Below are 72,089 nucleotides of genomic sequence, written 5' to 3'. Positions count from 1 at the left end.
GAGGAAACAAAAGAGCATACATGAGAGGCATGTATGATTGACGCAAGTTAGATATTCCTCTAATATGCCCATTGCGCTTTAAAATTTGGATGTCCCTATAACTAACATCGAGATCATTCCTTTGTCATGGCATGATAGCGGTAACCTCGCTAGCTGTGGTAACTAAATATTGTCTGGAGGTTGTACGACTCTCACAAATAACCATCCTTTAAGTCTACATGTGGATTTCTTCTCACCATCTCCCCCATAGCTACCAATGCATTGGCATAAGAATTGCATGCATGTCTCATTCTCTCCGCAAGGATTCCCAAATCATCGGTTTTAAACTAGGCATCCTATCCAATCAATTTTGTAGCTCATGCTCTGTGTCATATACATATCACTGTGCGAAACGTGGAATCTCCTACCTAGTATCATCAAGCAACAAACTACCACATGATGATACACACTATCATGGACCCAAAAGTTGTGTATACCTCTATCCCCAAAAAACATTCCATCAATTTGGGCACCTAATGAGACAAAAGCCATCACACTATTGTATGCTCTTATGTTCTTCTTAAATGATATGCCTGTAGCGTCATTCCCATGCAATAAAACTTTCAAAATCTCAGGTGGTTCTTGTAAAGGCAACAATGACACATGCCCAACAACAATATTTTACCACTACTTGTTGCATATCTGTTCTTGTTTCTTGCTTCCATATAACTAAGCATGACAAAAACTACATAAGTGGTTCATAGATCCAAGTGAGTGAATAGTAAAAGCATAGAATACCAATGGAAAAATAGATGGGTGCCCTATATCATCTCGTACAGATGCATAATAGAAAGGCACCCCCCTGCACCATAGGAAACTATAGCAATATTGGCGAAAGTGTGACGTCTTGCTTTTGGAAATCTTTGAGCCCTAGTTGCATCCAATTGCATCCTTCCACTTGAAATTTGAGCCCTAGTTGCATCCAATTGCATCCTTCCACTTGAAATTTGAATCCGATTAGCTTTTCTTTTGCGTATGGTTCTTTGTCTTGTAAAATCACGGTGTGCCCTACGTGTTAAGTGCAATATTCTTGCCCTCAAACAATGTACCGAATTTGAAGCACGTCCCACCATCTCCTATAATGGACACAATGATATATGTATCTCTCTCTCTCTCTCTCTCTCTCTCTCTATCTATCTATCTATCTATCTATATATATATATATATATATATGTGTGTGTGTGTGTGTGTGTGTGTGTGTGTGTGTATGTATGTATAGCTCTATCTATCTATCTCTGTATGTGTGTGCATTTGCATTTGTGCGTGCGCACTCTATCTATCTGTGTGTGTGTGTATACATACATACACACACACATATGCATGCATGCATACATACATACATACATACATACATACATACATACATACATACATACATACATACATACATATATATATATATATATATATATATATATATATATATATACATATATACATATATATACATACATACACTCTCTCTCTCTCTCTCTCTCTCTCTCTCTCTCTCTCTCTCTCTCTCTCTCTCTCTCTCTCTCTCTCTCTCTCTCTGACACACACACACACACACACACATGGTATCTTAATATTTCTATCTCTGCTAATGTTTACATGTTCGCGTTTATGTATCTATAGCTGATTGCATAGTCGAAGGATGTGCATCCAAATATTATCACATATGCATGTGTGCATGTGTCTTTTCAATAACATAATCATTTATACATGTGAGCCCCTCAACCTATTAGTCACTCATCCATCGGATTTGTTTGAGTTGCACATGCATAAATCTTTGTACACAGTACCACCATGCTCTAACTATAAATGTCGTTGAGGAAGTTGAAAATGTTATTCTTATTTTCAAGAAGAAAATGCAAAAACTTTGGAGTATTACATACAAAAGGTGTACCCCACAAAGGAATTTAAAGAAAACTATTCATGAAAATAGTACGAAAAGAAATTAGGTCCATCCAAAGTATCAATGTATAATTTATAAGAGCAATTGAGCCGCGAGGGGTCACAAGGTGGTCAAGCTTGCGACTCATCCTTGTCATTATATCTGTCAACCCATTTAAGTTGACTTTGAATGTTGCCAATTCAGTGTGCAACATTGCCACTTGTTCCCTCAAGATGTCTATTTGCACCCTACGTCCTTTGTCACAAACAACTAGACCTTGTCCATCTCTGCCAAGAAGATTTTGTGTGTACTCATTCGTGGCCTTCACGCCATTCTCAAATTGAGCAATCCTTACAGCAGTGAGACTATCAGTGGATGTCCCCATGTATTCTCTCATTACTCTACCACTAGTAGAGTGAATCTCACTCCATAAGGTGGCCAAGTATTGGTTATTCTGCTCATTCATAGCTCTATTGTGTGCACATATATTGTGAATCGACTTTAAATGCTTTACAATGCTTGCAAAAGACTGGCATGCAGTTGCATGTCTAGTTTCAGAAGTCAAGGGCCCCATGCCTAACTGAGTAAGTGCAAGGCCCTACCCTAGCAAGTTGTTTCATTGTATGTAGATCTCGTCATTCACAAATTGACGATACCATAAATCTACCTCTTTAAAATATTCTAAGTTTAGAACAATGTTCGAGGCCATTTTTACCACTGCATACAAAACAAAGTGAGTTATAATTTACCTATGTGCCCAAGTTTCAACATAGCTCTCCCCTTGGTTTTCTAGTAACTTGAGTTTGAGGGAAGCACTATTCTTTCAACTACAAAGTTTTATGGCGAACCCTACATTATAGGTGCATGAGTACGTGACTTTATTTATTGATCTGTGTGCATGCGTGTGTGTCTATACACATACACACATAGAAATTAGCATGTGGATTCGTCTCCTTGTAGACATACATATATAAATATGTATGTACATACACACATACATGTGTGTGTGTGAATCCATAATAGATAAGAGGATTTTGTTTTCCTTGGCCTCTTGCTTCGTTGTTGAATAAATCAACGAACAGATATTCAATCACATGTAGCCCTTTTTAGTAATTAAGCTCAATGCCATAGCAAGCACAATGCCCAAAACATAGACATTCATGCTACTATGACCTTGTGAATTAGTACCAATTCCAATGAGCATGACACACACCCCCACAAATTTTTGCATATAATGTATGAATAGCCTATCAACGGTTTGCATTTTTTGTGCGCTACTACTATGGTATTTGTGTTATTAGGCAGCTAGAATAGGTCATTGATGAGAACGAATGAAGTACCCAAAAAAAGATCATGCTGTCCATACTCATTGATCATTCCAAAGTTCCAATGATCAAACACAATGCCTTGTTGTTGGGCATACCCTTTTGCAACAAGACGGGCTTTGTATTGATCTATGCTGCCATCAGATTTCCTTGTAGGTATAGTAATCATTGTCACTTATCTTTATCTCCCTCTTATTTTTTCACTCTTCATAGTCCAATGTACATCTTAGCTTTCTATTTTGATAAAACAGACACCACAATAGGAGGATCCTTTCTCCTGTGGATGGAGGACTTTCATAAGTGCAAAATATATGATGGACACATACTTTTCAAAGAAATAGCCTGAATTTGTGAGTGCTTTCATTGCATACTATTTGAGAAGTTCTAAATTTAATGCATTGATACACAAAATATTGAAAACATTCTTTGTTTTTATTGCAGATGAAAGAGGACAGTTTTGGCTCTAAATATGTACATAGCTTCAGAGCAAAGACAATTTTGAAGTTGCTAGAGCACTCTTCCCCTTGTCCAACACCAGACCAACCAGTCCATATAGGAGAGGGCTCAAAAGGTATTGAGGATCTCTGAGTTGAACAAGAGGCTCAGGATGTCCCAGGCACTAGCAATCTAGAAGATATTCTAGAAGGTGTTGGTGTTGATGAGCTGCTTGATCTTTTCCAAAAGCTCGAGCCTATGCACGAAAGGCAAGGACATCAAAGCAGCACAAGGTCAAGCTCGAGGCCATGGACGAGGACGCAGGGACACCAAAGTAGTAGCAGGAGTCAATGCAAGAGGAGCCAATACCGATGGAGGATGTATAGCAGCGGGATGTATAGTAGCTAGATCCACAACAGGATCCACAGTAGCAGAATCCATAGTAGCAGCAACCTTAGCAGCATGTGGAAGATTCTCAGGAGTCTCCATTTCAAAAAAGTCAAGAGAGAGATTCTAAGCAATAATAGAAAAATAGATGATACTTATAATCATTTTGTATTAATACATCAAATGTCAAAGGTTGCAAGTAATACCTGAGTCAATAGCTTTGTATTATCTGAATTGTTCTATTTACAATGTCCTTACATTGAATTTTTCTTTTGCTTCTTTGAAGTATCTTCAAAAATAAAATTTTAGCAATATGTAAATGTATATTCTATGATGCTGCCATTAGCGACTGGCCAATCAACTGTATTCCACGCCGGGAGATCTTGCTTTTTTAATAAACCATGTGAGTGAGCCCAAAGAACCCTAGTATGCACTCTAGTGATTGCCACTCTTCGTATGATGAGGGATATATATCTGAACGAATACAAAGAGACTGTTTGTCATCGAAAGAAACAGATATTTCATTTCAAGTATTTCATTACACAAATACACTTACAATTGGGTCTATAGTGTGGAAGATAAGCAAGATGATCTCATAATACAAGTTCTCAGTGTATGTAGACATGTTGTATCCGAACCTCTCTGACACATCTTGTGCCTTCCTTTTTTACTCTAAAATCTTTCACTCTCCCGTCCAAGAAGCCAAAAAAGTGTTAGTTGATTGTGCTACTTTCTTCGCTTGTTGGGTTGCATTAGAACCCAATCTCCTTTTGCCACTGCTATCCTTTTCCAGCTATCATCCACATTCATAGTATTGGAAACTTCTACACATAAGATTAGTGAGGTAAGTCTTTGTGGCAAAGAGATACTTTGTACATCCACATCTTCACTAGGTAGAGCAACAAATTGCTTCCTAGTGGCACAATAAAAGTTTTTGGTTGCCATCTAAAATCCTCTTTTATACCTGCGAAGTCAAAGAAACACACACTAAAATAGTAAGACATCAACAAAAATGAACGAAACTGAGAACAAGCGAATAAATGGTGAAAGGAGGTTATTGTCTTGAAAGTTTAAGAGCATCACAACAATAGTGATGCAACGAGGAGTGCTTGTCAAAGAGAGAATGGAATGGCTCATTGTGGTGAAAGTAGAGGAATGGCATCGGAGAACAAAAGAAAGTGGATGGTTGTTTTGGGTCACCATGCAGGAAGGTTTCAAAATTGAGCTCTGTTTCGATTTTGGGTCCACATCTCTTGATACGACAAGTGAACCATAAAAGAATAAAAAATAAATCTTCTCATTAATGCCACACGCTTGTAACAAGATAAAGTACTATTTTCTTTTTCATATTTTTGCCTTTTTTTGTAAAATTTCTACGTTACATTGACTTCTCCTCATTGGTTGAGTGTCATTTTTTCGATACCCTAAAAGGCCCCAAAATAAGCTCCCTTTTTTCCTAATGTAGTACGACTACTATAACATAATGGGATGGCTTTTGAAGAAACCCACATGTAGAGTAGACTTCTCTATGAAAATTCCCTTATGATCCTTCTTACAACTTTTTACTTAATAGGGGGTGACATTGAAAAACCTCTCTCAACCTATCTTCATGAAAGGGTTTCTCCAAAGAAAACTCATTGAAGCAAGCCATCAAGGTAGTTTCGCCAGCGAAACCCCTTTGATCAAGGTCTTTCAAGGTAGTTTCGCTGGCGAAACTACCTTGGACAACCTTTTAAAAAGTGACATAACTTTCACATCTAATGTCCAAATATAGTCATTCAGCCACTCAAATTGATCGGAAAACCCCATTTGAGCACATCTATGGAGTTATATTTTGGAAAACCTTACATATATAGTATTAAATATTACATGTATTTTATGAGAGTGATATATAAGCCCAAGTTAATACTTATTTATAGTAATTTAAACTTCTATAGAAACATGTCCATAAATATCTTGTTATTAATACTATAAAAACACTTGAAAGATATTGCCATATGATATAAATGTGTTTAATAAGTAATTATTTATGTATAATATTATTATATTGAGAGTGATTACGAGGGAGATTTCTTAAATGAATTATTTTTCAATACTTTTTTAAGGTAATAACAAGGGTACAAAGGGATGTCTATGAATAAGAAGATTTATGTTATGTAAAAATGAATGAGTGACTAGTCTGTATATTTTTATGATAAAGGGATCTAGTTGTAATGAAAATAAAAGTGTAAAAACCATGTTTCCTAAAGAAATACTATTTTTAAAATCTCTTGAAAACCACGCTCATATAAATCTGCTCATAGGTTTTTGCTCATAAAATTGACGCATCCCCAAATCTTAAAGGACCAACTTGCCACCGCTAGAGAGTCCAGCACTTCTCAAGCATAAGTCTTGGACCAATGGTCTAATACCACTGAAGTCATTCCTCAACAAGCGCAGGTCACCTTGCAAATGAAAAAGCTTAAGGAGGCAGACACATCCATCTACCATAGGTATAAGAAAAAATGGATGAGATGCAATCCCAAAAGATAGTCATCTCAAAGATTGAACTCCAATTTCTAGTGCAAAACAATAAGGCAATGGAAGACACCACCAAAATGAAGTCCCACTACAATGCACAACGGTCATGTAGCAAGAGCTTGTGGTTACTCTACAAGTGGAAGGTCATCTCAAAATGTGAGTTCGTATCCCATGGAAGCAAATCCAACTCAGGATCATATCTGCTCATCCAAACATCAAATGGAAACGTTCCATAGGGGCAAAAATGTTACACAAAATTTTCCAGGACTCTTTCAAAAATGAAAAAAATATCTTCTACCTGTCTACGCATGCCAGGTTTATAGCACTCATGATGGATGCTTTCATCGCATATGTATGCCTCATGGCTAGTCCTCCCCTCAGGGTTATTGTTGGTTTGCTAATTGCTACAAAAGCCATCACTATTATCTACAAGGCATGACATAACCAACATCCCACCCTTGCAATGATGATCCCCTCTCACCAACAAAAGGAAGTGTTAGAGGATGACAAGGCCTATCTCATATGTAACTTTCAATATCTAACCACTTTCTATGCCAATCTTATAGCCTCACTTACCCTTGCTGGCTATTTCCCTCTTAACCTTCCCTGAGCTCCAGCCTAACATCTACTCCCTTCATCGTCTCTTTGCTCATGCCTCTCACCACTTTCAAATAACCCAATAGTTGCAAACTTACAAGCCCCTCACACCTAACTTCTTCCCTTCTCTTGATAATCCTACCCTCAAGGATTGCTAAGTTGCTCAAACCATTTGCCTAGTTCTTCCCTCCCTCCCCTCTCATTCCCCTCCCACAACTAGCACTCTTCCATATTTCTCCCTCATGTCCCCAGATTCTCTCCCTGCCTGGCCATCACTTCTGACACTACTTGTGCTGCCATCATCAAAAAATGACCCAATATTTAATTTTGAATATCAAGATCCAGATAATCCAATTTCCACTCCCATGCCAAATTCTAATGATGGATATGATTTTGATGTGATACCGCTTCCTAGTAACCCCATCAAGGATTTTTGGAGCAAATATCCTGATATGAAGCTCGAGGTGGATGGACCTTGGACAACTTCCCTACCAACCTTCGTCAACATTAAATTAGTGAAGCTTGGGTAAGAGAAAATTGGATCCCCAACGTGATTGGCACGCCCCAAACTCTTTGATGTAATCTTCTTGAAAGAGTACCTATGTGCACCTCCATGTCTTAAAACCTATCCCAAGTTCTATGTAGTTCGATGATCTCACAGATGGGAGGCCAACATACACACTTTGGGTGAGGATTGCACCATTAATTGGCCAATGATTGAGCCATACTCTAGCGTAGAATGAAACATCCAAGGCACACTGATCCAAGCACTTCAACAACATGAGAAAATAATTATGGAATGAAGCCCACACTCTTTGGGACATTGTGTTGAGTTCTACTTTGGTATTCCAAGAAATTGCTCCAAGTGTCCATGCTTCCTTACACTCCACATCCAAAAGCATGTCCTAACCTTGCAACTCCTCCTCCCCTCTCCTTCAACCTTGAAACTCCTCCTCCCCTCTCCTCCAACCTTGCAACCCATCCTCTCCCTCTCCTCCTCCTCCTCCTCTTCCTCCTCCCTTCTCCTCCCTCCTCCTCCTACCTTCTCCACCCTCTCCTCCCTACTCTTGCTCCCTTCTCCTCCCTCCTCCTCCTCCCTTCTCCACCCTCTCCTCCTCCCTTCTCCTCCCTCCTCCTCCTCCCTTCTCCATCCTCTCCTCCTCCCTTCTCCTCCCTCCTCCTCCTCCCTTCTCCACCCTTTTCTCTTCCCTCATCATCCTCACTTCTCCACCCTCTCCTCCTCCCTTTTGCTCTTACACCTTCTTTCTCTCCCACTCCTATGCTCCCCCTAAACCCTTAGTCCCTTAACCCTTAACCTCCATGATTTACGAGGGAGACGAGTTCTCTGCCATGTACTCTACCCTAAACCTTGGATCCTCCTTGTAAACCCTAAAACTCTTCTAAACCCTAGAGCTCCTTCTAAACCTTGGAAACTCTTTCTAAACCCTAAACCTCCCTCTAACCCTCAAACTCCTCCTAAACCCTTCAACCCCCAATGTATGTGAAAGCCTTCATTACTTCAATCATGATGTTGCACGTCCCTTTCACACATGCATGCACTATGTTTGCTTACCACACTTAAGACTACATCTCTCACCAGAATAAGACCCGAGGCTAAGCTATAGTTATACTACAAATGATGACAATGATGTATCTATAGGTGACAAAAAGCTTCAGAACCCTGCATACTGAGAATACCCTGCTCTAAGCCATGGGAAAGAACTAACACCAGCATAATGGTACTTATGTTGTCATAGTAGATCACTACTGGACCATCAATGTATACTCTCAACTTAAAAAGGAAGAAATCTCAGCCAAGTTTCTTCACACACTGCTATGGCAGTCGCTCTATACTCTGCAATGTTACCAGCCCAATCTCCATCAGTATAACCATGCAAGCATATTTTGCCTTCCTTGGTATAAAAAAAGCCAACATTTATCTTTGCTTTCACATATCTATGTATTCTTCTCCAAACATCAAGGTGACTCTTGCAAGGCTTTTGCATAAATTGACTCACCACACCCAAAGCATAACTCAAGTCCGGTCTAGTGATAGTAAGATATATGAGACTTCCAAAAATCTTCTGGAACATAGCTACATCTTGCAAGTAGTACCCATCATCAACCATCTTAGCATTTTGCTCAAGTGGTGTTTCAATCGGTTTACATGCTATCATACCATATTGTTCCAGCATGTCCAAAGCATGTTGCCTTTGTAGCATCCAAATACCATGTGGTGAATCAATTACCTTAATCCCAAGGAAGTACCTTAGCTATCCAAGATCCTTCATGTCAAATTGTGATCACAATCACCATTTTTGCTCCCTCTTGCTTCACAGATAGTGATCTATCAGCTTGAGATGGCTTGAAGTGCATATTCAACAAGGTTTTACTCATTCTCTTGCACCAAGCTCTTGGAGCTTACTTTAGCCAAAACAAGGTTTTCCTTAACTTGCACACATGCATAGGATATTTGGGATGTATGTACCCCTCAGGCTGATACATATAAACTTCCTCATGAAGTGTACCATTTGAGAAAGCATTTTTGACATCCATTTGATATAGGTTCCACCCATGCATGCTTGCCAAAGCAATCACGGTCTATGTGGTGGTCATCTTTGCTGTTGGGCTGAATGTTTCATCATAGTCCACCGATCCATATGTTTGGGCATACCCTTTGGCCATTAACCTTGCATTGTTTCTCTCTACACTTCCATTTGATTTGCACTTCACTTTATAAACCCATTTGTAGCCAATAGTTTTCTTTCCTTTTAGGAGTTTGACAAGTGTCCAAGTGTTGTTCTTATCCAAGGCATCCATTTCTTGATCCATGGCATCCCCCCTATCTGAATTCTTTTATAGCCTCTTCAAAGCTTGAAGGCTCAACATGTTGTACTTTGCTAACCATGAATGCATAGTGCATCGTCATGTATCCATTGCAAGTCAATCTATCCACGGGATGTTTCACCCTTTCTAAACCTTTGTAAGGGTTGTGTACTTGCCATTGCTTCCTAGCATGTGGTGGCACATACTTTGAGGCATGCTTTGTCTCTTGATATTTAACAAGCTATAGCCCATTCCCTTCATCACTACTTGCATCCTCAACACTCTCTTCTACTTCTACTTTTTGCTTGCTTTTGTCCACATGCTTGCTACCCCTTAATCTACCACTCCCTGGGCTCACACTATCAACACTTTCCTCATTTTGTGATGGCCCTAACATCACTTTACTTGAGGGTCCATCTTGTTATAATTTCATCTTTTCACCCTTTGGCATATGCTCATCCTCTATAACAATTGGTTTGCACTGATACCACACTTCACGCTCACTAAATTTCAATCCCAGCTCTCATATACATATTTAGTGATGGGGTCAAAGCATTTATACCCCTTTCTTTCAATTGGGTATCCCAAAATCACACATCTTACAACCCTTGGGTCCAACTTCTTCCTTATCTCATTTGGCACATGCACATAACAAGTGTAGCCAAATACCTTCAAATAAGCCAAGGTTGGCTTGTACCCCATAAAGCTTTATGGTTTGGAGGAGCGATAGCTCTGAGGAGGATTCTGTGCATGACATGGAAACACAAGAAGTGCAAATGCCAAGCCAGTCACCATTGGCCTACACAACCATTGATGGGGCCCAATCCTTGGAGCTTGTGTGGCCACCTCCATCGACTTATGCTCTTTCCAATGCAATGACATATTTCTTAGAGTAAAGGGGTCTTGGTAGTTTGTATGAGAGCCTAAAATCCTTGGAGGACAATCCTACAATGACCACATACATCAGGGACTTACTTCATTCTTACCACTCCTGCGATGCACAGGTTGGCAAGTACGGCACCATCACTATACATCAAAGCTAAATCAACATTATCCTCACGATAGTATAGTAATTCAAAGGGCCTTCTCACTCCCAACTCAAGGTGCAAAATACCCCACAAGGCTTGCCGATGCTAAATTTCTTGGTAGAAGAGTATTAGTTACATCATTTAATATTCCACAATTAGTTTATGATTTGATACATATTGCTTAGTTTACAATTCACTAATCAACCTAACTGTTTTTTACTATTGTTTGAAATTTTGATTTTACTTTCAATTTCTTGTGTTACAGATGACGCCGAGGAGTGGCCAAGGTTCTTGGTGCCCTTTGTGATCACAATGCAAATCAAAAGATACCTCACAATAGACACAGTAATCGACCATCTGAAGGTCACTTCACAAGAAGTGCCTGCTTCACAGATTTCTTCCTTGGTTGCAATGTAGGAGGAAGTCCACAATACCTCTTTGATCTCTAACATTTACATGCAAACCTCTATTTAAAGTAAAGGAAAGGAACTAGAGAGTACTGTTGGAGATGTTTTGAGTAAGGGAAAGGGACCAACAATAGCAGAGAGTAGTGGTGGCACAGATGACGTGCAAGAGAAGGAGCATGGGGAGAGTCGTTATAGAGCTCCCATTGATACCCTTGTGTAGGCTTGTCATAAGTGAGGCCATCAGGATAGTGGGCGACAACCTAGGACTTCTTGAGAACAGGTTTGATTCTCAAGGATACATCGAGAGTAGGTTTTACTTTCTTGTATCACTTGGGCATCTAGGTGAGCTAGACCTTGTATGGACTAATGAGAACTACCATCGTAGTGGGCTATTGTGGGACTTAGTAAACCAAGAATTTGAGAATGACCTTGATTCAAAACTAGATTGGGTGTACCTAAAGGGCCAAGAGTTATTGGTTTGGGATGGCAACCATAGGCTAAAGGCTCGGCTAGGGCAGATCAACACAAGGACCTTGTCTTGCCTTTTGTGTATTCGACTTTTCTTTGCTACCATGTGTTCATCCTTCCCACCATTGGGCACTTACAACTTATGTTTACCTTACAGTATATTCAAACTGGCCACATCGACATATTAGAGTGTGCTGCAAGTTCTTGCAGTTTAAGCACACATAGGAGGGAGAGGTGTTGCTTGTCCTTGTTGAGATAAATAGGTATCATACCACTTGATTGTGCTAGTGTTGTGCTTTGGAGTGTTTTATGCAGATAATCATCTCACCCATTGCATCTCTGTGTGCAAGCTTGCTCATCTACATGTCCCTCACATAATAGTGCTTGATATCTTCATGATGCAAAAGTTTGACACTGCAAAAAGATACACACCCATGTGCTATTTTGCCCACGAGGACAAAAGACTGGTGGAGGTCATGCTTGTGAGGGAGAGGAGTGGGCATATCAAGGCTTGGTACAACTCGCCAAAGGTTGTTCTTGCATAATTTATTTTCAGGGTAAGTGCTTTATAGTTATTCATTCCTTGCATTGCAATCCTTTGCCACGTGTTATCTCACACTCTTGCAAGTGGCTCATGTGCAAGAGGAGTACCAACGTGAGTTCAAAGAGGAGATGGACAAAGTGGACACCCAATCCCTTGCAGGTGGCTCATGTGCAGGGGGAGTACCAACATAAGTTCAAAGAGGAGATGGAAAAAGTGGACACCCAATCCCTTCCGCTAGAGGACTGTGAGAAGGTGAAAGATAAAGCATTGCAAAGTCTAGAGGATAAGGTCAAGGCATAAACATACAAGATGCAGTCCATCACCAATCTAGCTAATGGGGAGGGTTTCTTAGTGTGTTGCTCGCCATAAATTGGGACTCAAAAGGAAAGATCGTGACTAAAGACAAGCTCAGCATGTTGGGCTCAGCGAAGATAACTCCAGAGAAGTATACTATTTTGGAGTGTCCTATTCTCAAATGTGTTATACGCGGCCATGCAATGGAACTCGAGCTTATATTTATAAATGTTTAAATATATGTTTGTACATTGTCCATTTGCTTGACTCATTATAGAAGCGCCCTAGTGGCTTGACAGATTGGGAGATGCAGAGATGCTTGTGGTGGCTAGAGTACCCGAGGAAGAAGGTCCCTCACACCAAATAGAAGCTACACGAAGGTATGTTTGTCTTGTTTCAACTCAATTAATGAATGTATGAGCCATTTGTATATGAAGCCATGCAATGGAACTCACCCTCATCTTTGTGCATGCCCAGAGTTTGCAAAAAAAGAAGACAGAATATTGGTTCCACCACAGAGGGAGAAACTCACTAAGGCAAGATATGATGAGGACACTTCAAAGGCAGTAAGGACTCCACAGTTTGAAGGTGGGCCTAGTGGGGTGAAGGAAGGACAGGTGGGGGAAATGACACAAACATGTAGGACAGGAGAGATGATGATGACAATATGGATATGAGAAAGGGAAGTGAGCTTGACACAACATTATCCTCTCTTGTGAGCGAGGTTGGTCAGTCAATGTAGGGTGTTTCATGACACTATGGTTTTCAACTTGTTGCAAAGGTGGAGGTGGAGGTGTACCACCGAGTCATTACCAGCTAACTTGATATATGTGTACATGCCCTTGGACGAGGGAAAGTGGCACAGGTATCCATTTGGTTGAGCCTAGATATAGAAATAGTTTTTTAGATTTTCTTGTATTGATGCCCTGGTTTATTTATGTAGGGCTTTTCTAAAACTTAGAATTTTTTTGAAGTTAGTCATTCCTCCATCCCTTACAATCGGTGGTTCACCTAGCATGGTAGTGGGGAGTATGATGTGGGTAGACTTTCCCACATCAACACAAGTTGAGCGTGTCACTGAATGGAAGTTCCACCCAAACTAGAACACCCTAAATGTCATTCTTGTGGATGCTATTCCAGCCTTAGCATTCTAGGTGGTAGGACATGGGGATGGCTGATTAGAACATGCTTGTCAGACCATATGTATTATGTGCAACAGGGAGCAATAGACAATGGATTCATACTATATTGCACCATGATGGTGTTCATCAAGTGTGGATATGTGAGGGACAACCCCGGGGATAAGGTAGATAAAACCAAATAACAATGACAAGAAAATTTGATAATTTATTTCAATTGGAATGAGAGAGAGAGAGAGACAGAGAGAGAGAGAGAGAGAGAGAGAGTCATACTGCAATAGCAATGACAAGAAAAAATAAATTCAATGGGAATGTGACAAAGGGACATAGGGAGAGAGAGAGAGAGAGAGAGAGAGAGAGAGAGAGTGGGGGGGGGGATTGTCATAGTGCAATAACAATGACAAGAAAAACTAATTTATTTCAATGGGAATGTCACACACACACACATAGAGGAGAGAGAGAGAGAGAGAGAGAGAGAGAGATTCTAGTGCCATGACATTGACTTTAATGTGTGTGTGTGTGTGTGTGTGTGAGAGAGAGAGAGAGAGAGAGAGAGAGAGAGAGAGAGAGAGAGATAATGGAGGAAAGGAGATGGGGAAGAAGAGAAAACCAAGGTGGGGGGGAAGATAGGGGAGTCCAAGAGAGGGGAGAGAAAACAAAGAAGAGAGAGAGAGAGAGAGAGAGAGAGAGAGAGAGAGAGAGAGAGAGAAAGCTCACCATTTTTGCACCCTTTTTGCACAAGCTCGCCAAATCGTCAAACTTTGTGAAATTTATCATATTAGTTGAATGAGAGATACTAACTTGCCACCATCTAGCATAACATTTTGTTAGAACAATACATGTTACGCTAGGAAGGAAGGTTTAGAATGCATCTCCACAGTTATTTTCCATGTCACAACAACTAAGTACATTAATATTCATAAATAATTATGTTCTACATAGTGTACATCCATTAGGTTTTCTGTCCTTGTCATGTGTCTTGACATTGCAATGTAAAATTACTACATAAAAGAGGTTTTATGAGTCTCCCAATGTACCTTATCCAATGCCATTTTGTTGTTGTTTTTTAAGTTGAAGTTTGTTACTGCATGTAATGTCATCAATGGATATCATGTATTTTTCAGTTTGACCATAGATTTTGGTTAATAGAAGTTTGAATGCCCAGTGCATTAGTAGCTCATGTTTAATCATGGCTTAAGTATATAACCTCTCATTTTTTTGGCCAATCAGTGAAAGCACGTCACACTCTGAAAGATCAGAGAAAAATGCCTACTTTTGTGTGTGTGTGTGTGTACGTACACATATATATATATATATGCACATACATGCATACATACATACATGCATATCCTATACATACATACATACATACATACATACATACATATATGTGTGTGTGTGTGTGTGTGTGTGTGTGTATGTGTGTGTGTAAAAATATATCTTTTTAATATTTCTATACAAAAGGAACTAAAAATACAAATCCCTAAAATTACTTATGTAAATCAAGAAATATCACTGTATAAGTATAATAGAGAATTTATATTAACAATAATCCCAAAGCTAGAGGCACTATTAATGTAGCATTCTATTACTTTCACTTTTAGTAAGTTAAAGAATTAACTATGCTACAATGACCTACAATGACTTGGTGGATTGTAGTTCTCATTTCTAGAGAGATTGAAAAAATAAGATAAGGATTTTGGCTAATTAGTAGTCTTAGTAGTGACTCCAAATTCTTGAAAAAATGAAAATAGAATATTAAGCACACGTGTAATTGGACACATGTAGTACTTAAACGGGGGAATTAGTGGAGGTAAATGAAAAAGGAAGTGAGGTAGAAGGGAGTGTTGATTGTTAAAATAACCCTCAACCAAATGAAAAAAATTATCAACAAATAACATACTACTTAAGGGGACAAGGGGGTAAATATTATTGAGAGTATAACAATTGCTAAGTCATGCCATTATGTGCAGGGAAGTCCGAAAGCTATGATAAGGCTAATGGTGGTGGCGACGGTAAATTATGGAATAAAGAAATACATAGTAAAATTAAAAATGTGTTGAAAATTATATAGAAGGGGTATAATTAGAAATAAGTGAGGTAAAAAATTAATTTTCATGGAGGGAGGGATTGTGTCATAGTGAAAGTGTGTAAAATGGAAGTGTATAAGTGCATGTGTGTGTGTGGGGGGGGAACAATGGCCAAGGAGGAGTGTGTGCATGTGAATTTCTTTTTTTGAAATGTGTGTGTGTGTGTGTTACCTACTATTTCAATGAATCACTAATCCACATTCTTAGTCAAAGCTTCGAAAGGCCCCTGGCAGCCATTGTTTCATCATGACTATATTTACATTTATGTTAATGCTTAAGGGTGCAGCAAAGAGAATCCCTGAGCAAACAAAATTCCATCATATTACTCTAGCTGCATTTCCAATCAAGAATCCAAGAGAATAATGTTAGGAAATGGAGTCAATTTGAGTGACTTTTTGTGTGTTTCTATTGAGTTCTAGAGTAGTACTATACTACTTTATATCCTATAGTGCACCAGCAGCAAGAAAGCTCGTCTCTGCAAAGCTTCCTGAGTCCATATATTTTTTAAGGGCATCTCCTTCCGTCTCATGGGCTGCCCCTTCCTTCGTCCCAAAAATCTCTGCTGAACTAGTAGTGGCATATGAGACGTGAGCGACAGCCATAGGTAGGCTTTGTAATGCAAAATTGACGTACACTAGAAATTGAGAACACGAAACGTGCTAAATACCCTGTAGACGCAGCACCAAGATTTGTTATGAGCGTTGATAGATCTAAATGCTTTACACCCTTCTCGTAGCTACAGAAGCATAGTGGACGATTAGGGGACTCAGAAGTCATGGAGACAACTTGTCCGCCACTATATTTTTTGCTAGGTAATCGATGCAAAGTGACAATACCAGCCAATTTGTTCGGGTCACTGAGACAACTCGTCCGCCACTATATTTTTTGCCAGGTAATCGATGCAAAGTGACAACACCAACCGGCCATGCGATGGAGGGAATATGATACTGAGTGGGGGCAATGAAGGGGCCATATTATGCAAGCGTAATACTTCTAGAGAATGGGAAAGCTTACGGCGTTGAATATACGAACAAAACCTGCGTTAATTACCATCGATTGCCTCCTCTAATGCAATCACAGAGATTCGGATGAGGTGAGCCCAACAGGTATGGCGACGCTTCAACCTTGTGCTGTCTCCCCTACTCCTGAAACTTCCCAATCTCAACCGCTAGTATCTACTATTTGTTGACAGTGGCGTGGTGTACAGTGCGATTGCGTTGAAGCGCGAGGTACCTTCCAAGCTTAGGTGGAAAAAGATCGCGGCTTGCCCTTTCGGTTGTTTGATGTTATCCAGTTCTTGAGTACTCAATCACTGAAGCAAGTATTCACGTAATGCACGATGAACATCCAAGAGACGAAGATCCAAAAAGCACAACAGGAAGTAGCACACGATGGGCTGAAAGAGCGAAATGCGATATGCGATGCAATTCGCTTTGATGCAAGGCAATGGGTCCTTTTGTCCGTGGTTAGTTAGAAGTAAAGAATACAGATAACGATAAAGAAAGATAGTAGACAGATAACTCCCTGCCTAATTAAAATGCAGTTTTTAATATCATTATTCTCGCCGGCTCTCTTTGGCTGCCGCTCTCATTGCTCCCTACACGATCAACGGACTCGTGCACGAGAACAAGCTCACGGCACTGCTCCACAAGAATTGATCGAAGTCTTGCTTGCATCCATTCGACCTTCCTGATTTTCACCCCGATCCTGCAGCTTATGCTTCCCTCTTGCGCTTTTGAGGGCTGTCCCGTGTCCATCGCCACATTGTCAACATTGGGCTCGCCAACGGCGTGCTCTTAGGTAAGTGCTTGTGCAAGCTTATGGAAAATGTGGAGCTTTGGACGAAGCACTCTCTTGGTTCTCCAAAATGCTTCGACGGAATCATTAGTTCAGCCCATGCCAGGCAGGGTCGATGAGAGGAGGTGCTCCAGCTGTTTGAACAAATGCAATCAGGAGACAATTTCACTTTCCTCTGCGCTGCTGCCCCCTCCACTTCCCTCAGCGTCTCTGTGTGTCCGTCCCTCTCTTGGCCACCTCTCTCTCTTCCTCACAGCCGGCGCCTCTGCCACGGCCTCCTTGTTACGTTTTAAGCTAGTTAAGGTTGGATTAGGCTACCTTAGGTTAAATTACGTTAGGCTAGTTAGGCTAGTTTAGGGTAGGTTAGGTGAAGTTAGCAAATCTTGTACTTGGCTTGTGAGTTTTATGATTTTAGAAAAGTCTTGGGCTTGGAATCATGCTCATTGGAATTAAGCAGGGATGCTGCAAAAAGAGGCTGTTTGCAGAAGGGGCTGTTGCAGAGCTGTTGCAGAAAGGGCTTGTGCAGGAGCAGGAATAGAAGGGTTCGCTGCTAGAGCAGGAGGAATAGAAGGGGCTGATGCTGTTGCTGAAGGAGTAAGAGGAGCTGCTGCAGAGGAAGGAGCAGAAAAGATGCTGCTCCTACTGCAGGAGGAGCTGCTGCTGGGTGATTGGTCCCATATTTGGGTACTAATGTGAGGTGTTGAAACCGGCCTTCAAGAAACTTAAGGGCAGTATTCCTTGTCTACTCAATCATAAACCTCATAAATAGTCAAAATGCAAGCTTCAATCACTTCAACCACTTAGCAATACTTAGAAATAAACTTCAACAACAATGGGGAGGCTAGAATGCCCCTGCTCAGTAAAAACAGTACACAATACACCCATTGGCTCCAAATGCCTTGGCGCCCCTTTCGGTATTTATTTAATGCTTTTGAATGGAAATGCTTTACATCAGGGGCTCACCCTTGCACTGTTCCTCTCTGCAAATCCTCTGACTGTCTTTTGGGCATCTAATCCAAGTGCACCACTAGAATTCAACTGGCAAGGCAATCTTAGGCATCCACTTCTGATCTGACCCAACTGAAAGGCATCGAAGCATCCACACTACTAGCAAACTGTACTCAAGCAGCCTCAAGGCTTTCACATGCAACACACTGACCCTCTGGCCTTTCCCTAGGCACACCCTTTGCTTATGAGTGCTTGCTTAAGCCTGTGGGGACCAGAAAGGACTCCAAGCACAAGAAATACACTGAAGCTAACTTCCAGCAGGGTGCAGGTGTCTTCCAGCCTCAATGAGAAGAGAGAGAACAGATAGAGAACGGAAGATTGGTAGGAAGGAGCTGAAGAGGAACACAAGCTTGCAGATTTGCCCAAAAGCCTTGACCTTGGGACCCAGGCCTCGAACCTCGCTTCTTACCAGGCACAAATTACTTCGGGATCCATGCCTACCTCGGACTGTGCGCCAAGAAGTCTGTATAGCAGCATTGGAAACTACACCTCAGGTCTGTACAGATCCGTACGGCTGTATGGACTGCATTAAATGCACCGTACAATGCCTAGAGGCTTGCGCCAAACAGCCGTACACTGGTTCAGTTTGCGTGTTGGAGGAAGAGCCAAAGTAGCAGCAAAAACAACAAAAAGAGCCAGGAAGAGAGTTGAAATCAGCCAAGAGAGCTTCTGCTAGGCCTAGAATGCTCCAGGAGAGTGAGGGGAGATAGATGGTAGGTGGGAGAAGGGCATGCACCCGCATGCATGACAAATGGCCCTTAAAGTTCTAACCCACCTGACCAAGGGCAACATTGGTTGTCCTTGGGCCCAACTTTTAGACCCCTCTCTAGTGCCTTTGCCTTACCTCTAGGACCTAGTGGTACACCTAGAATTTTCCGCTTGGGTTGAGTTACATTAGACTTTTCACGTCCCCGTGATGGTCTTTACGTTTGTCTTAAAGAGATACATCTCAACTTATGGGGCACTACTACCTGTAATAACTCCTTCAATGGAGGTCCACCCTCAAATGCTAGATCCTAGCCAACTGTAGGCCATTCTATGGGCTATTCATAGGTGCCGCTTATTCCTTGGTATGTGCCTTGTAGGCCTAATTATAGTCAGCTAGGTCTATTGGTACAGTTAGTACATGTACCACCTAGGTCAGTTAGGACACTTAGTCCAGTTAGGATAGTTATCCCTAGGGTTTTGTTATGTTGGCTCCCTGTTGAGCCTCCACTCTCAGTTTTGCAGCAATCTATTACAGCATCTCGTTTTTCTCCTTCTTGCCTCCATTTTTTAGCTTCCATTGCTTGCCATAGCCAACAGTGGTATCAGAGCAGGTTGAAAATCCTTTCCCTCAGCCATCGACAGCTTTCCCAAGCTGTTTCGCAGCCTCTTGAGCTCTCATTCCTGCCGGACAGCTCATTTCCAAGGCATTTGCAGCAAGCTGGAGTGATCTGAGGCCCTTTGGAGGAGATCCATCACCGGAAATTGAGTCTTCGGTGCTCTAGCTGTTCATTTCGGCTATCTTTTAGTTCATTTGCAGCATTTCGGACGTGCAGCAGATGTCCCGAGCTTTTTTGCAACTGTATGGCCTCACACGTGCGGTTCCGTACAGCCGTATGGACTGTACGGACCACTTGCGTCAGCATTTACTGCATTTCGGGATTTGTAGGGACCTATTGTGCACCATTTCGAATCTATACGGAGCTGTACGGTCTCTTTCCAGCATTCAATTCTCGCACGTGTGGTCCGTACAATAGTATGGACTGTTGTACAGAGGCATTTACTGAAACCAGCCTCAACAACGTAAAGGGTGGTAGGATCCACTTAATTACAACATACATAGTAAATTGACAAATAATTATGCACCACATATCAAATCACAGGGGAGCTAGAGTGCTCTTACTCAAAAACAAGGACACCGATTGGCCCCAAACATTGACGCTCGTTGCGGTATTTATTTAACATTCATTTGAAGCCAAGCGGCTGATTACAAAGGTCTCTGGGAAGCTGTACCATAGGCAAACCGATGCCCGCAAACTCCCCGTCCAACCCACCCTGTAATTCCTTGCTCAACTCCAAACGGTGAATGGCATCCAATTACTAGACAACCTCCTGTCCTCAGCCAACCAAAGCATGCAACAGAGACCTTAAAAGCATTCACTGTTTGTTCCACACCTCAATTGCACAACCAAGTGCCCAACCAAACAGACACGGCTGAACAACTGCAAGACAAAGCCTTCAACAGCCAAACTCTAGTGCAATCAATCGACAAAGCACTCCCAAATAGGTTGCTTCAATCTATAACCTCTCCGGCCACTGCCCAACAGCATAAATCAACCTTTTTTCATGAGGAAAGAAACCCAAACGCAATAACTAGCTAGCAACCAATCAGGAAACGGCAAAAGCAGGCAAAGCCACGCCTTCTTCTACCCAGTAGCCACAAAAGATAGGTCACCAGGGCTGGAAAACCCTAGATCCTGCAGAGAAAAGCTGATTCTGCTCTGCCACAGCCCCAAAAGCAGCTTAGAAGAGAACACCCACGCTTGGAAATTACCAAAATCAGCAGCAACACCTAGAAGGCTCCACAAATCCTCAAACTGAACAAATCCAGAGGTGTATCATCATACAGAGGGAAATCCTCATTGCTGGGCTGCATGCTATCATGCTCAGCAAATAAAACATCCCTGCTTATGATTACTTTCCTTGTGGCTGGATCATAAAGCCTGAAGCCTCTACTTTCAGTGCTATTTTCCACAAAGATGCATTAAGTGCTCTTATCATCAAGCTTGGATCGATTCTGAGCCTATGACAAAGCATATGCAACTGACCCAAATACCCTGAAATGATTCACCTTGGGCTTGTAGCCATAAAATGCCTCAAAAGGCATCATGTCAAGCAATGCTTGTGTAAGGCATCGATTCTGAATATATGTGGCTGTAACTATTGCTTCACCCCAAAATGCTTTTGACAATTTCTTAAATTTCAGCATACACTGTGTCATCTCCTCGAGATTCTTGTTCTGCCTCTCGGATTGTGTTGAGGCCTGTATGGCACTGTTTTGTGATGCCTTATCCCATTCTCTTTCAAGTACCCTTTGAACTTTGAAGGCATTTGAAGTGTACTCTCCCCCCATTGTCAGAATTGAGTGTTCGATTGGCTGAGAATAATTCTAGAATTGGTTTGATTCTCAACCAATGTTTTGAACTCCTTGAACCAGTTGAACACTTCAGATTTGCATTTCATGAGAAAGAGCCATGTGAACCTAGAATAGTCATTAATGAATGTAACAAAGTACCGATATCCATGGGTAGTTACATTCAGTGGTCCACAAACATCACTATGCATAATTTGGCAAAACCTTGTGTGCTCTTACTGAACCTGGGCTATCCTTTTGGAAAGGTAGGCGATGTAACTTTCCAAGTGCACACGCTTCACACACCTCTTGAGCGGGCTGCTGTAATTTTGGCAAACCTTCAACCATATTATGATTATGCAAATATACCAAAGCTCTATGATGCGCATGACCAAACCTGGCATGCCATAAATCACCTAGAGACATATAAGACAACCAAAGCATGCTGATTATAGGATTGAGCATCAAGCTTGTAAAGACCCATGCTGGCCTCATAAGAGCTTGTAGCCACAATCTCATACCCTTTCTTTGGATCCTTGATCATGTATTGATCATCTTGAAATTCCACAAGCATGTGCTATTCATGGGCCATGGATGGAATTGAACAAGATATTTCCTCTAGTCAGGAACATACCAGACATCACGGATATACTTTTTCTTTCCAAAATTTAGAAGGATGGGAACATCTCCCACTCCTATGATGCCCTGTGTTGCATTGTTAGCACAAGTAACTTGTCTACCATGAACAGGTTTGATTTCTTCAAACCACTCTTTCCTGTGAGTCATTTGCTTTGATGCACAAAAGAGCTGGAGCTGGAGCAAGAGATGAATAGAGGATGAGGGCGGCTACTGCTGCTGATGGTGAGTTGCAGATACGGATTGTACGGCGGATGGCAGGCTGCTGGTAATGGAACAGTACGGTCAGGCTGTACGGTCGAAATGAGCAGGGAGCAGCTGAATGAGCTCTAGGGAGCTCTCACGAACTGAGGGTGAGCAGAGGAGCAGTCAGCCAACAATAGAACTTGGTTCTCTGCGACAAAAGTGCAACGGGTTCACGCGAGAAGCAAGTAGGCTGGATCGACTAGCTCTGATACCACATGTAGGAACAAGATTGTGAACACAAGAAAACAAGAAGTGAACTTCAACTGAAATGTTCAACCAAATGAAGTACAAGTACTTGGTATATATAGTCCAAGTACTAACACACAAAACTAGTCTATCCTTCAACACCATATCATTGTATATCTCTACATTCATTAGGAAAGTTTTTGCATGTATCATTCCTGGTTTACTTCTTGTGAGTCTGTAATCAATCTACTCAAGCTAAGTTACATTAATGATCTACTTTCAGACTGCAAAAAAGAGATTTTACAATATGCCCAAAGGGAAATCTTTGTGTCAAATATATGAACGGGACCAAATAGAGTAAAAGAACAGTCGGCATGGACATCATGAACAAGCAGCAGCCTATTATATTTCAGGGATAAAAGAACCTATCAGTACAGCGGGCTTATAAAGAACGATAAAAGAGGTAGATCTTCAAACAAAAATGAGTTTTGCCTATTAGTGCTGGGGCTCTGCCTATTAGTGTTGGGGCTCTGCAAGGTGAAGCCAATTGTCAATTCTTAGAGCATAAAGAGCCTTCACATGATTGAAGAGGAAAAGATCCGTGATTTAAGGACAGGAAAAAAGGTCAAATTGTGTTTTTGACTTAAAAAGTCACTGTCTAGGTTTTTAGTGTTAGTCTTTCGTTTTCTAGAGTTATTTCAAAGAAGCGAGTTGTTAGTTTTCAACGTGAAGCAGGGTTCCATGTACCATAAAGTTGACAAACGTCTACTCTTTTGATGTTTAGGCTGCGGAAGAGCTACTTAGCAATCTCCTTGAAGGCACAGATAACCTTAAAGCCTCACAGGGAAGTACGAGGTGGTCAACAAGAGAGAAATCACACGAACAAGTATGGCTTGATCAGTTGAAAGTCCAGATAAGGGAAAGCAGGGTTTTTTTATATCAGCTGTAGCTGACATGGTTGTAACAAAAGAACTGAAGCAGGGCTCATCACCTCAAAAGGATAGAGACAGGAGATTTCTATTCCCATTAGCAGACTCCTTTGCAAGCAATGACATTCAATTGGAAATCAGGGCCTCTGTGAAGGTCAGTCAATGACTTTTAAGTTTCAAGGTTTAATAAGTAATTCACAAAAGATTTCTCTTCATTGAGTTCCTTGTGAATTGTGATATCATTGTCCATTTGATCTATGGGACAATCAAAGTCAGAACTCAACTTTCAAACAGAGTTAGCTACTTTCACTTGACTTCATTAGATCCCTCAATTTTTTTTCGACTGATCAGAAGGAAAATAAACAAATTAGGGTATGTGTGAAATCTCTGAAATTGTTTACTTGCAAACTAAAACACCATCGACGTACCTCCCAAGCTCTTTGTGAAGGCATTTTGGTATATTGAAGCTGCTAACAGCACTGTGAGTCCTCCTCATATATTCTTACTTTTCATAGGATCATCCTCTTCCCTCATGCTGGATTTGATAAGGGGTTTACTTTATAGACATATTTTGTATTATGCTTTCATAAAGGTTAGCTTGTAGGGTCCAAGGTCAGCGTACAAAAGTAACGTAACAAGCATCATGTGGCAATCCAAGGTTTGGGCGGCTGATATATTTATAAATCTTTTATCTTAACTGGTGCATAGGGCCTTTTTGCTCCAAAATCTTTACTCAGAGGGACTAAAATGAAACCTTTTGCCTGCATTTTTTATATCCTTCTCACCTGGTGTTACGCTCTATGGCAGCTGTATCTGCTCTTCTGTATAAAATCTTGAAAGAAACATGGCCTGAAAATCTTTTAACACTCATGTGCATGTGCATGGCAGAAAATGTACGTATTGAATGATCTATGTCCACCATTGGGTACTGATAACATCAATGCCGATGCGATAGTGTCTAGTCCCTTCTATGCATTGCAGATGTTGATCTTGTGGCGAAAAGCTGTACATTTTGCTCTGCTTTTATAGTATGAGTTTGCACATCTATCATGGACACATGCCCCCACACGCACACGGGCGTGTGTGCATGTGTGTGGCACACATATGCATGTATACACAGGCACACACATAAGATATGTGTGCATCTTTGCAGGCTTGCACAGCTGCAGTAATTTTGTTGACAGCTAATAATCATTGGGTGGCATGTCACAGGCTGCAGAGGAAAGGCTTACTACTGTATTGGAGGAGAGGGTTAGATTTCATTCAAAGCTTGAGGACGTTCTCCGACAAGGGAACATGGACAGTATCAGACTGCAGGATCTCCTTAACTCAGAGAAATTGAAGCATGAATCATCCAAGAAAGAACTTGAAAAACTTCAAAAGAGCTTTGAGTCATTTTGGAATGCAGGGCTAGGTGCAATAATGCAAGAACAGATGGCAATGGATAACCATAAAAAATTTGAAGTAGAAGCTCAACTTGCTGCTCATAGGTCTCCTGCATGTGAGGCGTCTCTGAAGGTTTGTAAACTGAAGCTAGTATCTTGCATGTGCTCCCTTTTCGTTAAGTTCTTTTTGCATGAGACCTCAATACCTTAGCATGTGTGTGAATCGTACAGCTGTTCTGATGGTGGGTTTCCCTCTTGGAATGCTGTAGGCTGCAGAGGACAGGCTGAGCTGCCTGTTTGATGAAAAGGAAGAACTCCACCAAGAATACCAAAAGAAACTAGAAGAGTCTCATCTGGACAGTTTAAGGCTGAAACGGCTTCTAGAGAAAGAAAGAGTAAAGCATGAAGCTTCTCAGAAGGAATTGGAGCTAATGAAGCTCAAGATGGAGAGTGTCATGTCCAAAGATGTGAAAGGGCCCGGGTTGGAGAGCAAAGCTACAGATAATTTATTTTATGGGGATGGATTTACATCTCGATGTACTCAGCTTAGTGAGCATATGAGCAATGATGAAATGGATTTGATTGATCTCTTCTTTGGCGAAGATACAAAGTTAATGAATGAAAATATTGGTAATCTGAGTAGCATAAATGCTTGTAAAGCAATAGACCAAAGGATAGCATTGTTTGTATTGGAGCTAATGAAGGAGCAGGAGGCACGATGGAAAAGTGCAGAGGAGACTGTTGGCAATCTTGAAAGAAGGCTGACACTTATAGAGAGTGAAAAGTTAAAGCTTGAGGGTTATGTGGAGAAGATTAGACTTCATGCAGGGTCCAATCCTTATGCAAAATATGGCTTTACAAAACTAAGCACTTCTTTTGACGAAGACATTGCAAGGCACTACAGTTGTATTTATGTCTCACCAATGTTCGAAGACAGAAAAGGCAAGGTTCTGTACAGGTCAAATGCTGATCAAGGTAATTATGGATTGCAACAAAAAGCCAATCCAGAAGAACAACCAGATAGCCAAAAAGAACTGGAGGGGAATGACCTTCAGAAGCTTAGGAGGCATGCAAATCAAATTCAAATGAAGAGATCAGACACCTTTTATGAGAAGGTATGGAGTTTTCAGTTATAAAAAAAACAATGAAGACATTTGCTGGTTGCACAGTTCTTCTTGCGGTCTCACATATTTCTTTGGTGTAGTTAGTAAGACTGGAATTTAGTTTCTTAGGCCCATTTTTGAAAGCTTGATACAATGCTTTCTTTTTGTGTGTGGGGGTGGCGGGGGCCATGCGTAGTGTGTGTGTGTGTGTGTGTGTGAGAGAGAGAGAGAGAGAGAGAGAGATTAACATCCGTGGGAGGCCTCACGGATGGGACAAAATACAAATTGTCAGGAAGACTTACAACATCTGGATAAACCAAGGAGTCGAGGAGTGCACATGGCATCTCAGCTTGAGGTTTTTATAGCACACACACATCTAAATTCTAGTCCTATCATAAAATGGCCTTCATTACATCAGTCTAAGACTGAGGGTCTTTGGGTTAAATCTCATGAGTTAAATGTAATAACAACATGACTTTTATGATGACTAATGCGGACTGCTGTAGCTTCACCATCATCCTCAGAGTTATCGGGCTTGTCGTCCTCATCTGCTGTCCAGTCAATGTTAGGCATGGTTGCCTTTAACAGGTGCTAAGGTATCACTGAATGAATTCTCCTCGTATCATCCATCTAGGAGTCCCCCAGTTCTGATTTTTAATGCATTATCATGTCTGGCTTCATGTTCCGCAATCTCTTCTTGAATATCAGCTTGTTTACCTTTGCTCCAAACTCCACAATGACCCTGCTTGGAAATGTCTGCATTTCAGCTTGAACCAAATCCTTAATTGTGGAGAGTATGTGGGGGTAGGTGCGGAAGCCTCGCAAGACTTTATAACCTCATCAATTATCTCCTGCTTACTAGGTCCTTCAAGAACCTGGATTCTAGCTATAGCGTCTGCCCATAGTGTCCTTTGTAGGAACAAAATATGGTCATGGTATCCAATAATGGGGCGGCCAAAAAGACCTCCTCTCTCATATATATGTGCATAAGGTGAGGGTGTTCAAGCTGCAACCGTGGCATCTCTTGCCCTGCTGGAAGGGGCAGCTCGAGTTGAGGGAGTTTTCGAATAAGAGGAGGAAGGGAGGCTGGGCCACTCTTTGCTGGCCATTTCTCCTGCTACCCCCTAGCTGAATAAACCCCCTGGTTGAGCTGGGGGTTCAGCCCAGCTAGAGGTTCACACCTCAAATGAGAACTTTTGCCTGCTGCTGCTGTGTATATCTATTACGAATCAACTGCTAACACCTTTCTTTTCTGCAAATCACGGGCATAGGCACAACTATGTTCCACCCAGCCAACCCCTACTGTAGCAAGCTCCCAAGATACGTAAGTAGAAAAAACCTGCATGCTACACATAGAGCCCACATATCCCTAGATGGATCTAGTCCGCCACATGTCATCATTTGAGGGCATCTCCTAAATGCATCATTTTACCCCTCTCTTGGGATATCATTTAATTCATTTGCCCCTTGGCACATTTAATGCATTTCGGCCCCTTAGCCTTAGATCCACCTAGTCTTGTGCCATATCACCCTCACCAAGGACCTTGACATTGATTCCTTTTTACATGAAGCCCAACCAAATATAATACAAACACTGATCCTTTAAAGGAAAATGTCCACCAGCCCTTCTGAGGTCATGTTACCTCAACTTGAGTGTAACATTCCTTCCCTCTTCAGGCATCAGCGTCCTCGATGATAAAGTCTGGGAACACTCTCCGTAACTGGTATATGGAGTCCCAGGTAGCTTCTGATAGAGGTAAACTATGCCATGCAACCAACACCGTGGGTATCTTCCGATTGCGTACTTGCATTGTTCCTCGGTCCAGGATTCTTGTTGGTTTGCATCCTGCATTATCCTCTATCTCTTGAAACAAAACAACACCCTCGATTAGTGAGTCACCTGCGTGCAAAAACTTCTTTAAACGAGAAACATGAACACTAGGTGCACCTTACAACCCTGTGGTAATTGTAATTTATAGGCCACCTTGCCTATTCTTTTTAGAATTAACCACGGCCCACATTATCGAGGTGATAACTAGCACACTCTCCTGCAGTCAAAGACTTGGAGTGTGAAGGAATTTTGAGAAAAACTTTTTCTCCTTCCTTAAATTCTCTAAGGGATCTATTTTCATCCGCATATGCCTCAGCTCTATCCATAGCTTGACGGATGTTAGCTCTCGCAATTGCTAGCATCTCCTGCATCTGAACCACAAAGTTCGCGGCACTAGGCACTTTATGAGGTACTTCAACTGTAGTTGGATTTGCTGTCTATAACCATAATTCAGCTCAAACGGACTGAATCCTATAGAGGAATGTTTTCTATCATTGTAGGCAAATTCTAACAATGGCAACCATTTGTCCCACGTATGTTGCCTCAATGAAACATATGCTCAAGCATATCCTCTAAAATTTGGTTGACTATGTCCGTCTGACCATCCGTTTCTGGATGATCCCCACTACTCATTCCCAACTCAATCCTTAGTGTCTCAAACAGTGCAGTCCAAAAATGACTGGTAAATTTAACATCCCTGTCTGACACTATGGATTTGGGTAATCCATGTAGACGAAAAATATGTTTGATAAACAAATCCGCCACTTGCGGGGCACTAACAGACTCTCTAGGTGGAATAAAGTGAGCCATCTTGGTAATACGATCAACTATCACAAGGATAGAATCATATCCACCTTGTGTCGTAGGCAGACCTACAATAAAGTCCATGGAAATGCTCTCCCACCTACCTAGTGGTATTTCCAAAGGCTGTAAAAGTCCCAGTGGCTTCACCCATTCTCCCTTACTTACTTGACACAAAAAACAACGTGTCACATATTCATGAATATGTTTTTTCATTTTTGGCCAAAAGAAATCTCGCTTCACGAGATCATATGTTTTCTCGACTCGTGGATTTCCCACACATGGGCTATCATGGCATTGTTGAATGACTCTCTGTTTGAACTACCTTGCCATTTCTTTTCAACATACCATCTCTTATGATATATCTTGCATAAGTTTGTCCTTTTTTTGGATGCTAGGTCACCCTTTTCCCCGGGTTTAAACACATGAGCCTTAGGCCAAAGGCTCTGGACGAACTCGTCAACCTTTTGAGTTTCTCTAATCTCGGCCATTAGAGCACTCTCTAATAGTGAAACTCATATTATGCATAATGCGAGACAATGCATCAACAATATTATTATCGAGGTTAGATTAGTCAATGGCAATACTATCTCGGAATATCCTTTAATATGCATTCGATAAAATTGGACAAATCCCAAGAATGATCGCAAAGCGGTCAAACTTTGAGGGATAGGCCAAGTCATGGATCCATTTTCACCCCCTTGGGAGTAATAATGAATCCTAAATATTCAAGTCTTACCATACACAGTACAGTTTTTTTTAAATGTACATAAAGACTGGCTTTCCTCAAAGTATTGAACACTATTCTTAAGTGTTCGTGATGCTCAGCAATACTTTTGCTGAAAACAAGAATATCATCAATAAAATGTACTACTAACTTTCCGATATACGGACGTAGTAAATCGTTCATAAGCGTGACGAATGTAGCAGGAGCATTGGTAAGTCCAAACGGCATTACCTAAAACTCATAATGTCCAAACTTGCTTCTAAAAGCAGTTTTATGCACATCCTCGGCTCTAATACGGATCTGATGGTAGCTACATTTCATATCTATCTTACTGAAAATTATGGCCCCATGTAATGCATCTAGCAAATCATCGATCCAAGCCATCGGATATCTATGCTTAACAATGATATTATTCAGTGCTCTGTAATCTATACAGAGGCAAAAAGTATCATCTTTCTTTTTCTTCAATATCATTGGCGAAGAAAAAGATGAGAAACTGGGCTGAATTTGTCCCAGCTTGAGGTATTCTTTCAGTTGTCTTCGCACCTCTGCTTCTTCGGTAAAACTTAACCTATTTTTTTTTTGCCGAAAAAACAGTGCTAATTATATTACTTCGAGAACAAAATACAAGAGGTCAGCTTATAGCTGACGGGCTGCGTTCACAAACCGGACGCGGCCCTAAAAGCATAATAAATCATACTCTCACGGAGGGATATGCTGAGTGTGAATAAACAGCCATCGGGGTGGTGAGTAGTGCCACCGAAGGCCCTGCGTAGTCTGCTCGAAGAAGAGGCTCTGTGTGTCCCAAGCCTGGAGGAAGCGTCTCCGCTTCTCCTGACCAGCCCGGGAGTCTCCCTGAATCTGGTCCCACTGGCCTCTGAGGGTATGAATAATCTCACTCCAAATCTCCGCCATGATCTGGGCGGTCGATAAGGAGGTGCCACCGAGGATCTGCGCGCAGCGCGAGGTCCAGATGTGCCATCTTGTAATGCTGCTGATAATCTCCCAGACTGGCTGCCTCTCCCGAACTCCTGTATCAGCCTCTGCTAGGTGCTGTGGGATACCCTCGAGCGGCCCCCACGTCCCCTGTGTGATAAGGAAGGTGGGGTCCTGCTGGCATGCCTCGAACAAGTGATGAAGACCAGGTGCGGTGCTGCACCAACAGAACGCGCCCCAAGTGATCACTCCTAGCTCTGGTGCTGCGCGAGTAAGAAGCCCGAAGGTCCACCTCCACACTTCCTGGGCACGCGTGCAGCTCCACAGGCAGTGTTTTGGTGACTCCTCATCCGCATGGCAAATCTGACAGCAACCGTCCTGGCCTATCTGCCTCAACCAGCTCCCCACTGGAAGACCTTTGTGGGCAAGAAGCCACAGGAAGTATGAGATCTTCCGCGGCCGCCAGCTCTCCCACAAGGCCTTCCAGAATGCCTGTAAAAAGAACGTGGAAATACCCTGTGCGTACCAGCTAGGTTGCTGGGTGGGGGGGCGGCTCTGCATCCTCCCGAGAACTCGCCTGCCCAGAGTCGTGCTGTAAGCGAAGAAGGAAGTCGGCCCCTGTCCTGTCACAATCTCTGGCCACCACCACTCTCCTGGGTCCCACTCAAGCTCTGACAAGGCCCGCCCCTCCCAGAGCCAAAGACGCCAAAGCTGCAACTGGTCCTGCTCGATACTAGGGTCGGTACGCCAGACCTTCCCCAGAAGGCCTACGACCCTAACCCTCTGCCACGGGAGTAGGGGGTCGATGAGCGCATCCTCTCTCCTGAGTCGTCCATCCCCTGAAACCGCGAAGAAGGCGATAGAGGAGTCATCCAAACGTCCTGCGACCACCAGTGGGATGCCACGGGGGGTGAACTGTCCCAGCCAGCGGGTGTCTCCAGGCATGAGGACCTGAGGCTCAGGTGGAGCCAACCAAGCGGCTGGGATCGCTCCGTCGATCTCCGTGCGTCTCGCCTGGACTCCGCGTGCACCTCCAGCTGCGTCTGCAAGATCAGTCATCTCCAGATGTCTGTACGTATCCCTCCAAACTCGAAGGGACCGGGCTGGCCCCCTCATCCAGCCGTCCCACCTGATATGTGATCTCTCCCCCAACTGAAGGCCCTCGGCGTCTCTGACCTGCCCATTCCAGACGAGCGGCTGGCGATCGATCTCCTCCTGACAGCTGGGCTGGGACTGAATGAGACTGAGACGGAGCCGCCTCCAAACCATGAGGAGGCTACGAACGAGTGGGGAACGGGGCTGAGTGAGCGGGGCAGAAGTGAAGATCCACCTGAGGGACGGTAGCCACTCTCCACCTCGGCGCGGGACACAAGAGCCTACTCCCTGCTGAAGTAACATCTTCCACGTCTGCCCCCCCGGGGTCAAACCGCGGATGACAAGCTTGCCTAACAAGGCCTGACTCTGAAGCTCTGGATCGATAATTCCCAGGCCACCCTCAGCCTGCGGAAGAATGACTGTCTGCCAAGCAACCCTGGCTCTGGTATCTCTAAGACCATCCTCCCCAGACCAAAGGAAGTTCCGAACCAATCTCCTGAGCTGTGCCACGCTGGATCTCGAGAAGCACCAGCAGGAAGCCACATACCAAGCCGTGGCTAGAAGGACCTGGTTAACTACCAGGGCACGACCTGCAAGAGACAGCTTAGCAGTGCTCCAGAAAGCCAGCTTCCGTCGGATGGAGTCTAGCATCGGGAGAAACTGCTGAGCTGGGGTGATGTCTAGGCCAACCTGGAAGCCAAGGTATCTAGCTGTCTGTCCCCGTGGAATCCATCTGAAACCCAGAAATCGCCCCCACTGAGAACACGCCCCAGGGTCTGTGAGAAAACCAACTGACTTGTTCCAGTTGATTTTCGCACCAGCGGCCGAGCAGAAGACCTCCAGGGCCATCCGCACCCTCTCTAGCATCCTCTCATCGTCCTGGACATAAAGGGCTGTATCATCTGCGTACTTCGAGTCCAGAAGCTCCGTGTCCTCCCGAAGTGGAAGGCGAACCCCCCGGATCCCGGTAGACCTCGCCCGAAGGTAGTAAGTCATGGCCTCGGCGAAGAAAAGAAACAGGTAAGGAGCAAGGGGGCAACCCTGATGCACTGATCTCTCCAAGCTAAAGCGCTCACCCATCCTGCCTTCAATGATGACCCTGCTAGACGCTGTCCTGTACAAAGCTGAGATACCCTGAATCCAACCTGCCGGGAAACCTAGCCGCTCCAGAGTCCCCTCCAAAAAGGACCAGTCCACGCGATCGTAGGCCTTCTCAAAGTCGAGAAGTAGAATGGCAAGGTGTGATCCACTGTGCTAAGCCCACTCCGCCGCCTCTGAAAAGGTGAAGACATTATCCAGGATACTGCGATCCTAGACAAAGCCTGTCTGAGTGTCATGAATGAGGTCTGGGAGTAGAGGCCGAACTCTGGCACTGATCATCTTGGCGAGGATTTTGTAGGCGGTAGTAAGGAGAGTGATCGGACGCCACTGGCGGATCTCCTGTCTATCTCCTCCCTTCGGGATGAGGCAAATCAGTCCCGAAGAGAGGCTCTCTGGCATCAAACCGCTGCTGAAAATCCCCTGCAGAGCTGCAAGGAGGGGCTGATGGATCTGGTCCCAGAAGGAGGTGAAGAATGCTCGGGGAAGCCCATCCTCTCCTGGGCATTTCTGTCCGTCGATAGCCATCAAGGCCTCCAGCATCTCATCCGAGGTAAACGGCGCCAACAACATCGCCTGCATGCTAGGCTGGACCAGGGATGGAATGTGCCTCCACACCTCCTCACGGGCACGACTAGCACGAGGGGCAAGCGGCTCCTGCTGGAAGAGGGTCCTGTAGAAGTCAGTGGCCAACCCCAGGACCTCCCCCGGATCCGTAACGATGTGACCATCCGCTGTCCTGAGACTCCGAAGCTGATCACCTGCAGCTCTCTGGCCATGCGTCCTGAAGAACTCCCTGCACATCCGGTCACCCTTCCGGGCCCAGAAGGAGAGAGAGGCGTGATAGGAAAACTCTGAGCGGCGCTGGAGTGTCTCCTCCAGGAGGGCTCTGGCTCGAAGGGCCTGGATCCGAAGCTCCTCCGAGCCCGGGGAAGCCTGCTGGAGTCGCTGAATGGAGGCGAGGTCCCTCCAAAGAGCTCTCTCTCTACTCCACCAATCCTGTCGAACCTGTAGGGCTGCTAGCTGGCAGATCTGGCTGGACTCCTGCAGAGCCTGCGCAACTGAGTCCACCAAATCCGTGCACTCCCCCCAGTCTCTGTCCCAAAGACTGCAAATACTGCTACGCACGTCCTCCCTCGAGAAGATGGAATCGGGAATCCTGCATGACCGGGGGGGAAGGGTCTGGGCTGCCAAATCTAATGAGAGGAGTACCGGCGCATGGTCGGAAAGTGTCGTCCCTGGAACTATACCCGCCTGACTGCCTCTACTGATGGCCCAATCACTGACATAGAATCTATCAAGCCTCTCCAGGAGTCTGCCTCCTTCCCTGCGGAAGCCCCAAGAGAAGTCCAGGCTCCCGTGCCAACGCCGGAAGGACGGGTCTCTCCAACTGTCCCTACCTCCTGTCGCGAAGATGAAGGAGTCCCAAGCTGACTGCTCTGCCTGAGCCATACCTGTGAACTCCGGACCTCTGCCCTGCTGGTCCTCCAATGTCTCCAGATTGTTGAAGTCACCTCCAACAATCCAGGAATCCATGTCTGGAAGAATCCCTGTAAGTGTCCTCCAGAAAGTGGCTCTGCATCGGAGGTCTGTAGGAGCGTAAATGTTGAGTATTCCAATTTTGGATCCCTCCAAATCCAGGCCTACCCAAAGGGCTCGGCCTGGGATCAACGTGCCATGACCGAAAACTCCCTGGGCTAACTGCTCGCACACGGAGGTACAGACACCCCCACTCCTCCCCTGTGCGCCGATCGAAGGCTCCCAGTAAGTGTAGGAACGTCCAGGGAGAACCTTCCCGCAGCTACGGGAATGAGCCGCAGAGAGCTTGTGCTCCTGGAGCAGAAGTACATCCAAACGACCAATCACTGCAGGCTGAAGTTCCTGTCGCAAAATGAGCTTCCTGGGACCACGGGTGCCAGAAGAGTGAAACCCGTTCACATTCCAGGATACGAGGTGTAGGCTCATGGAGAGGGATGGGGAGCTGCGAACAATTGTCTGCTCGCGGTCGAAGTCGATGAAGAATCAGACATGTCGGAATGGAGGCGCTGCCGCTTATGAGAAGGTTTGGAGGGGGAGACGGGATCGTCCTGCCCGTCCTTCAACACCTTCAACAAAGGCGAGAGGCCTTTGGTGCCATGAACAAATGCTTTCTCGAGCCAGCTCGAGATCTCTGAAGTGGTCATCCCATAGAAGGTTCGGAGTTTCTGATGGAACCAAGCTTTGACATCCTGGGGGAGAGGCCATGACAGGGTAGGTCTGAGGATCACAATCAGTCGGAAACGTTTGGCGGCGCAACGCCACCGCAGGCGCACATCGCCCTCGGACCACTGAGTCTCGAGAAGCTGCCCACCGGACGGGCCTATCCAGGAACAGACCTGGGCGTGTGTCTGCTCTCTGAGCGCCTCCCAAACCGAGTCGTCTGTCCAGGTCTCGGTGCCATCGCTGAGGAATGTGAAGGCGAAGCTAGGGCCATCCCTAGGGGCCAAGGCGACAATCTTCCCATCCGCCCCTTTGCGGAGCAGGAAGATGCTGATGTCGAGATAAGCCGGGAAGGTCCCAAGGTCGGCCACGTCCAAGTAGTCCCAGGGGCCAGATCTGTAAAAGTCTCGAGGAAGCGCTCTCTCCTGAAGCTGAGACCCATCAGAGTCTGCCACTGAGGGGCTAGCGGCCATGGAAGCTTGCTCCAGTGGTGGTGTAGACTCCAGGTGTCCTGCCAGCGGGGGGGGAGGGGGAGGAGGCTGAGGGGTAGGCGACTCGAGCTCCACGGAGGCGACTGGCGGAGCAAGTGGAGGAGGCGGAGCGGGGGCTGCCCTCGGCTGGGAAGCCGAAGGTGCAGCTAACACTGTAGAGGAGTCGAGGGGAGCGGAGGGAGGGGGGGGATGGGGACGCCTCTGGAGCTGGGGCTGAGAGGGAGGAGGAGGAGACTGAGGAGGAAGAGACGGGGGCTGAGGCTGCGGGTCGGGCGAAGGGAGGGGAAACTGGGGAAGGGACTGGGACTGAGTGGAAAGAGGCGGGGGAGCGGGAGAGAGGGGGATCTGAGGCTGTGAAGGGCGGGCTGCCGTCGACGAAGAAGCTCTCCTAGGTCCCTGGGGCGGCTGCCTGTCAGGTCTCTGGGGTGCTGCTGCCGGAAGGGTAACCTCTGCCTCCTTGCCTTTATCCGAGATCTTCTTGTTCTTTCCTCTTTTCCTTCTAACCTCGGTCCAACCACCCACTAACTCTGGACCGGGCTCCGCCTGCCTCGGCTCCTCCTGACGTGACTGTCCGGGGGGGGGGGGCGGGGGCGGAGGAGGCGGGGGCGGGGGGGGTCGAGATGAGCTGGCGAAGCGTGGGCACGCAGCCGCCAAGTGCCCAAAGCCGTGGCACCTCAGGCACTGACCTAGCTGTCCGGTGACTATCATGCTCTGGGTGATGCTGCCGGCATCTGTCACAATCTCGATCACTGCAGGGAGGGTCGCAGGGTCTGCCACAGCCACTCGGACTCGGGGGGCTCCTGCCGTGGTCACCGCATCGGCGAAAGTGTCGTGCATAACCCATCCAAAATGGGAGCCCAAGTCCCTGACAATCGGCCGCAGCTCAGCAGCAAGCCCTGGAAAAACTAGTGTCACTGGGTGGCGAGGTATACGGAACCGAACATCAAAATCTGCTGCGCTGAATCCACGGTACCACGGGACTATCATGATAATCTTTCCATCCACCGATGTGGGGGAACCGGCAATCAGGTTGCTCGCAGCTTTCTCATTGGAGAGTTTGAGCCAGAAGATGCCCCTTCCCATAAGGGCCACCTCCTCAATATGGCCATCCTCTAGCAGGAGAGTGGACTGGAGCGAGTCCCTGATGGCTGCTCTGGAGGGAGAGTGTCCAATGACTCTACCGTAAACAGAGGTACGGGCAAAGTCAGTGGCAACCTCCTGCACACGAGATGATTGTTGCTCTGTCAGGATAACGCGGTAGGCATCTGGAGAGGGAGGGTCCGACTGGGCCTCCGGATCCGGGCAGGGGGCCGCCATACCGCCAAGACTAACTGCAAGCTTCCGATGAAGAACAGGCTGCCACCCCAAAAGGGGAGACGAAGCGGGAGGGTGGCGCCTGGGTGTGGAAGGGATGGTGGCGGAGGCGGAGGGTGGAGGCGGGGTGGAGAAGTGAAGCAGAAGGGCGGGCGAAGCGAAGTGAGTGAGCGGGGGGGGGTCGGGGCGAGGCGGGGTGAAGGGTACGGGCAGGCGGGTGGCGCGGGAGGGCGGGGGGGGCGGGGTTGGAGTGGCGGGGGCGGAGGGGTGAAACGGAGGGCGGGGGAGCGGAGTGGAGGCGGGGGGGCGGAATGGGCGAGTGGAGCAGAAAGGAAGCGGGGGGGAGCGGAATGGAGGCGAGGGGGGGCGGAATGGCGGAATGGGCGGAGTGGCGGGTGAAGGCGCGGGGGACGGGGGGAGCGGGATGGAAGGCGGGAGAGCGAGGGGGTTGGGTGGGGTGAGCGAGGTGGGTGAGCGAGGGGGCGGGTCGGGTGAGCGAGTAAAACTTAACCTATAGGGAGGTCTATTTACAGGTTCTGCCCCCAGGATTAGTTCAATCTTATGTTAAACATTCTGCTCAGGAGGTAACCCATAAGGTAACTCATCCCTAGAGAATTCCTCTGCTATTTGATTAGCCAACTTGGCCATCTCTCCATTTCGGATAACATCAGTGCTAGCCGAAGGACCATCAATTGGCTCTACCGATGCTGTACAAAGAAACAAAAACCCTTCTTGAGCTTTTCAAACTTCCATTACGGAAACCAATGGTCCTTGAGGTATATCTTTTTCACCTCGTAAGACATATAGCACATCATTCATCTTGAACTGATAAATGTGATTTTTCCAATCTATGGCTGGATTCTTTCTAGAATGCCAAGCCTTACCTAGGGCTATATCTGCGTGAGCAAGCTTTGTCATTTCAAAATCAAGCTTCTCTGCATAGTCCTGAATTCGAAGTTCCAACTAGGTAACCCTTTGGTCCCATATTTCAGTTGAACTTCCGTCTGCTATTCTGACTACGTATGCATAGTCAGATGGGCTAGTCTTTAATTTCAGCCTCTTTATAAGCTTGGAGTTAATTACATTGTGCGTTGACGCTGAGTCAAACAACACAATGACGTCATGATTGGCTACTTGCCCCTTCGTCTTAATTAACGTCGTATCGTTAAAGGCTATACCCCGTTGTTGCGGGCTTTGATAAGATATTATCAGGTGCATTGTTTACTAGCTTAGCAACAGACACACATAACAAAACAGAAACCGACCTTTGAGAAGAACCCGCTAGTTGAATCTGCATCTATTCTGCTCTGGGACTTTCCTCCATTTCCATGTCGCTTCTGAGATGACCATCTCAGCCATCCGACGATCCTTGTTTCGTGGATAATCTTTTCACTGATGAGACTAAAGGCATCCAAAACACAAGCCTTCTCTCCTCGCTTTTTCTCTTTGCTCTGGGTCCAAGGAAGACTTCGACCAAGCTCAAGGTGCCATTGGTGTTACTTTTCTTTTCACTCCAATGGTGGTACTTGGTTTAGGAGTCTCAACTGGCTTCGCCTGCTTGGCTTGGCCACTAGGCTGTGAGGGACTCCCTTTGCTAATCCACTTCTTCTTAAACCCAGTTTTCTTCGGGCACTCATACCGAGTCCCAACCTACACAAATCCACTTGGTCTGTTCGCTTTGGCATCCTCATAGTTCAGGGCTATGACAATTGCTTCATCTAGCGTGTTCGCATACTTAGCCCGAACTTCCATCTTGATCTGATCATTCAGTCCAAAGATAAAATCTTGTACCTACACCGACTGAGGTAGAGGCTCATAAATTTTCATTACACTTTCTCTGAACTTATCAGTGTATTCGGCCCATTGATAAATTTCTCTGACGAAGGTTTCGATACTGATCCCAAGCTCGGGATGCTTCTTCAAGAGGTAAGAAGTGTTTTCTAAATTCTTTTTAAAACCCCTCCCAAGTAGTGGATGCCACTCCATCTTTCTGCTGTTTTATCCACCACCTATCCGCTGCCTCATTAAACATGTGGGTGGTCTCGCGGATTTTCTTGGCACCTTAGCCCTCCTAGACTAGACCGTATGAACACTGGTTTCAGAATCGCACAAGCGTTCACAATATCTACGACTAAGCTTTCGAAAACCATCACATGAATCCAGTAAACTTTTGCGCAGCAAAATCCTTTGACCTCATAACTGGCGAAACTTGCTTCAAAGTCTTTAGAAACACTTCACGATCTCAAGGTTAAGGCCTTGGCACCCAAACGCAGGCTCAAAGCCGCTAACACTGACGTCAAAATCCCACAACCCGTAACATCTAATGGAAAACGGGAGCACAGCTATATGTATATCCACTAATCTTAACGCCAGCTATCCAAACTCTGAAAAGCAATCCGAGACGATCCAACAACTCTGCAGCTAGATAACATGCTGTCCTTGATTGACTCCTTAACGACTGCTTACAAGTCCTCAACTTGACAGTGAAGCAAAACACCAAAGACCCTCTGCTTTCTTTGTCATGACAACCTATCATAAACATCCGTGTCCCTGCACTTTGATACCAAATATTACGAATCAACTCCGTTCTTTTCTGCAAATCACGGGCATAGGCACAACTATGTTCCACCCAGCCAACCCCTCCTGTAACAAGCTCCCAAGATACGTAAGTAGAAAAAACCTGCATGCTATATATAGAGCCCACATATCCCTAGATGGATCTAGTCTGCCACATGTCATCATTTGAGGGCATTACCTAAATGCATCATTTTACCCTCTCTTAGGATATCATTTAATTCATTTGCCCCTTGGCACATTTAATGCATTTTGGCCCCTTAGCCTTAGATCCACGTAGTCTTGTGCCATATCACCCTCATCAAGGACCTTGGCATTGATTCTTTTTTACCATTTACATGAAGCCCAACCAAATATAATACAAACATTGATCCTTTGAAGGGAAATGTCCATTGACCCTTCCGAGGTCATGTTACCTTAACTTGAGTGTAACAATATCCCCTAAGTCAATGAACTGGGGAGCTAAGAGAAAAAACGGCAAACCAGGAGCTTCTCCTGCTCTCTTGTGCGATCCCGTGTGTCAAGGTGTGCTTTGGCGCGAGCCCCGCGTTAGCCTACCCGGCCTTGCACACTGGCCTACATGTTGAGTGCCGAGCTGAGCGGAGGGCTACGCTGAGGGTAGAGCAGAGCGATGGGCTAAGCGGAGGCTAGCGATGGGCTGAGCAGAGGCAGAGAGAGAGAGAGAGAGAGAGAGAGAGAGAGAGATGTATTAACGTCCACGGAAGGCCTCACGGGCCTATGGGACAAGGTGCGAAAAACGCCAAAAGGGAAAAAAAAACTCATACAAGTCACAAAGGGCTGGAGCAAAGGGCGCGCTAAGGCCCTTACTGAGTACTATGTTGAAAAGAGCTCGATAGCTCAAGCAAAAACAAATATAAAGCATGTCGTATCATATCATAGCATTGCATGTCATATCATGTACTATCTGAAAGTAGAAAGAGAGTTGGAACTAGGACTGGAACTCAGAATCCAAAACCTGGCACTGTGGTGTCTCGTCTATAAGCAACAAAAATGTCTCGAATCTACATTTGTCTGGCCATCTCACGTTGTGGTGGCAAGGGGGACGTGGTCTCCTCGATCTCTGAACCCGCTGAGCTATGTTCTGATATGATTGATGTTGACACCCTTCAAGATCTATGGGACTGGTGACTACTATTAACTAATAGTTGTCTTTTATAACTAATGCAAGAAAATTCTGACAAAATTTGCTATGTTGTGAGTACTTGCTCTACTAGCTTTTGTGTGAGGGAGAGAGAGAGAGAAAGAGAGAGAAATGTATTAACGTCTTCAAAAGGCCTCACAGACCTATGAGACAAAGTACAAAATCAGAGTGACATAGCTCATACAAGGCGCTATGGGCTGAGGCAAAGGGCTCGCTAGGGCCCTTTGCTAAGTGCTAGACTAAACTAGACTAAACTCATAAGTACAAAAAGCAAGCTCAAAGTCCGAAAACTAGGGACTAATAGCTAGACTCAATCTCAAAGTCAGAGTCAAAAGATATAGCCAGGTTCCATGGTGGCTCTCCTATGAGCCCTAAAAATATCTCAGATCTGTGTTTATCTAGTCATTTCACGCTAAGGCAGGGGGCGTGGTCTCCATGATCTTTGTATCCGATTGGCCATGTCAATAGTGATGCCTTTGGTCCCCGGCGGTCTCCACTGAGTAAATCTGTAAACCTCCATCGGGCGTGCTCCGGTCTGTTGCTGCATCGTGTGTGGCTCCTGCATCTTGGCTTCATCCCTTCTTGTTGTCTCACCGTGTCTCACAAATCCATACTAGAGAGAGAGAGAGAAAAGAAAGTCATATTAACATCTGCAAGAGACCTCATGGGTCTATGGGACGAAGTACAAAATGTCAAAAAGACTTACAACATCTGGATAAGCCAGAGGTTCGAGGAGTGCACATGGCATCTCAGCTCGATTATTATATCACACCAATACATACTAGGACTATAAAACTAATAGAAGTGGCCTTCATAACATCAGTTTAAGACTGAGAGTCTTTAGGTTTAGATTTGAAGTCTCTAATTAGTGTTGTTCCATCTCGATACACAGCCCATTTTCCAGCTTTACGTGCACTGGAGACCAAAAGGTCTATGGGACAACAAGAAACCCTCTAGTACATTTGCTTTAGGGAGGGCGCATGGCAGCTCGCAATGAGTGCAAAAGCAAACCCAATTTATTTAGAGTACCTACATAATAGTCTAAAAGAGTAATCAGCCTGGAGTCGTCATCATCATCCGTCCATTCAATGTTGGAAGAGAGAGAGAGAGAGAGAGAGAGAGAGAGCATTTCTAATCCCAATCATTGTGAACATGTTGACTGATTTTTGAAGGTGTGGTTGCAGGATAAGTACAGTAAGTTACAGGAAGTAGTTCAAGGAATACATGGTGAGAGACTGTTATTGAAAATTGAGGAAGCTGCACATCTTTGCTATGGCATCCAGAGATCACTTCCTTCAGACGCCTCAGAGGTGTTATTGAATGCAGAGGAAGATACTCGTAGGCCTGATCCCAATCACCATGGGTTTCCTGTACATGAGTTTGCACCAAATGGATTTATGAAAGTTATGAAGGAAAAATTTGCAGACATGAAGAAAGAAAATGGAGGGCATCATTTCTTGGCTGCAGACCATTGTGAAAAAAACATTGTGACTGCAGCTAGAAGGTCAGTGCAGTCTGTTAAAATATCCTAACAGTCGCTCTTTTGAATCTGAATTCTACTAGGATGAACTATAGCATGTGGTGATTTGAAAAGCACTCTGTGCACTGGTTTTGGTGGACCGACCCTGAAATGAAAACAGAAGACACAAAAGAATGATAAATAGACACATGATTAAAAGATGGGCAGAAACAAATTTAGCTGCTCTAGTGCAAGCAATCAATGCAAAAGTCTAGCTAATTGTTGTGTGTCTTTATAGATCCATTGAAATCCCAGAAGCATCACAGAATGGAATGCAAGGTATGAAGACCTTAAGCAACCATGGAGCTGATGAAAGAAATGGAGAGATGCGTCCTTTGGAAACAAACACAGGATCACTCCACTGTAAGTCTTGACAAAATGAATCCAGTTATGCATATCCATTTAAATGGCTCAAGAGCATCCCCAATCAACCATAATCTTAAGTATATATTTTTATTGTTCTTATTTTCTGATATTGCATGTGTACTTTTAGGTGAGCTGACTGTACTGAAAGAAACACTTCAGAAACTAACAATGATGTGTCAATTCGACCTTCTGAGTGAAATGAGGGCACCAATTATTGATATTATCCAGGTACTGCACAGTGGATCTCTGTAGTAAGGATACGAGCCCTCTTCTTTGCTCCATCCAATGGTCTTTCAGAAATGCGCAACCAGTTTTGCCTGTAGGTTTTATACTTAGTGTGGATAGTTGTTTCCCGTCATCTTGACCATTGGATTCATAATGATGAGTATCTGTCATAAATGTTTATCTCTGTAGATTAGTGAGCAAATGAAGACCTCATGGAAGGAACAACTCACTGGTGCTACTGAAGAATCTGGAAAATTGAAGGCTTATTTGAAATCCACAAGAAGGGACCTTGAGGAGGAGGTAAATAAAAGCAAATTGCTCTCAGAGAGAATTGGAGCTCAAGAGAAACAACTTGCCAGAATAATTGAGGAGCACAGGGTTGAACTTGAAAGGAAGGAAAAAACGCTTTGTTTTGCGCAGCAGCTGAATTCTCAACTTGCAATAGATATTTCCAAAACTGAAACAAGTCTGTCTGAGCTGCGTTCACATTATAAAGGTTTAGTGGCATCCTTGGAGACTCAGTTGAACAATGCCAACAATGATGTAAGTTGCTAATTTTTCAAGAGATTTATGCATTATCTATTGAATTATGTTTATTGCTGATAAAGGGCCATTGTTCTAGTATAGCTTGTATTGAGCACAAAACATTTTAAAGACTTAGCTCTCAATGCTTGAGAGTAGAATCAAATTTCCCTCTGTGTTGGAAACAGTAACATGTCCTTCGAAGCAACATCAAAAAATTGCATATCAGAAAGTAAAATAAGAGCCTCAGTTTATAGACAGAGGATGCATTCCCAACACACATACATAATTGATGATGTCAGTGAGTAGAATCTCACTGACATCATAGATGATGTCACAAAAGTCAAATTGAATCTGAAGAGTATGCAAGCGCTGTATGTATATATTCATATTTTCTGGAGGTTTCTTTCTTATTTCTGTCAAAGTGCAGCAGAATATGCGAACAAAGAAGTGGGAGCAGGTATGCAGACTGAGATGCAGTAAATGTGATTGCAAAGAGATTGAACTGTGCAGGAAACTTAAGGGAAAAACTCTGCCTTATAGCTGTGAAAATCTCCACGGAATAGATAGACTACAAGAGGGCAGGGAGCTCTATTTATAGGGGGAAGTTTCTCTGCTGGTCGGCCTGCTCAGTCAGGCGGGCTGACCGGACTGGCCCTGGTGGGCTGGTCAGCAGTCGGTTCTGGTCAGTTTAACCCGACCAAACTATTCGGGTCACCTGACCGGGCCCCTACTGCGCCTGCACATGCCGGCCAAATCTGGCGCTAGTCAGCCTCCAAACCAGCCCTTAAGTCAGGCCTATGCACAATCCTTCACCCAGCCTTTAACCCTGGCAATGTGCCATGGCTGAACCCCCATCTGTCTTGCACAAATACATTGAGAAAAGGAACAACGTCCTTTCTCTAGGGCACACCCACATAGAAGCCGTCACTCCCTAATATATGGACAGGAGATGACCAACTTGAACAGTTTCTGATTTTTTGTCCTCAATGATCACATCAATGCCTGCAAGCTGATCTCTCAAACCTAAAATTTTTGTCATGCTGTATGATGGTCTAATCATCATGCATCTTGAGCTCCTTGAGTTGATTAGTCAAGGGAATGACCTATGCCTCATCCTTGACATGATACATATTAGCCAATCTGTTCCATGATCCTTGGCATGGGTGCATGATTCGATATTTTTCATGATATGTCTCTTGATTGGCAATCCACAATGCTTGGCCGTTCCGATGCTCAAATCTTCTTTGGTCCTCTGTGAGAGGGGGAGATGAACCTCCAGATGAGGCCTGACTGCTTGTTGCCGTGCTGGCAACAACTGGTCTGGTGTCATCCCTTGAAACAATAGGCCAAAGCCCTTTGCGAATCAAAATATTCTTAAGCATAAAAGACAACAGAGAATAGTTGGAGGCATTCAACTTATCACCCTCTTAATGTCCCAAAACTATTTGAAAGAGACATTGACTGCAGCTCTTTCTGCAGTACACTGACTGCGAAGTACAGAAGTGAGCCCCAAATACTGAGTGCTGCAAATGCGACTACAATATCACCACAACCCAATGCACTGGCAACCCAAGTAGTTCACTGCTTGTACCTGCAAGAAGGTACCCGTGGCACAAGGGCTAGGGTTTATCCAAGAATGTGCAGCGGATTCTCGCTGGTAAGTGTCACCAATGCTGAGATGGAATACAAGGGTTCAGGACTATCCAGGAATGAACAGCAATAGCGGTCAAAATTAGATCGTTTTTCACACAAAAATGAGCTGGCAAAGACCATGAACAGGGGCGCCACAATGGAGGTCGATATTAGGTCGGTTCTTCACAGAACAGGCTGGAAAACTGCTCCAAACAGCAAGAAATAGGTCGCTTTTGGATTGTAGAAGAAGTGCGAACTCAAACTGACCAAGAGGCGCCACAATGGAGGTCGATATTAGGTCGGTTCTTCACAGAACAGGCTGGAAAACTGCTCCAAACAGCAAGAAATAGGTCGCTTTTGGATTGTAGAAGAAGTGCGAACTCAAACTGACCAAGAGGGGACTCCAAACAGCAGCAAAACAGATCGTTTTTTAGGCTGTGCACAAGAAAGGTTTTCTTGTTTTTCCCAGTAACCAAAAAAGGAACTCAGAGATGCCACAAAACAGCCAACGTTTTTTACACAGATAGTGGCGACCTGCACATGAATAGAATACCAAAAAATGAGCTTGAATAGTGACACTTTTTGCACCAAATGAGGCACCAATACAGGCCCAAACTGAGGCACGACTTCAGGCACACAGTATGAGAATTTTGCACAAGAACGGTGATAAAGATGCCCTCGAGGATGAGTGCGTAGTGCCAACAAAATGGACAAGGCGAACCAAGACTTAGGTGATGGGGCAATGGCTCTGATAGCAAATGTTGGAAGTGTGGGAATGTACTAAGTGAACACAAGACACGAGATTGTAATCCACACAGAAAGCTCCATTGAATATTCCACAATGAAAGTGCAACACCTTGGTTATATATGAAACTGAGATATGAAAAAATAAAATAGACTAGAATAATTAAGCTAAGTCTAGCCTAGATAACCATAACAATGTAACACTCCTGCACATAACTGGCTGCCTTGTGATCTCATCTTGCATAATGGGGGGAACCCCCTAAAGCTCGCCAAGCTCTGACAACAGCTGCCATAATTGGTGAGGAAGGCATCTTAATTTCTGCAGAAGTAAAGATCTTTGTCCATCCGATCACCACCTGAAAAGGGAATGCAAGACCCAATGCATCGAAGTTTAAAAAAATTTCAAGGCTTATGACCTGGCATACGTCCCCTAACCACAGGCTTGCAAAGCAAAGCTCACCCATGCCTAACATGCTGCTACCTGATTTACCTATTTCAGACTTCACATGTGTAGTTTTTAGAAGTGTAGGCATGACAGAGAACTATTTTACATTGGTTGCTATGTATAAAGCACAATTTCTGCTGTCTTTTGCTGTTATAGCATGCCTATCATTAGTCTTTAAAGCAGTAGTAATAAGCTCTATGAACATATGGAAAGTATTCAAAGTAATAAGCAAACTCTTTTAGCACCATGCATATTTGATATTTCTTTTATAACAGGATTTACCAATCTTTTTGAATGGAAGCTGTTCTCTTTTTTTAGCTTTGAGATACGGCAGGAAATAAGTCTTTCTTGAGAGTATCAAATTGTAAGGCTATACTTGTCTTTTTCTGCAGATTGAAAGCCTTCAAGAGACAACTGACCAGCTGTCACAACAGCTTGCATTTAGTGAAGACAAGATACTGGACCTAGAGCAGTCAATGGAAGATAAAGATAAACAGATGGAGGAGATACAGAGAAGGATTCAGGCAATTCAGAATGAGACAGATGCGACTGTCATGGAGAAGTTTGAACTTGTTACCAAAATACAAGACCTAAAAAAGGATTATGATGAACAAAAGCGTCGACTTTCAGAGCTTGTTACTATCAATGAGGAAGTCCTTAGATTTGCTAAAGAAAAAGAAGATCAGGTGAATTTATCTGTTCATGCAGCACATACATTGAACTCCACTCATTTTCTGCATAATTGCACCAGCTGTTTTGAAGATTTTGCCTCTCCGATATGTTACTGTTCAAATGCAATGTTGATACGAGGTTTTTTTTTCCCTTTTGGAGCAGCTAGCTTGCTTGAATCAGGAAGCAGTAGGATTACTGCAGATAGTTAAAGTGAAGTCAGATGAAAGCAACAATCTAAAGCAAGAGTTGGTGAACACTCAGAAAGAACTTAAGATACTAAGGGAGCAGGATGAAGCTCTTAAACAAAGGTACAAGTCCATGAAGGAAAGAGTATATGAAACTGAGTATGAATTAACACAACGGGAGGAAGCATTAGAAAGGCTAACAAAACATCTAGCCACCATTATAGAAGGAAAAGACTATGCCTTTAAGGAGGCAGGACAATTAAAGGCTTCAATTTTACATGCAAATAAAATGGAAGGGAAATTGGGAGATCAGCTCAGACAATCCAGGCTCGTTATAGATGAGCTCAAGGATAAGGTGGTCTGCATGGAAGCAGAATTTTCCAAAACCAGGAGAGAGATGGACAACATAAAAACACAAAACACACTGGTGAAGAAGGCAGCAGAGGGCAGGCAAGAAGGGGAGGAAGTAAGGTGGAGAGTTTCACAGGGGAGAGATGACATCATGGAGAGGGCAAGTTTCATCTTAAAAAGCTCTTTCCCTGTGGAGGTACAACCCACCTCTTAGGAAGGTTTATCTTATTAGACTGATCAGTGATGATCAGCAGGGTCTTTGATATGAGGAGTATCTCCACAAAGTTTCCTTAATGTATTGAAGGAAAATGCATACATGTTGGAGCTTCTGCAGCATAGTGCAATATCATCAATGCCAGTATTGGGCTGTGTGCGGTGCCTTACATTACAACTGGATAACTTCTTACTCAAAAGAAGCCCCAAAGTGTAGAGGTCTCTATGTGACATTAATACATGCTATTCATGTCACAACCACTTTGCCCTACCAGAAGCCCAAACAAGAAAGGTAACTGATTATAGACTTTTTCTTTACAGGAACGGAATGCAATCAACCTAAATGGTTAGGACATCTGAGTTTTCATCTTACTGTTACCACTGCGCTTACAGGTTAGCTTTGCCTCTTTTGACAGGTTCTGAAACGCAAATTCGATCCATAGCACTTGCCACCTGCAGTCGTCCCAGAGCTTGCTCAATGGCCAACTACAGGAATGCTGCTTTTTCTCATTGATTTCATTCTTTTCTTCCACCTGGTGGAGAAATTTTTAGACAAATAATACTTACTTGGACGAAGCACATTAAAGAAGCACAAAGGAGAAACCTATGTAATCATTCCAAGGATTAGGATCAGGTCCATCTCTACATACATATACTCAATAAAGATTTTCATGTCCTCAAAGTAGTTGGCAAGCTGACTAGGGACAGGATCCAGATGGAATTCAAAAACCGTTTTTTTAACATTCTGGTGTTTTTCCTCAGGAGACTCCTCTGGAAAAATGTGTGAATTTAAAATCCAAAATAATGTATTTTTTTAATGGATTGGATTTTATTTTTTATCCAGAGCACGTTGAATACTGTTTTAATCATCGTAAGCTTTACCTTCAGACTGAAGGTAAAGTTCTATTGGTCGCATCAAGGGCAGGTGTTTTTCTTGCTGTGGTCAGGAAGGGTTTCTCTGATTAACTGTCACCCTTATTTTTTTCTCTCCCAAAAACTACCTTCAATTAATTGCTTTGAAAAATGATACAAAGGCAGCAATCCATGAAGTTCTGATAAGAAAAGGAAAAGTTGGCTACCTGCCTGGGAGCAACTAGTCTGGTGGACTAAACAACCAATGGATTCCTCAATCCAGAAGAATGTATTGTATGCCTACACGCCCAGCCTTGCAGAAATGTTGTTGCTCTATGGTCTTCATAGAACCCTAGGTAGCTTGTTCCTAGATTAAGTGTAAGGTGTATATGATCTCTAGCCAAATGTTGAAGAGAGTGGCACCAGGTCGAAAATGGCTGCTCCCACATTACCAGGCTGCACCGTGCTACCTAGATGTTCCAGGCTATAATGTTGGCAACGGTCTCCTAGAAGTTTGTCCTTGTAACTCTAGAGGGTACCTACCTAGAAGGATGAGTGACCTCATGGATCCCCTGATCTGGGACCATCTCCGCATTCACCAAGTCAGTCCGGGATACCATGTCTATGGGGAAGGTGTGCCTCCTCTTTGTCAGCTTGGTTACCCTCTCCCAAGCAAGCACGTCTAATGTGCCTCACTTGCAAGGGGATCTTGAGTGAGCATTGCTAGATCCCTTGCGTTGAAGGGAAATTCTGCAAGCAATGGGAGATCGCCTTGTAACTCCTATCGTGCAATAATGGCAGATAGCATACCTCCTCATTTGCTATTGCTACCACTAGCCATAGCAGGAAATGTTATTTGGCCGAAGGTTGATCCGAAACCGCAACCAAAATCGTGTGAGAACCTTGTGCGGTAACTATTTCTCAAGTTCAATGCCTCGTGCATGAGGAGTTCAAGAAAGGCAGGTTGCTGAAATCGTCTGCCAGTTACAGGTGGTGAATGAGAAGGGAACCAGTAGCTAGGCAAAATCACTCCTTTGGATCCCCCTCTAGCTCTTGAAGAGGGCTTATAATTCTCTCCGAAAGGCCAAGGGTCAGTGGCCCAACACTTGCCCAACCTCCCTACCAGTGTGATCAGACCATTGTAATGCTCACGCATGAGGAGAGTTCATGAGAATAATATGGCGTGATATTAGAGTCATTATAGTCCCTTTTGGTCTAGAAAGAGGATGGCCTTTCACTAGGCTTCTTTAGGTAGATGTGGGATTTGACAACACCCAACCAGGGCATGCATCCCATATAATCGACTTATGACAAATGTCCCCCTCTCTCCCCCATAGATGGATAACCTTAATCCCCAAGGGGAGAAGACACAACTAACATTCGACAATGGAGACTAGTCACAAGGGGGAAGACACAACTAACATTCAACAATGGATACTAATCACCCTCTTGGATACAACCTACAAAATCTTAGCTTGGCCCTTGAGTTTGCCAAAATTGTGTCCCTTTCATGCTGCAACCTTGTCAATCAATATGCATACAGACACATGGTTGCATCATCAACCGACTTGTTACAATGATAAATGAATGCATACAAAGCACCTTTAATTAGTGCGTTTATATTTACCATTTAAGATTCTCATGTATTAATGCAACAACTTTTGGTAGCCCTATTGGGAGGATTGGCTTACCACCTCCATCAAGTTATCAAACCTCTATACGTCCATCCATTGACCCAATTACTTTGGATGGATCATATGTTCTTTGGAGGGGGAGGGGGGTCACTCATGAATATGTAAGTAGTGACACATGGGTTCAATAGAAGGATTTTTAAAGTCCCTTTTTACATCTGCTGCTACTAAGGAACAAGAAGTTGAGCTGGAGGGTATGTCTCCTTGGTTGGCGATCTTAGTTCTGCAAGAAAAGGGGACAGCTCAAAATCCAAAAGCTACGGCTTAAAAGCCTGTTGGAAGCTCGGGTTCAAACAGTAGCCTGCTGGAATCCTAGTCTCCCAACAGGAGGGACGAGGTCAGTGATAGGAAGAGTAGTCTTCTTAGACGATTTCTTCATAAAGGAGATTATATCATCTAAAGAAAACTCTTTAGAAACCAAATTTTAAAAAAACCCTACTTCGAGGGGTTCCCTGAAATTTTAGCAGATACCTCTGCTATGGGGTGAGCTACAAGGCTCCTAAGGAAACTAGGCTAGACAGGGAGGGCCTTCTTATATATCAAAAACTAAAAGCCTCCCCCTAAAAAAGGAATAAGCCCTGTAAATAAGCTGCTGAGAGCATATCTGTGAGCATCTAGATCATGATGGATATGCAAAGGGTGGAGCATTGTTCCTGTTCAATATTGCTAGTAATGCATGCTTATGGGAATTATTTTGTAAACACACATTTATAAGATTGTGTATATTACATATACAATATAACTAGTAGCTTTAAAATAGTCGTCGGTAAATGTTTCTAGTTTATGTAAATTTTTGCATATCAATGTTTTACAATTACAAATGCTACATGTCCCTCGTTTCTATTGGCCAATGAAGTTAAGAGCTTCCTTTAGGAGATGAGAAAAAGAATACTTACACATTGTTTTTCATTTTCTAAATGTGCTAAATTAGATATATATGTTTGGGTATCTAGAGAGCATCCATGTAAAACGGGGTTCTCACCCAAGGACTTGTGAGGGGGAAAGTATATCCAACAACAGAGACGAATTGAACCTAACATAGTTGTAGTAAAGTAGTCACATGTCACCAAGCATACACGTATTGTACAAAGGTTGAGGTATTCATTAGATTCCTCAAGGGATGCTTAATTGTTCTAAATTTGGATGTTACCATCCTATAAGAACTTACTATCCGCATAAATTCTCTTAATTCATTTATTGATCTAGGAAAAGAAAATAAAAACTCTATTTTATTGGTCATTTCATCAAAGTCCCCAAGTACCTTTTACTTTGCAATTGAATTACAAACTCAAGCCCTCTTTTGCTAATATCTCCTATGATCATTCTTGATAACTAAATTATGCGTATACAAAAGAGGAAGGTCAACTAATTATTTTTGCTTCACATTATAACAATCTAAGATATACATTGAAAGTTATGGTCACTCGAATAATTCATATATTGTGCCTCCCATTACACACTTGAATCTATGCATTATACTAGTGCCAACTTGATTACCTAATATTTGATAGGTAACGAGTTCAAATCCCTACAACACTCTACCTTTTGAACTACAGTCCTCATGATATCTAGAATGACATGTCAACAATTCAAAACTCTATTGCCGAATTTGGCACATCATCAACATCTAGATTTCTCGGAACCTTTAGACTCTACAGAATAACAATCTAGACTCCTAGTTAGATTCTTATCTCCTCACAAATCTAATGCACTAGCTCTACCCTATCCAACCTAACTAGACTTCAAACTATCTGAATCCTTCGGACTCTTTGAGGCCTATTGACTCTATCACTCTAGGTCCTACCTCTTTGGGCCACATGGGACTTGGAATGATACCAATCTTAACTAATAGGCCTTTAAATAACTAATCCTATCACAAAATGTTTAACTAACTAATCGTTCTACTAATTCAGTCTGACCTTGGATTGTACCATGTCATCAAAAATAGCATGAACAAATTGGATCATCCACATCAGAATTGCCACCATAGCATCCTTGAAAACCCACCACACCATACATAATCTGCTATAGTCAATTGGCAATGTCAGTAATCTAGAGATCACCACATCATCCACTAGATTTATACATCATCCAAACCCATTGAACTTCTCACACCTTGCAAAAATCTGCAATCGGACCTCTCTAAGCTCTCCAGGTCCCTCGAATCCCCCGAATCCTCTAGCTCCAACCCATTGTGCTACTATGTGGCGTTTATAATGACAATCTATATTCCAACTATAAGATAACACTAATTGCAACCTAATATATGACATGGTTTGTGGAATACATCAAGAGAACATGTGTTCAAATTTAGGGCACGATATGAGGTTGGATATAATTTTATTTTGGATTAATTTAATTTTATTTAGCTCTCGTTGCACTTTTATTATATGTGTGTCATATGCCCATCAATTAAAGCCATGAGCCTAGTCTACTTTGGATGTCTTGCCCACATACTATCGTTGCATCCAATCTCCAAATCACTAACACTAACACTCTCCTTCCCTAGCAACATATGATTCATCTTGCTGCAACCCGTGACCAAAAGATGTAGAATCCTTTACACCTTTCCATTTTGAGATTGTTAATTCCGAACTCCACGTCTTCGACAATGCCAAGGACATCCATGGGTGGGTAGATGATAAAGAAAGGGAGATCGACTATGATGCAAGAAAGAAGAGAGTGTCTGTGGAAGGACTAGGATGGAAGAATACAAGTTAATGAGAAGCACTAGGATGGATGAAAGAAGAGAGTGTTTGTGGAAGAACTAGGATAGAAGAATACAAGTTATCAGGATGGATGAATTTTTGTGGAAGGACTAGGATAGAAGAATACAAGTTACTCAGAAGGACTAGGATGTAAGAAATAAGAGAGTGTTTGTGGAAGGACTAGGATGGAAGAATACAAGTGCACGCGGCACGATGTGTTCACTATGATAAGGATAAGGGTTGGAATAAAGTGAGTGGAGATTGTCCAACTAAATAAAACTTTGCAGAGCATTGGGAATGCTATACTTTAAGTGAGTGGAGCATTGGGAATTGATACTTGCGAGTGAAATATATTACAAGTGAGAGAGAGAGAGCGATATGATAAGGATAAGGGTTGCATTTCGGCTATATAAATTAAAGAATTGTGCATTTCCCTTTAATTCATAGCTCTAATTCTATTACGAATGCTTCATAACATACTATGTAGCCACCCCCAAATACTTCTTGTTCAATCATTATCATCCTTAACACAATGTGTAACCCATATTTGCAAAAAAGAATCTAGTGGATGATGTATCCCACAATAATGTTTTAGTCCAAAGCATCATTTTTTTTCAATGTTCTATCTCAATAATGTTTCCAAGCTTTGAATCTATAATTTCCAACTTCTCTTTACATCTAAGGATGACCACAAATTAGAGCTCAAGAGACTCAAAACGCTTCATAACATCCTACTCCAGGTGCTACCTTTCCTTTCATGCAATTCTATTCACATTATCATGCATTTTTTATAGTGTTCCCAATATGTATACTCCAATTTCAAGTCCAAACACACTCCTTCTATTCCATCCTCCTTGTTCCTCACACTCTGATTCATGATAGAATGAAATCAGAAACTTCTACAAATTACAATAGTGTAGTGCCGGATGGACACATACCCCACATATGCAATGAGATTACACTTGCCAAAACTAGTTGAAAATCAAAGACTTTGCATAGAGTACCACTTTAAAAACTACTTTAGTACCCATACAAAGCTTTCCAACTTTGATCCTCAAATGACGATTTGCTATGACATCCATGCTCTATCATGATCCATTTTAATGACACCATCAACCACTCTCTATTGTGATGCATGTCTACCGCACCCACAAGCTACTCTTATTTTGAGTAGATAAAAACACTCAAATACTTGAACTTTCCACATGTTCACGACCCTCCAAACCTATTTTCTACAATGCACCTAGGAGACATGATATTACAAGGCATGGATTGGCTGTATATTGCATATGTCTCTCTTCTCACAACTTGGTTATCAATATAACATGGCAAATCATTCTGGCTTTTCTCACAACTACCTCAATAAGGCAAAAAATATGATAGAGCTCATTCCCTCCACTAAGAATGCCTAGTGGCTTCCATGGGAAAAGAGTTAGCTCTAGTTGCATGGGAGCAAGAGCATGTGAGAGGAGCTAGAGGGGGAGAGAGATCCCGGTGTGTATCAGAGCCCCTCCTTGTATAGTGAACCTTTGATCTCTTTAGCAATGCTTTGAATTTCCATATGATTGTAACCTCCATGAATCAGCCCAAAAGCCTTCAATCATCAAAATTGCATAACCTTTTTTAAGTCCCACTGGAAATCAGCAGCACCATCAACGTGCCTTTGTCAAAGATATGTCATGGATGACATAACACATGGGCATGAAAGCCACCCGATTAAAAGTTACCATGTATACTATCCAAGCAAACCCAAATTATAAAAACCAACACACATTCTATTATCGTAGTCTCCCAAATCTTCTAAGTTTGGGTAGCCCAGATCTGTCACACAATCAAAAGCACCTAGATCTTTCAGATCCTACCTATATTGTGATTGGACTCAAAACCCTATCCTCATACCTTCAAATTCTACAAAATGGAACTTTGGATCACTTGGATCCCATAGACTATCTGATTTGGTGGATCTGGATCTAGATCCTAGTATTGCATAGGATTGAACATACCTTTTGCTATTAAAATCACATGAAGATGACTTAAACACAAGAAATGATTAGCTCAGTGAAATCTACAAGCCTAGTACTTTGGAAATACAAAATGTAAATTTGTGTCCTCATTTCAACAAAATAAACTCATTAAGGTGAGTTGAGACTCCTTCTACATAATTTCTCCAACCAAATTCTACCAATGTAATTACATAACAGAATGACTGAGCAGAGTGTACACAAGTGTATGTGAAAGAAACCAAGTGTATTGAATGAATATGATAGATGCATGATACAAATGGCAATTAATAAGGAGAACAAATACATCCTAGCAAAACCCACTGCAAGAAGAAAATGTGAACTATTGTCACAAGGCAATGTGAGTGAAAGTAAATACAAACAATAGACGCATAAATTAACTCAATCCCATTTGTGATACTCATCCATTACCACGTCTCTCACATTCCCTAACTCAAAAGCAAAATATACTCTATTCCATGATGGAGTACCATCACTTGGTAATCACATCTCTCTTTGTGTCCCATGGCCAACCTATGCTAATCAACCGAAAACCACTACACATATAGACAATATGTGCCATAGTGCCCAAAACAATCCAAGTAAGTATATTCCCTCTTGTTGGCACATCATATACAAGCAGATGGATTATGCAAAATTCATGTTGCATGTGACAAAACAACCTACACATGCTACTCCAATTTCCACGTGTGTACCATCAAATACTAGTAGCTTCTGAGGTGAAATTGGGTACCTCATAAGTTGTGTAGCGCATGGGTAACCATGCATACATCATGAAAAGTCTTGCCCTCTCACTAGGTCCTATTTGATTAAGATATCTACTCTCATCAGCTGATATCACCCATCACTCTATGCCATTCATCATACTTTATCAACTTCGATAATCATTGGCACCCCACATGAATTAAGCCATAGACATTGATTAACCCAGAAATTGATGTCATAGTGTCCATAAATACACATATGTGCATCCTAATCCATACTCGCACGTGTGCAAAAAGTCAATGGGCTATGTAGAGTCCATTAAATTGAATTGATTAGTGAATTAGGGGGGGGCGGGGGGGGAGGGAGGGAGGGGGCCTTTATTGAAACTTGCCAATACTACAGGTACTTTCAAGACCCCTTCCTTGGTCATTTGGAGGCCATATTACACCCCGTTCAAATCCATATTTTAGAAGTATAGAGAGTTCTAGTCTAAACAGATTTTAGAAGTGTGGAGTTCTAGTCTAAAGGTAGTCTTTTTAAGAAGTCATCTTGATTGAATTGGAATATTAGGGTCCTTGGTGGCTTCTTTTTGCTAGAGTGTAATTACATTCACAGGTTGTGATATTATGCTTGCTGGCCCTAGACTTTGATGGTCCACTCCAATAATGTCGATTGGGACATCAGGCTTAGCGTCAGTTTGTTGTGGGACCTTATTTTTCATGGGACAATCCATACAGGCATGTCCCATGCCACAACTCTGCAGAGTGGTTGGAAAGTAGCGGGGCTACCATGATGAAGGCACTTTGCGATCTGGTGATTCTCTCCACACCCATAGCACTTGATTGGTGCTCGATATGTGTTGGATCGAACTTGATTTTCATATATTGGTATTAAACCTTGTGCACATTCTACATAGTACACTGGGTACTCGGCTTCATCCTCGAATGGTGAGTCCACTTCCTCGGCTTAAAGTTGTTGTATTGGAACTATCTGAGGAGCTGGATTTGGTGCTCTTTGATATGGTCGTGGATTTGATTCCTAAGTAATTGCGGGATATGTGTTCGCACGGGAGCAAGATTCAACCTCAGAGTTGGGGGCGCTTGTGCAAGTGTCGGTTGCTTGTATACTAATATGGGCGCCGGTTGGTATTGTTGAGGTCAAGGCGGGTTGTTGCGCATGTTGAAGATGCAACTATTTTCATCATGGCCACTGACTATGCAGATATGGCACCACAACCTTGGCATTGGATTTGCTTGTGCAGTGATCCTGGCTCTTAGGACTGGGCATTCATTTGTTGTATGATTGGCCATGCAGTGTGGACACCATACATTTTCTCGTCATGGATAAGTCTGAGGTGGCGGGGCCGAGACATGTGAAGCTTTTGTTCCATGGCCTGCATCATTTCTTCTTTTAGCTTCATGGTCATGGCCTCTAGTCGATCTTCATTAGACGTTTCGGCAGTGGACTTGGTTTTCCTTTTTAGAGCGTTTATCTTGTGCACTAGATCTTCCATCATCACTACTAGTGTCAGAGTTTGTCATGCCATCCTCAATGTCAATGGCTGCTGCATAAGCAACACTAAATGTTTCGTAACAGCTAATCTTTTTCATGTCTTTGTGGATTTTCTTCCTTAGTCCTGCAATGAACCAAGCCATGAGGTACTTATCATTTGGGCCTGGGTCACATTTGGTAATTAATCATTTCATCTTGCCCAGGGCCTAGTACCCGCAATGCTAGGATAAATGTTACATGAAAAAATCTCAGATATTTTTGACTCCTCGTACACTAGATTGCCCTCAACATACTTTTCTCTCTAACCACTTTAAAGAAGAATGCCAATGGTGTGTCACCTTCTTGAAGCCACTTTGAACCTTAGGTGCACCTAGCCTAGCATGCTCTATAGCTCTCAAGAAAAGCTCGACCGAGGAAAGCAACGAAGGAAAAATAATATCAATGGATTCTTAGCAATAGTCAACAATAATAACAAACTCATGCAAACAGTCACCTTCCCCTGTCTCCTCATTCTTTCTGCTCTCTCTCCCAAAATCTTTAGCAATCTGAGTAACCATTTCAATACAAGCACTCCATCTACTAAAAGGTCTTGAATGGCATACTTCCTGCATGCTCTATAGCTCTCAGGAAAAGCTCAACCGAGAATTTTTAAGCAACGAAGGAAAAATAGGATCCAATGGATTCTCAACAATAGTCAACAACAACTACAAACTCACGCAAACCGTTGCCTTTGCTCTCTCTCTCCCAAAATTTTTGGCAATCTTAGTAACCATTTCAATACAAGCACTCCATCTACTGAAAGGTCTTGAATGGCATACTTCCTCCTCCTTCGAAGCACGATGAACTGCTATATCAATGCTATCAATTCAAGAAACGATGTGTTAAACTTGAACGAAATCGAGCCTTGTTTAATCTATGCCAACATCTACAAGTCAAACTTTATAAATAATAGAAATCAAAAACTGCTTCCATCAAGACTTTACCCTCTAGTTCAGACATGTTTGAGCATGCGTATATCTTCTCAATGACCTTGTTTGAGCTTGCTTAGTTGGAGAGCGGGATCATCTTGTAGTCTCTCTGTTTAAAAGTGCCTCTTGAATTCAATTTGTAGCAGTAGGTCCCATGTGGCTCTTTCTTCCACTAGGAGGTCTAGGTACCATTTTGATGCTTTATCGATTAAGGCCATGGGGAACTTGGTGACCTTTGTTTCATTGGATTGATCTCCACTTGCTCGGCAGGCGGCATCAAAATGCTAGAGGAATTGGGCTGGATCGCCTCTACCATTATATTTGGGAAGTTCGAGTTTGCCCAGGGGGCACCTACCTTGATTGTTATTATTGTTGCCAAAATTGTTGTGATTAGAGAAATTGTTCCCTCCACATCAAGGTCAATATCCCCATCACCACGACGGCACTTGGCCATGTGTCATGGAGGAGTCAAAGAGATTTCTTGAATTTCAGTGGCAGAGTCAGAGGATTGTCAGAGGCATTGGCCATAGTGGAGTTGTATGCAGATTTGGCAACTGTTGGTGTCGAAGGCATTGGTTGGAGCATAGTTGCATGTAGATTTGGCGAGAGGTGCAACAGGTGTCTCTGTCATAAGTGCGGGTGTTGAGGCAGTTGTGTAAGGGGGGTTAGAGATGTGTTAGTGTTGTAGGGACTGTCATGTTAATATCCTTTGAGATATGGGTAGAATGTTTTGAAATGCAAGATGATATGATTTGTTGATCCTATATAAAAAGCAGTACCTAAGTTTGTGGTACAAATATTGAATCACAAGGAAGTACAAAAATAGTTCACACCTGTAAAAAATTTGATAGTCCTCAATAAGAAAAAGGTGTAGGATTGTGCTAGTCACAGATCCATGTTGCTAATTCAACATACATTCATCACCCACAATCGTAAGAGCTACATTCCACATCTATTGGCCATCATCCTTGGCTTTGAGATTGAGTGACTCTACACCGACCTTGCCACAAGTTATATATGAATTACATGATTTGCTATTATCTTCTGTATGAGAATAGAGACCCAACCCACTCTCAATGAGAATGAATTGAAAGGTAGTCAATCAAGCTGGGTACAAACTACGAAGGTAGACAATGAGGAGCTCTACAAAAGAATGATGCAACTCAGTTTAAAATTGCTACCACACAAGAGCCATTGCAAATTGGCATTAGGAGAAAATGCAAGAGGCAGCCGCATCTCACATGGAATTAACTTGTGGACTAGACTAGATATTGCACCTAGACAAGAAACACAAGTCAACAATGTCACTGACCTTGCTATTCATTAGCACATCTACAAAACAAATATAGTGGCAGTCAAGATAAAGGATAGGATGCAACATAATGCATGAGACCCAATTGTATAACCAATACAGACAAGGCAATCCTATGTCTCAAATCATATAGCATCACATTCAACACTTTCAACTGTTGCCAAAGCCATTTGCTAGCATGGCATCAGAAGAGCAACAACATGAAATGGAAAGGAAAATGGATTTATCACTACAAACAAGGTTACAAAAAGCAAAGATAGAGATTCAAAGGCTCAAAGAAAGCATGATAGAGAAAATACAACAACAAATTCTTATACAAAATGCTATGGTAGAAAGTAGGAAAATAAATACATACCACAATGACCATACAACAAAAATTGCAACTTTCATATGCCTTAAATAATAAAGAGACATAGAGCATTCACTCCACCAGTTGCAAGCCTCTTGCAATGAACATAAAAAGAGATGGTGAAATTATAGAAATATTGATGTAAAAATGATGATGAAATATGTATAACACAAGAAAAAACATCGATTTGCAAAAAGTCTCAAGGACTATAAACCCTAAATTTAGGAAATAGAGCAAGAATGTGTAGCATCAAAGGAGTAACTTGTGAATGCCAATAAAGAAATCAATGCTCAAGCTCAAGTATTAATGCATCTATTAGAACTAGATGATCAATTGCAAGCACAAACCAAAATAGTTCAAGAGCTCACGAGTCTTCAAATTGACTATACCTCCACCTTTGGTAAGTATAGGAGATGTGCATAGAGATGCAAGGTCAAATGGAAATTTTCAAAGTTGGAACTCCAATAACTAAAGCAAACCATTGAAAAGTAAGAGGAGCCACTCCAAGATCTGTTGCTACAAATCACCACAAGATTGTACCAAGATCTTGTTGAAGTCCTTAGAGGAGATTATCATCTTCAAGGAAGAGCTCGGATTCAGTGGAGGCAATTGCAACTCAAAACGCTAGATGCATTACCCACTCTCAACTAGACAAGTCAGTGGGTGAAAAAAATCTCCTATATCTATGTCAAAAGATGGATGAGGATGAGAAAAATGTGTTTTGTTTCTCGGTACATGCAGGCGTTCTATGCATAAAACAAGTTACAGCAATTATTTGATGGGAAGTCCTCCTCTTTGGGTAGTAGCTAAACATTACCTTTATTAAAAAAGCATCCACATCAGGGTTTACTTCCAAGTCATATCCGATCTTGAAACTAATTTTGCCATCCAAAATAGAATCTAAAGAATATGTGGTCTCCCCAAACCAAGTATGATACTTCTTACCTTTCCTAAATTCCAAACTTACCATGCCACTTTGCTCATGTCTCTTGCCACTTTTGAGTAATCCAAGCCTCTTAAACATATCATCCTTTATTGCCAAACTTGCTTTCACATCTTGAACACCCTACCTTACATGAATATCAAGAAGCTCACACCGTTTGCCCTACCCTGACTCCACTTTCCCCCAGCATCCCACCTCCCCTCTTCTCTAGTTTTGTACTTGCTTCCAACTCTTACTTACTACCCCTTGTAACTTTAACCTCTCCTATAAGACTACACATTCTTTAGCTATCTAATGAATCTCCAATGGTTGGAGAAAAAAATGACTCCCATCTATCAGTTTCAAGATCTCGGTCATCCAAGCTAAACACTTGCATGGAAGTTGGATACTAATGTAGAATAAATAGACTAAATTCCACTACCTAGTTATCCTATTAGAAGAAACACCCTGACGAGAGGATGGAACATCACAAGGATTATAATGAATATATGCATAAAAGCAAAGCACTTAGGCCAGTTTGGACAAATTGAAGCAACAGCCACATTGGAGGAGACAAAAATTTCTCAACAAAAGGCATGTCCAAGAGTACCTCATTGCACCCAAATGTATCCTAGGTTTGTTGTAGTACTCAAGTCAAGAGACCAAGGAAGAAATACTATGAGAAGAAAGTCAAAAAGTGAGAGCACTGAGATTGGGGGCTTGGCGGAATAAAGGCTAAGGACCCTCTTTGTTGCAGTAGATAAATGTTTCATAATATATATGATTCATGTGTTTGATATTAAATGCAAGGCCCATGCAAAGTTTTGTCATGATCCAATGATGAGACCTACCACTTTGTTCCCCATAGGCACTATTTTCCTTCACATGAAGGTGGGATGCACACACGAATTGGGGCATTCCACCTTCCATGAAGCACATCCGACGTCTGATAGTGATGCAACTTTGCAAGATGAAGGAAAACACTTGGCCCAATGCAAGAAAGGAGATTTTGAGTTACCCCCTTTGCTTATATTGAACATACACTTCAATGTCTTCAGGTCACCTGCCATATGCCATTCAATTTGAAAGTCACCCTTCCCTGGAACATGAAGATGGCATCCTTGGACTTGACTCTTGATAATTAATGGTATATCTATTTGATGAAATATGTATTGCATGGTCCTCAGCCTTCACCTGCAATTTAAAACCACAAGTTTGCAAGATATATGATATAAAATTTATTATATTTCGAGCAAAGACTAATTTGGAAGGCGATAGTTTACATACCTCAAATGCGCCCAACCAGCATACTACTTTTTTGATTGGACATTGAAGTACTTTGAGCTGGACTTTGTGATCGATTGATCAAGTGCTCGATTCTCTAAAGTGATAGAAACTCTCTCTATCTTTTTTTCCTTGACAATTTCACTCATCAAACTTCACAACAAACTTCAAAACTCCTTTACATTCTTCAAATGTGATACTATAGAACTCAACCATAAGTCTCTGCAATTGTTCAAGATCTAGAAAAATATTATTCCAAGCATTATATGTAGTGCTTCCCTTTTCACTTTCATATACGCTTTTGATATAAAAGTACTATCCAATAAACTTATCAATTTCTTGGTTGAGATGACCTCGTTCCTTCCACACTTGTGCTGGTGTTGGTAACAACACACGCTTTATCCATTGATCTTTTAATGTTGATGACACAACTCTAAATATTGAAGCATATCCCTTTCTACTCACTCTGCTCACATCAAGAGCCTCTTGAATTTTCATGACATCAGCTTTACTTTCCGATACAAAGTCTTCAAGCACTTCATGTTTTACCTTCTTAAACTTCTTTTCCTCCATCACGTTCTTTGCAATAACAGTGGAGACTAAACCCTTCATTTGTTTGTTGATAGGAATTAAATTAGGATCAATGTTTTCTTTCTCAAGTCCTAAAATTTCCGTGCAACAAGTGCACTTTGCAATATTATAGATTTTCTTGCAAGATAGACACACATATACAAATACAATGGCTAAACAAGATGTACTCTTACCTTGCTTTTTGTACTCTGCGCTTACATCCTCCAGTACCAACCTTCAACTCTACAATGTTTCAAATTCTCTTGCTTCATTGTCTCTCTCCAAGAATGGTTTTCTTCATTCTTGCTCTCCTTAGCTCATTCTTTGTCTTTGAATGCTCTTTGATTTCCCTTTGTAGCTGCTCTTTCAAGTCTGAATTTATCGACATTTCTTGATCCTTCTCCATTCTTTCTCAGACATACAATGTCTTGTACATTTTTGCAGTTGAATGTTGAGTCGAAATGTATCCATACATTCCATTGTTCCCATCACCCACAAACCTCAATAGGGTTGTTGGATTAGAAAATGGAGGGCACGAATTTCTCAATGGACAATTTGGGTAAATCTGTCCATCGCACCATAAGTCGATATGTTGGGAGCCTGCTCTTCTCATGTTTTCCTTTTGCTCAGCATTCACAAGTGGAACCTTTCCTCTTTTCTATAGCGGCGCATATTTTTCTTATAAATCAATGTGCAAATGGTGTAGTCACTTCTTTTGAGGTTCTTCTTCAATAGCATGGTTGAACGTAGCCATTTCATGAGGGTTGGTTCTTCATCTTGTCTGCTTTTGATAAAACCCATCTAATCTTTCACGGTAACCATTCAAATATTTGAAAAAAAAAGGATTAGTGTGTGGGAGAGGAGAGCTCACACAAAGGGGTAAGGAGACACCAAAATGTGGTGGAGCAAAAGCTACTCCAGTTTATTCCTCTATCATATATATATGAGTATACATGGGCACTGTACAAGTGGGTGGGCACACTACTCTTTACCCCAACAACCTCCCACTTAAAGGCAGTGTGCCTTTAAGGGAGTATAGTACACATATAATACAATCAGCCATAGGCTGAAAAACAAGATGACCAGACCATCATCCTATGCCCATCGGCACTTTACAATGTGCAAAGTGCATAGGAATAAGTTGCTAGCAGACATCAGCTTTGCAGGATAGAAAATGACAAGCTGTAGATGCCTGTCAACCAAGATCTCATGCCAGATCTCACTAGGAGAGTGAACTCTCACCACCATGTGCTCATGTGCTAAGTCCATAGCACTTGAACAGTCACTATGCAAAGAAAATGTCTCTGTACCACCTATGACCATAAGCACATGACCTATAATAGACCTTTGTTGGTCTACCCAACCTGCATCACCTGCATCCTACTCCTGGAAGCATAAGGACATGATGTCCACAATCGCTTCCCTACTAGCAAAATCTGCCATAATCATGCTACCAACTCCCACTACAATGGAAGCAAGAACCGGAAGTGTAGCCCCAATGACAAACATGTGAGAACCAAGTCTCAACACAGTCATGGATGCATGAAGTACTATGGCTACCATATCAACCATAACTTGCTACTCAACTGATCTGTGATCATCAAACCTGCTGTGTTTCAAGTATGGACCCAATACAGGCAATGGAGTACTCAATAACTTCCCCCTCTCCATACTGAAACAACCAAGTATCTGACAAACATCATCAAGACCATGCAGCTCCCACTGCAAAGCATCCTTGTCCATAAGGAACCATATGGCAAGTAACCTCAGAAGGATAGCCACCTCCTGAATACTTAGACCATAACCTATCTCATTGCGCATCACATCCTGAGCTCTCATAACAGTATCAAACCTATGAAGCCAAGCTCGAGGGGATTGCTTCTAGCCATGGAGGCACTTATGAAGCAAACATATCAATGATTCCTGCCCATGTGCAATATGACCCGAGTCAATAACTGCAAAAACCAAATCTGTCTTGGCATGGTGCCAATGGATCATACCGAGTATCATTAGCCAAGGTATCGTACTCACCATGCATAGCCTCATCCTCATCTACAAGAGGCTATGCATGGTGAGTAGATGGTATCTTTTGGCTCTAACGGATATATTTTACCAAGACAGTATTCCAGAGCACCTACTTCGACCCTTGGAAGCTAGGCATCCCGCTAAAGAACTTTTAGCCCAGGGAGAAAAAGAGGGGTTATATTCAATAAGTATCTTGAAAAAGACAAACATATCCCCTTTAGGTGGTATGGCATATTGGAAGAGGCTACTCTATAGATTGAGCATCTACATTTCATTTGGATTAAACATGAGCATGCATACATGTTGATCAATTATATGCGGCACTTCTAGGAGTATTCTAGTATTATTGCTAGTGCTTCATGTATGGGGCACTTCTAGGATTAAAATTGTAGTAATCCTTGATAGAACCACTGGAACACTTCTTTTAAACTATTGGCTTTTTGTTTTCCTCCAAAATGTTATGTATGTCTAAAGAATGCATTTCGTGCCATGTAGTGTGATTTCTCCATTCCCTGTGTGGACCAAATTGTAGGGCATCCGTATTTTTTTACAAAGAAAGGAAGGTGATTATAGATTATATGTTGTTTTGATACATAGGCAAGTGGGCATTAGAATATATAAAACTAAGATTGTTTGCTTTTAAAAAAAACATGCACAAAAACAGGATATTGTTCTTTCCATGTAATGAGTGATGTTACACATTGTCCAAACCTCTTTCATTGCCTTTCAAAAACTCTTTACCACTTCTTCAACTTCCCCAATTGACATCATGAGAGGCCAACAGTGGGTGTAGACCATAATGGTTTCTATCAGCACTCCGGAGGTGAAGGGCAGACTCAACCATGATGAAGGCTAGCACTAAAGGAGAAGGCTAATAAAAAAGTAGTCCAAAATCTCCATTCAAACTACAACTGCTCATGAAGACTAAACGATTTCATTTTAGTCTCTCCCAGATGAGCATCTAAATCTAGCTGATAGGGCAACGCACCACTTAAGATAGAAAGAATTATCATAATACCAATAAGCTGCAACATGGACAAAAACTTCAAAAGGTGAAATTTACATGTCCGCTAATACAGCGGAAGCATGTATCTAGATGAATCTAGGAACATGCCCAAACTCATCCTCTAAAAACACAATATAATGCAGAAAATGCCAGACACATGGAAGAGAGGCATTGTTAAACTCCTTCCAAAAACACAAATCTGTGAATCTTTGGCAGACTGGAGACCTATCACCCTTATGCCAGTCATTTACAAAGTCACTACAAAAATGATTGTCGATCGGCTAAAGCAGTTTTTACATGATGGGTTGCATTCTGCCTTATGCATCAGTGCTTGATTTTGAGGTCAGTGGATTCGCAGAGATGTTGGGATTTAGAGCAGATGGACATGTTGGATTTTGACGTGCTCATGGGACCATGGATCACATCCTCACCTTGGTCCACGCGTTCTGGAAATGTGAACGAAAGCACTGCCTCTCTAGTCTAACCAATGAAGCGTACACTCTGCTCAGTCGGGCCTACATCGACAGTCTCATAGTAAAGATAGGTCCAGAGAAGAGAACCCCTAGGTATGTATATGATGAAACAATCTCAACCGGCGATCAGTCAAAAGCGAGCTGCTCCTGAGTAAACTGTAACTGTCCATAGAAGATGCATCAACAATCTCCATAGGAGTATAAATCTATGGAATACTCGAGACATCTGACCGTCTCTGACCAAAATTAGGAAGTAATCGTGGCTGTCCCAACTTTATAACCTGCTCACTATGGGAAAAACCTCCCACTCCAAGGGATATAGGCTACCCCTGCAAAGAATTCGGAGGTATTAGTGCACTTACACCCTCTTGGAACACCACTCTCTTGCTATCCACAGTCCTGGGCTATCTAAACATAGCATCCTCTCTGAAATAGACATTATGGTTGTGTATCAACTCTCTAGTTGAAGAATCCCATAACCTGTACTCCCTACTGGACTCACTATATCCAAGGAAGATACACCTCCTCGATCGGGAACCATGAGCATAAACCTCATAGCCAAACACACGTAAATGCTCATAACATGGTGCCTGCCTGTCAAGAAGTCAAATGGCACTCTACCATTTAGAGATCTCTTGGGTGACCTATTAAGCAAGTATGCAGCTGTCTTACATGCCTCAGCCCAATAGCATTCGGTAAGACCTGCATACCGTAGCATGCTACCAATCCTGTCCAATAGAATCCGATTTATGCGTTCTGCCAAGGCATCATGAGCAGAAAGATGAGTGGTCAACACCCTCCTGATACCAAGTGTATCACATAGATGTTGAAATCTAGAAGAGGTAAACTTTGCATCACCATCAGTCATCAAGCTCAATAGCTTCTTTCCTGACTGATTTTCAGCATTACCCAAGAAGTGCTGAAATGTATCATATTATACATCATGCTTCTGCCGAATTGGATATACCCATATGTACTTTGTAGCAGCATCAATAAATGTCACAAAGTAAGAGGCGCCACCCAGTGAAATAGTAGGCATAGGCCCACAAACTGCACTATGAACCAACTGCAATGGCTCAACATACCTCTCACTGACTGTCTTCCTCACAAAAGAGGATCCTGACTGCTGATCATCATCACAATCATGACATAAAATTTGAGAGACATCCATAACAGGACTGTATCTCAATGTTGTAAGGGCTTCCATACCTGCAGTAGACAAATGTCCAAGTCTAGCATACCATAAACTAACCGATGGCTGCTTACTAATCATAAACATCTTATCTTGGACACCTGATACATGCAATGCATAAGAGAATCCAACCCGTGATCCCCTAGCCATAACCAGATTGCCTCTAGCAATCTTTCATGCATGATCACCCAAAGAGACATGATAACCTTCCTCAACCAACTGTCCAGTACTGATCTTGCTCGTAGCAAGTCCTGGTATATGTCTAACCCTCTGTAGAACAAGAATAGAGCCACTAGGCATAACAAGGTGGATATCCCCATAACCATAGACATCCATAGAATGATTAATGCCCATCAAACCACTCTCCACAATGCATTCCTGATATGCACTGAACCATGACCTATGAGGGGTCATATGACATGAAGCACATGGATCTAACATCCAATCACCGAGAATGGGTACATCAGTGGCCAAGAGGGAGGTGTCAAACATAGAAAAAAGAATGCCTTCATCACTGCTACTGTCAGTGGAAACCCTGGCATCCACGCCTTGAAGCTCAACATGCTTCTTCTCCTTCTTCCTGTCATTCTTAGCCTTGCTCTTCTTCTTGTATTTTCTCAGCCATTTCCAACAATACCTTTTTATGTGGCCATACTTTCCACAATAGAAACATCTAACACAAGTCTGAGAGTTAGACTTGCTCTTGGAATTCCCCCTTGAACATGACCTGTTTCTACCAATTGATCTACCTCTGGAGTGCATATCAAGTCTGTATTTCAGCACATCAAGGCATTTCAACCCATCATGCTGTAACATAACACTATCATGGTCATACATCTAGCATATACGAGTATAGAACTCATATGCATGGCAGTCTACACTCTGTACACCATCATGTACCTACAAGTAGACTGACTTCGAGAGTGATGACTGAATGATAGAGCATGCTTGCTCATCCATGTCATCCCAATCACTCTGTTTAATGCTATTAGGCTTGATACCTTTGCATTGAATGGGCTTATGCTGCCTCTTCTGCAATAACACATCATAAATCTGCTCTTTCCAATACTAAAAGTTTGATCCATCCAACCTCTCAATATCAAAGAGGGCACTACCAGCTATAGATGCCATATTTGTGGCACAATAGCTCACAACCAAAGAGCAGTATAGTGCAATAAGGAACCCAAATGACCAAAAAATATAGTGTTGTCCAGACCAATCAGGTCTCCAAATAAACTGGTTGATCCAATGCTCAAAAGCACTCAGCCATAAAGAGGCATAAACAAGTATGCAGCCTAGTAACCTACCAATGCCTGGCAATCCAAGTAAGAAATACCCCGAACCAAATGAGCAATGCCTACTCAACCAATGGCAATAGGAGCCCAGCTCAACTATCCATAAACATCAGTGCGGCATCCACCAATGCAAATCCATAATGCATCGAAATGGCATTTACTGCATCACCTCAAGTGTGCAATCCTTTGGCAACAAAATCAAGCATTCACCACTTGCCAAATGTGCCAAAGTGACTTACCAAAATGCCAATAATGCCCGTGGACTGAAGTGAGATCCCAATCACTTTCTGTAATTTACTGTGAGTTCCCAATTCACTGTTGTGCAAGAGAAATTCCTACAACAATACCTCACAGCCACTTTGGGCAAAATAACATGCTATCCCTGTATTTGAACATCAATATCTTTTCACTGAAAGACCGGATTCCAAAGCTGTAAACAGCAAAGTTGTAGCTGGTAGAAAGATCTACAACTTGTCAGTTGACCTCAAGAGCCAAATCCTTGTGGATTCTTAGATATTCTCACCTGAAAAATAGCTTCCTACACATTGGTCACAAATAGACAGTAGACTGCAACTTTTTGTGGTTTTGCAGAGGCTGTAACTCCTGCAGCTTATACCAGATTAACTTGCTTCCAAAAGCAAAGTTGTAGTATGTTCTGTGAACTACAACTTTCCAGTTTGGCACAAAGTGCAATTGCGCACTAGGAAAGAGATATTCAGTCCTGAAAATGACTGTTTTGTCATAAAAAACAACAATAGTAGCAATTGTAATGTCTTGACCAATGGCAAACACAATGCCATAAAATCAGCCCCGAATATGGTAACAAATCAGCCCCAAAATGCTGACAAACCAGCCTTGAAACAGCTCCAAACAATGCTAATCTGACAGGATCTCAATACATCACCGTACCACCATATGTATCCAACATAGGCAAATAACCATGCATCCAACGAACTGTTAATGCATCTCAACCAGGCATGTACCACTATCAAAGCATGTGTCACTGCCACTGCCAAAGTGATGTACCTGCAAGAAAGATATGCAACCCACTGATTAGACAAAGAGAGCCGAACTCTATGATGGGGGAATGAAAGAGGCCTGGGAGATGATTGTATGGTATGAATGCAGGGTGCTCGAAAAGAAGAGTGTCGATGAAGACCACTTGCTAGCCAAAACCACTCAATTCCATAGTATAACCAGTGCCAAAAGCATCTAAAAACAAATGCATTAGCCTTGCAATCCACTACACTGCATGATCAATGCATACAGCATCCAAAACTGGCCCAAAATGACATCAATTTCCATCCAAAAAATGCATCAAACGAGGGCTCGAAATGCAACACTTTTGCACTCTGAAAATCAATAAAAAATTGCTCAAAACAATGCCCGAGATGCCCTTCCTCTTCGTCGAATGTAACAAGTACAACAGCCCCAACAATTACTGTAAATTCAACAGCCAAATCTTCACCACTTTCACTTCTTCACTTCACATCGTTGGCCCACACCCTCAACAACCAGCCTGCTCTAGCAACTCTACACAAGCTTCAACGAATGCCAGATCTATGCCCTAGTCCTTAGCTCAACTCTATAAGGCAACCTCAACAACTGGTGACTCAAACGACTCCACCCACATAGCAAACAAAGTCTCAGCACCACACAGCTTCAAGTAACGGGCAGCGCACATCTACATAAAAAATGTGCATGCTCCGACACTACATGGCAACGAGCTCCAATTGGCGACTCCAACTAGTAAGGCTCCACAATGCAAAGCTCCTCCGAAACAGCCTAGCAACTCATGTAGCATCCTCCAATGCTAGACTCCTTTGCCAACTCCTCACCTCCATGGCCAACCTCTCGGCCCAGGCCAATAGAGAAGCAAAGCTCCATAAGCAGCTTGCTCAATGAGCTCCTCCGCCAAAACACCATTCAACAAACATGACGAGTAGTGCCTCAACCAAGTAGTGCCTCCATGCTCTCCAAGCCTTCCTCAACAACGACTCCTACAGTAGTGCCGGCCACCCTCATAGCAAACGGTCGACTCCTAGCACCAATAAGCTCCAAAGCTCCATGACTGCGCTCCATAGCGCTAATGCCCTCTGCAAGCTCCTGTGCGACAGCCACTGTGCCATCAACGATGGATGTTTCATTTGTCTCCTCCAAGGATCTCTAAGAGTCCATTGCCAAGTAGCACCCATGCCTCACGAGCTTCTCCTTGGCTCTGATACCAGTTGTGGGAGAGGAGAGCACACACAAAGGGGTAAGGAGACACCAAAATGTGGTGGAGCAAAAGCTACTCCAACTTATTCCTCTATCACATAGATATGAGTATACATGGGCACTGTACAAGTGGGTGGGCACACTGCCCTTTACCCCAACATTAGTGATGGCGTGATGGGTTCTTTATGAGAGGCTGCCATCAAAACAGATGCGGAGAGAGAATCTATATGGAGAGTTTAATGTAGCATCTTCTCAATTATTTGAAAGGACTTTTTTATTCCTTTTTTTAAATTTTTTTGTGCGATGACTGTTGTTAGGGGGTTGAAGTCCTTGTGTTGTGGTTTAGTAGTCCATTGGCATACATCACAACTTTTGACATATTCATAGGCATCTGCCCAAAGTGTTGGCCACCAATAGCTTGTAAGGAGGGCTTTTCTTGCTATCGCTTCCCCTTGGAAGTGTCCTCCTACAATGCCTTCATGGACTTCACGAAGGATTGGCATGATCTCATGAGGCATTACACATCTTCTTAAAACCTGGTCCTTGCCCATCTTGTATAGTTGTCCTGCAATAATAAGTTGATAGGGTGTAGCTTTTAAAATTAGTTATCTAGCATCCACTGATTTCATTTTAGGGGGTGGTCTTCCTACCATTAAGTACCCAATGATATCCGCACACCAATCTAGAACAACATCTATCTGAAATAGTGTGGCATCTAGGAAATCATCGTCTACTCCAGTGGATTCTTCTCTATACTTGACACAAGACATGTGATCATCAATGTAATGTTGGGCACCTGTGCGAACCATTGTTTTGAAGTTGAATTATTGAAGAAAGAGGAGCCATCTGGTTATTCTTTTTGTTGTACACGGACAGTTCACAAGATGAAGCAATGCTTGACGGTCGGTGTAGAAGACAATCATTTGCCAATAGATAGTGTCAAAATTTCTTAGCACTATACACCATTGCTAGAACTTCTCTCTCTGTGGTAGTATAGTTGATCTCCGCGCGTCATTGAATTGTCGATTGGCAAAGTAGAATGGGTAGTCTTTCTTATGTTCACCAGGTTGGCAAAGCACACTCCCAATTGCATACTTGGAGCCATCAGTAGGAACATGAAAATCAATATCCCAATTGGGAGATATAAGGATGGGTATTGTGATCAAGCACCATTTTAAAAGCTCAAAGGCTTGGTCACACTCTTCTGTCCATAAGAATTCCACTAATAATTTGTAAAGTGTTCTAGCTATCATGGCATACCACAAGATAAATCTTCTATAATAGCCATTATGTCCCATAAAGACCTGTACACCTTTGGAATTTGTAGGAGGAGGCAATTCCATGATGATTTTTATTTTGTCCATGTCAGTTCAATCCCATGTTAACGATGGGTGAGGTGAAACCAAATCAGTGTGCTCTATCTCATAGATGAGTCTGGCATCTAAGAGTTTTTCTAGTTTGCCATAGACCATGGTGCCATATTTTGGATTAGTTTGATA

General features: G+C 42.9%; 1 protein-coding gene across 2 annotated transcripts; it reads left to right on the top strand.

The window, feature by feature from the left end:
- Positions 1–16,951: 16,951 nt before the first annotated feature.
- Positions 16,952–48,165, top strand: LOC147895560 (uncharacterized). Of its 2 annotated transcripts, none has more exons than XM_087383763.1 (11): positions 16,952–17,081; positions 23,751–24,049; positions 25,108–25,413; positions 25,550–26,395; positions 41,796–42,115; positions 42,369–42,493; positions 42,624–42,724; positions 42,911–43,264; positions 46,460–46,753; positions 46,902–47,780; positions 47,905–48,165. In XM_087383763.1, exons 2-10 carry the CDS (start codon positions 23,921–23,923, stop codon positions 47,487–47,489), a joined length of 3,063 nt encoding a protein of 1,020 aa, XP_087239889.1. In that variant the 5' UTR covers positions 16,952–17,081; positions 23,751–23,920; the 3' UTR covers positions 47,490–47,780; positions 47,905–48,165. The 2 variants fall into 2 exon arrangements, with proteins under 2 accessions (XP_087239889.1, XP_087239890.1); XM_087383764.1 differs by lacking the exon at positions 16,952–17,081 and adding an exon at positions 17,588–17,775.
- Positions 48,166–72,089: the final 23,924 nt, after the last annotated feature.

This window comes from Dipteris shenzhenensis, chromosome 13, assembly GCF_047967505.1.
Source record: "Dipteris shenzhenensis isolate YYH24624 ecotype China chromosome 13, Dip_SZ_1.0, whole genome shotgun sequence".
Taxonomy (NCBI): Eukaryota; Viridiplantae; Streptophyta; class Polypodiopsida; order Gleicheniales; family Dipteridaceae; genus Dipteris; species Dipteris shenzhenensis.
The sequence above is the reverse complement of the archived record's forward strand: the minus strand, read 5'-3'. Positions and strand labels throughout refer to the sequence as shown.

Coding starts and splice junctions, on each gene's coding strand:
- LOC147895560 (XM_087383763.1), top strand. CDS start 23,921: ATGGTTGTAACAAAAGAACTGAAGCAGGGCTCATCACCTCAAAAGGAT. Junction 42,725..42,910: donor CAATTATTGATATTATCCAG/GTACTGCACAGT, acceptor TTATCTCTGTAG/ATTAGTGAGCAAATGAAGAC. Junction 43,265..46,459: donor TGAACAATGCCAACAATGAT/GTAAGTTGCTAA, acceptor CTTTTTCTGCAG/ATTGAAAGCCTTCAAGAGAC.